Source organism: Sus scrofa, chromosome 16 (assembly GCF_054392235.1).
Source record: "Sus scrofa isolate SSC_HxYL_T2T_F1_AM1 chromosome 16, Sscrofa_HxYL_maternal_Yorkshire_Landrace_v2.0, whole genome shotgun sequence".
NCBI classification, from domain to species: domain Eukaryota; kingdom Metazoa; phylum Chordata; class Mammalia; order Artiodactyla; family Suidae; genus Sus; species Sus scrofa.
The window spans coordinates 78,329,309-78,385,594 of NC_139398.1; the positions used below are offsets into that span (position 1 = coordinate 78,329,309).

The window sequence follows — 56,286 nt, forward strand, 5'->3', positions numbered from 1 at the left end:
GCGTATTTCCTGCCTAAGACGGACTTTCCAGATGATCGTCCCTGTTATGTTACATTACTGTAACATTTAGTTGACTTGTTAAAAGGACACCCTCAGTTTGTTTCTGAAGCTTATCATAGCAGTCTATCTTTGGAGGAAGATCAGATGCCCCATAACCTGTAACCGGGAGATTCTGCATATTGGAAAAAGTATGTGGATGACCACCTCCAACCTAGGTGGAAGGATCCTCATCAGGGGCTCAATTACTCATGCGCAGAAAAACGGAAGGAAATTGACTTTTATTTATTTTCTATGTTTTTGCCTTTTCTAGGGCCACCTCCTGCGGCCTATGGAGGTTCCCAGGCTGGGGGTCGAATCAGAGCTGTAGCTGCCGGCCTGCGCCAGAGCCACAGCAACTCGGGATCCGAGCCGCGTTTGCAACCTACACCACAGCTCACGGCAACGCCTGCTCCTTAACCCACTAAGCAAGGCCAGGGATCGAACCTGAAGCCTCATGGTTCCTAATCGGATTCAGTAGCCGCTGCACCACGACGGGAACTCCAGGAAATTGATTTTAGATTCATATCTTCTACCTAAAAAGGCTCTCTGCACTGGACTGATGTGTAGAGAGAATGGCTCACCTAAACTCACCTTAAAACAACACTCAGAGAGGAGAAGCTACACAATAATTTTGTGGACTTTTGCATAAATCAGGGTTTTTCTATCATGTGCAGAAATCCTATGCAGAGTCTTAAAATTAATTCTGTTGTTGATCTTTTGATCAATTACCTACATCCAGGACTTCTGGGCTACCTTGGTGGATTTTTCCTCTGCAGGGCTCTTTATGGATGGCCCTTAGGAAATTTATTCTAGAAGAAAGAAGTTACAGTTTTGTTCAAGGAACTATTGATATTAGATGGGACCCCCTCACTTGGCCAGTCAGTGGGACTTGCTCTGACCATGGCTATAAATATGAATTTTCTTTTAAAGTTACCCAAGCTCAATCAGAACAACAAGCTAAATTTTAGTCAATGAATATGTCTTCCCAATTATTAGGAAGGACTCTCCTTCAGTTATGGGAGGGGTTTATTTGACTAACCCCAGATTATGGTCATTTATATTTAAAAGCCCCCTTACATTGAGAATAGTTAAATGTACTAAGAATGATCAGCCTAATGACACTAGGAAATGAGTCTGGGTGTCTTACGAATAATACCAATATGTCATTTACTTTTAAGATGGCCATTGGTACAGAACAGACTAGATCAGATGAGCTGGGGATATACTGGGTGGCAACAAATGGAAACTCTTGGCTTAAATATTTGCTTATGACCCTATGAATGTTGGCTTGTCTTTTATTTCTAAAGGTGTAACAGCCTCTGATAAAAATGGTGACTCAGCAATTTGAAACGATTGCCCAGATAAACAGTTCTTTATGAACTAATGAGTGTAATAGTATAACTCTAGATATGGGAAGAAGCAGCAAGGGGGAATTTTACCTGGATCATAACAGACCAGTAAGACAGGTGGCCCAGATACCTTTGGCTGCTATTAGCAGAGCATAGTCCGGGAAAGCATCCTGAGTGGCTACCAATGAAATCCTGGCCTGACCCAGGAAAAAGCCATCTTAGCACCCTGGGATACCATGGTCCAGAATTGCCTCCTAAATCGAGGTTGAATTTATAACCACGAGGGGGCGCTGTAGCTAAAGAATATCCCCGGCCCTCTGGTTCTACAAACAGTCAAGTCACTAGTAGTCACTGATGCGCAACACACCCTGCAGAGAGTTCAGGAAAGCGATGGAGAACGAGACACTCTGGGATCTGGGAAAACTGGTAGAACGGGACTTCAGATAATTAGATATTTTCAGGAGAAAATTTCATGAATCCACATTTCTTTCATCTTTCCATACCTAGCAAAGCACTAAAGTCATTAACTGAGATATCTGCTCCTCCTCGTGACGCGCAGCGACCTTCTCCCGAGATGCGTGCTTGATTGTGCTTCTCCACAATCACATATAGCTGATAAGCCTGCTTCTGACTCTCGGGAGCAGTTCCTGGAGCTATCTGAGAGGCAGTCTCCTGGGCTGTGGACAGTCCTCAGTAAGTCCCCAGACTGTGGATTCTCATCGTAGAGACCAAGAAGAAATGCACCTTTGCTGAGGGGACACCCGTCTTTGCTCTGGTGTCCCCTCCTGAGCCTGCCTCTGGTTTCCTTTCTGTTTGCTCCCTTATCTCCTCCATCAACACCTGGGAGTCACTTGGGACTTGATGTATAGGAAAGTTTTTGGGGAAGAGGGGGTGGTTTCAGAGGAGAGCTTTGTCTGTCAGAAGGTGTAGAGCAGCCTTCAGTCACCTGGAGCTAACGGAGACCTGAAACCTTTGTGTGGTCTGGTTTGTAGCAGGCAGGCTTATGTGACTTGCCTAGTCAGGGTGAAAGGAGAAGTTACAAGTTAAGGGTTAAGGCTTATTTTGGCTGGTGGGTCGGGGGGAGGGTACACCAACCAGTCTGCTTTCTCTTTCCTTCAGGCCAATACCATCATGTACCCTTGGGTAACCGCCCTGGTCCTCATACTCCTTCTGACAGGTAAGGAAATAGGTGGGTTGTGTTTTAGAAGTCCAGGGGATCTGGGAGCGGGGTGGGGGGGGTGAGAGGGTGTGTGGATGTGGTGGAGGAAGATAGATATTCTTGGGCTTTGTTTGTTGCAAGGGAGTGGGGTCAACTAGTGAGCAAAGAACCAGGCTGAAACCTTAAGCCAAAGAAACGGCATAAATGCTAAGAATTTCAAAATCCATGGGTAGGTGAAGAAGGCATGTTGCAGCACCGTATGTTGTGTGTTGCTATTTGTGCTTAAACCAGAAAAGGTATGAGTTGGGAGTTCTCTGATGGTCTAATGGTTAGGACTCATTGCCTTCATCACTGTGGCCCAGGTTCAGCCTCTGGTCTGGAAACTGAGCTGCATCAAGCTGTTGAAAGCCGTGGCCAAAAAACCCCCCAAAGCAAAAAAGGGATGGGTAGATTGTTGTGTATGTATGAGCTACTCAGTGTATGTTGGAAATAACAACAGTTGTTATCATGGTATAGAAGGGAAGAGGGAGAGAAAGTAAGGATAAGGATAAGGTTGGAAGGGGACGAATCTTTTAGTGTACCATTTTGTGCCTTCTGAGTTTTTTTTTTTTAAACCATGTATAATTAAAGGGTAGATTTAAAAATAAAATATTTTAGGAGTTCCCATTGTAGCACATTGGGTTAAGGATCTGTGTTGTCTCTGCGGTGGCATGGGTTTGATCCCTGGCCCGGAGCAGTGAATTAAGGATCCAGTGTTGGGAGTTCCTGTTGTGGCGCAGTGGTTAACGAATCCGACTAAGAACCATGCCGTTGCGGGTTCCATCCCTGGCCTCGCTCAGTGGGTTAAGGATCCGGCGTTGCCATGAGCTGTGGTGAAGGTCATGGAGTTGGCCCAGATTCCAAGTTGCTGTGGCTGTGGTGTGAGCCGTTGGCTACAGCTCCAATTAGACCCCTGGCCTGGGAATCTCCATGTGCTGCAGGTGCGGCCCTGGAAGCAACAAAAAAAAAAAAAAAAAAAAAAAAAAAAAGAATCTGGTGTTGTCTCTGCAGCAGTGTGGGTCTCAGCTTTGGCTGGAATTTGATCACTGGCCTGGGAACTTCTATATGCTGTGAGTGTGGCAAAAAAAAATAGTATTTGATTAAACATCTTCCAATATTTTTGGTTTCACCTGGGTAAAGTGGACCTTGCTTAGTGGCAGGTCTGTTATCAGTTCATGAGAAGTGACACCTACTTGAATTTTTGGGATGGATCTTAAAGTCTATGATAGGCCTCAGTTCCTCCTGACACTGTTACAAATCCATTTGTCTAAGAACTAAAGTGTTTAGGATTCTGTTTTCCAGTGATACTTTAAGCAAACATTTGCTCTGCCTTTTTTTTTTTTTTTAATGATAGAATTGTTGTGAGGTGACTTTTTTTTTGTTGCTTTTCTTTTTTTTAGGGCTGCCCCTGAGACATATGAAAATTCCCAGGCTAGGGGTCGAATTGGAGCTGCAGCTGCTGGCCTACGCCACAGCCACAGCGACACCAGAAATGATCCACACTTGTGACCTATGCTGCAGCTCATGGTAATGCTCAATCCTTCACCCACTGAGTGAGGCCGGGGATTGAACCCACATCCTCATGGATACTAAGTAGGTTCTTAATCTGCTGAACCACAACAGGAACTCCTGTGAGGTGACTTTATTTGCAATAGCTATTTTAAAATTGCAATACAAATTGAAAACTAAAACTTTAAATGCAGTAGAGTTTTTAAACAGATTTCATCTGAGAGAGTGATTGAACCTAGAGGAGGGGAAAAGGCCCATGTATGTGTTATCTATTTAATAAGCAGATACTTGTCAAAACACAGGATGAAATATACACTCATGCATTATTAGAGTGTCATGTTTCAAACCTTTTGAGAAGAAGTTTGGTCACAAGAGAACTTTATCCTGGTAATTTCTCTCTCGGAAGTCTATCTTATTGGGAAATAATCCTGAATACAGAAAAATATTATTATTATTATTATTATTTTTTGGCTGTGCCCATAGCATGCAGAAGTTTCCAGGCCCTTGCCACTTCAGTGCCAATGCTGGGTCTTTAACCCACTGTACCACAAGGGAACTCCCAAGTATTATGTTTTATCTACAAGTATATCTAATAAGTTGTAATGTTGGTAAAAAATATGTTAGCATAGGAAAATGGAGTTCCCACTGTGGCTCACTGATAACCAGTACAACTAGCATCCATGAAGACATGGGTTCAATTCCTGGCTTCACTCAGTGGGTTAAGGATCAGGCGTTGCCGTGACTGTGGTGTAGGTCGCAGATGCAGCTTGGATCTGGTGTTGCTGTGGCTGTTCCTCAGGCTGGAAGCTGCAGCTCCGATTCAACCCCTAGCCTGGGAACTTCCATATGCCATGGTGCGGCCCTCAAAAGCAAAAAAAGAAAGAAAGACGCTTATATTAAATTTTATCAACTCAAGGTAGATGATTACCAACCAGATAAACTATCTAAAGCAAAAGATGAAAATAAAATTAAGGTTGACATATTGAGGCCTCATGCTCTGGTTTCTCTTTACTTGCAGATAGTGTAATGTCTTATACAGAACTGACTGTGGTGGAGGGTCAGTCTGTGACGCTTCAGTGCACCTATAGTGGATCAATTACAACCACATGTTGGGGCCGAGGGGCATGTTCTACGTTCAGCTGCTCAGATTATATCATCAGGACCGATGGATACAACGTCATCTTTCAGAAGGACCCTCGCTATTTGCTCAAAGGAAATATTGGACATGGGGATGTGTCTTTGACCATAGTAAATGTAAAACTCTCCGACAGTGGCGTGTATTGCTGCCGTGTTGAACTGGCAGGGTGGTTCAACGATTTAATAGTCACCTACACCTTGAAGGTCAGGCCAGGTGAGTTCGCCTTCCTTTGATCGCTTCCTGTGGGTTCACGATGATGAGTTTTCTGTTTGATGTTAACTTTCGCTTCCTTTAACAGGGAAAGAGGTGGTTCCTACAATCTTGTTTTCCAAGGTCTTGGAAACTTTTATGTGTGTAGAATGAACTGTTCAAGACCACAGGCAAGAGGATCTTCTCCGTCAGCAAACCCTCTCCTAAAGCAGTGCTTCGGCAGTGCTAGTTGGGGGAGTTCCCGTTGTGGCTCAGCACTAACGAGCCCGACTAGTATCCGTGAAGATGTGGGTTCGACCCCTGGTCTTGCCGTGAGCTCTGGTGTAGGTCGCAGATACAGCTTGGATCTGATGTTGGTGTGGCTGTGGGGTAGGCCTGTAGCTGCAGTTCTGATTCGACCCCTAGCCTGGGAACTTCCAAATGCGGCCGGGAGCAGCCCTAAAAAGCAAAGAAAGAAAAGTAGAAAGAGAGAAAAGAAATGCTAGTTGCTTCATGAAAAACATTCACCCATCCCACAGTGAAATACAGTGAATGTTTTCATCAAGCTAAACTTACTTCACTTGAAGAATTGCCCTTTTCTCTGAGATTATGTCTTAGAAGAATGTTTAAATGTCCTTTCTTAACATTTTAAGAATTTCATACATATAAATAAGTAGTAGAAGGTCCTATCAAGTAGATGTATCATTCAGCTTTTTAACTTTGAACTCAGTCTTGTTGCATATACATTAAGTCTATATACCTCCACCTCCTCCCTCTGCCCTGTCTTGGATTTTTTGAGGCGTATTTCATCCCATATCACTAAATTGTTTGTTTAAAAATTAAAGTGGCCTTATGGAAGTATGAAAACATTTGCCTTTCAATAACTGTTCACCAGTGGCTTTCAAAAATTTGAGGACATGGAGGAGTTCCTGTCGTGGCTCAGTGGTTAACGAACCCAACTAGGATCCATGAGGACTTGGGTTTGATCCCTGACCTCGATCTGTGGGTTAAGGATCCAGCGTTGCCGTGAGCTGTGGTTTAATCTCAGAGGCGGCTCAGATCCCATGTTGCTGTGGCTGTGGCTGTGGCTGGCAGATGTAACTCCGATTCGACCCCTAGCCTGGGAACCTCCATATGCCGAGGGTACAGCCCGACAAAGACAAACAACAAAAAATAAAAATTTCAGGAAATCCAAAAATCTGGGAGGTTTATATTTTTCCTGTCTTGATGTGGACATCCTAATTTTTCTTACCATTTGATGGAAGGAGTAGATCGGGTTTCCTGGTTTCTGGTGCTCTTTGCTGCTGAATCTCCTTCTGCTAAGGTCTTATATTGACAATAGAACTCAATACCTTGGTCTTCATAAGGTATATCTTTTTTTAATTTAAATGAACTTGACATTGCCGTCTCCCAATTTTTGTACTTGGCGTGTACCCTTTATGAAGGCAAGTACAAATAAAGGTTATTTCTGGTGGAGGAGATAGCTGGCTCTGGGAAACTATCTGGGAGGCAATTTAAGGAAGCCAAAAGAGGCTGGTAATAGAGGGTGCTGCAGACAGCTGTGAGGACGCAGCCTGTGCAGAAGAGATTATGATTACAACTTCCTTTGAGTTGTGAAATTATGTTATTGATCTGGCTGAAGAGTTCTTAAAAATGACATAGAAAATGCTATTAGTAGAGGACTTTGATAGCACTTAGAAATTCTTTAGTAGGTGGATATTTACAAAGCCACCGCTTTGGCCTGTGGGCAATGGGTCCATACCTGAGCCAAAGTGAGTCTCTGCCTCCAATCCAATTCTTTGCTTAAGTTTTCTTGCACGTTTTACTGAGTGAGCTTACTTTTCAACCTTCTGTGGAGACTCTCCTTCTTCCCTTAGTCTCCTAATTTCTTCCTCAGGAAATATTTACCACTGGGAAAGACACCTTAGTTAAACAAGTCAGTTAGGTTTCCCCCTCTTTGTTTCCATTATAATCCTTTGATCTGATTTTTTTTTGCATGCTGGCTTTTTCTCTAGAGTCAGTTTCATTTTATTTTTTGTCTTTTTGGGGCTGCACCTGTGGCACATGGAAGTTCCCAGACTAGAGGTCTGATTGGAATTGTAGCCTAAGGCCTATGCCAGAGCCTCAGCAATGCTAGATCTGAGCCTGTGACCTACACCAGAGCTCATGGCAATGCCTGATCTTTAACTCACTGAGTGAGGTCAGGGATCCAATCTTCGTCCTCATGGATACTAGTTGGGTTCGTTACTGCTGAGCCACAAGGGAGCTCATCTAAAGTTGATTTTAATCTGAAGGGAGGGGATTGGTTTGCACTGTACTTAAAAACCTCCGGCTATGCTGTTAGATCAGGGTCAGCAAACTGTAGCCTCAGGGCCAGATGAGGTTCTAAAACAGCCTCACCAACAGTGTTTTAAAGTTTATTTATAAAACAGCTTCCTCATTTATTTATATATTGTCTACAGCTGCATTCATGTTAACAGTGACAGTGCTGAGCAATTACCACTGAGGTCACAGAAGCCCACCCCCCACCCAAGCCTAAAACTTTTACTAATGCCTTGTACGTAATAGGCACTCACAAATATTTGTTGAGAAAAAAAGCTTTTCTTCTTTAAGGTAAACATTAGTTAGTTTCCACATTTCATTGACTTGAACCCCTCAGTAAAGTTTTCAAACCAATTGTCCTCTATTCAGGACACTTGAGGTTCTCATTTATAGTTAGCAGAGCTGAAGTTTAAGGGTACTTACGGGGGAAAAAAGGTGCTTGGAGGGAAAAAAAAGTACACACTCTTGATTCAGTCCTTCAATTTCTGGTTTTGTGCATGGCACTGTATTTGGGCTTAATTCTCATTTCAGTTCTTTCTCTGGGTAGCTCTGAGGACTTCAGTAAGTGGTTTGGAAATCTACACCACTTCTGACTCTGGCAAGAGTCAAAGTTATTACCTGTTGCTATTATCCTTTAGGTAAGAAGGAACCTTAAAAGGTCTAGTCTACCTTCTAACCAAATGCATAAGGCATCTGTGTTATCCAGCATATGTTACTGGTGTGAATTAATCCTCATTTAGGATGCAGGTCTGTTGGGAGGGGAGCCTCAGGACTGATTGAACTGAATACTCGTAAATAGTCTGGTTCTTGGGGACTGCTGTTTAGGTCTTAGTTAAGCACCACTGAGTGGACCAAGACAGCTTTGGGTTCTAGACATTTTTCCCTACTTCACAGATGTTTATGAAGATAGACAAATCCGATATGCATAATTTTCAAAGTTCTTCAATACAAATCCCAGGTATATTTTTTTTTACCTGCAAACCTCCCCCAAATAGAATCCTTTCAGTGCAGCTGTTTTGTGAATGTCTTCGAGCCCTCCTCAGCCACAGATTCTAGGTGCAATGACAAGTGCTCTGCGTTCATGGGAATTAAGTGCCCAGTTCTGCCTGGGGACAGCCTTATTGGCTAAATTGGTGTATGGGCCCAGCACACATCTCTTATTTCCAGGTGCCTGATTTATTTTGCTTTCATGTTGATTTCTAGCTCCACCGACGACAACAGCGGTCATCACTACTCGGAAAACGACGGTCACCACGACTCCAAAAACAACAACTACCACCACTCAGAAAACGACGGTCACCACGACTCCAAAAACAACAACTACCACCACTCCGGAAACGACGGTCACCACGACTCCAAAAACGACGGTCACCATGACTCCAAAAACGACGGTCACCATTGCTCCAACAACTGGTGTCTCTACTTCTGCTCCTCCCATGCCAGCAACCACAGAGACTGTCCATACAGGTAAACAGATCTGCTCCTGAGCCCAGAAGACTTTAAAGCAGAGGGTGTAGACCATCCAGGGCCTTGTGTTAAGGTAGAAGTACATTCTAATCCTGCTGAATAGCATTGAGAACTATGTCTAGATACTCATGTTGCAACAGAAGGAAGAGTGGGGGAAAAACTGTAATTGCAATGTATACATGTAAGGATAACCTGACCCCCTTGCTGTACAGTGGGAAAATAAAAATAAAATAAAATAAAATAAAATTCGTAGAAAAAGAAAAAAAAAAAAAAAAAAGAAGAAGTACATTCTAGGGTAAGGATTCTGACCAGGCTTCCCAATGTGGCGTCACAGAATCCGTGAACCCCCATCCCAGGTTGTAGTCACCTTTTGTATGTATGAGCCTTTTCAGAGTGAGGGGGACCTGACGCTTTTTGTCAGGTTCTTAAAGGACTTTATTCATAACAACAAAAAAAGCCAGACCACTGATCTGGACATCTAAGGAGGCTGGTATGGATGTGGGCCAGTTGAGCACAGACTTATGAAGGAAAAATAGAGAATGCCAGAATATAGGATCAGGTGAATGAGAGTCTGTCCCTAAAAGGACCTCTGACTAGAGATCATTTCACCCATTTTGAAGTCTAACCCAGCACTTGAGGATAAGATTTCATCGAGGTTAATATTTACTTTGTTTCCTGCAGCAGGAGCCATGAAAAGTGCTTTATTCGTATTATGTCACTTGATTCTTATGACACCCCTAGGCACAGTAGATAGGATTGAATCCTACTTTTTATTTGTGGGGACCAGACACAGAGTCTAAGTTCAGTGTTGACAGTCTTACTAATAGAAAGTGGTTGTGTCTGGATTGTTTCCCTCGATTTGAATTGTGGGCCTTTACTGCCTTCTGTTATGAACATAGAGCTCAGGTTTGGATGAATTTGTCCTGATCTGACCTTCTCACTGGAAAAGCCTTCATACAATTACCCTGTTTTCTCAGGGTGTCAGTGACTTACACGGTTTTGCTTCTAGCATGCTTTAACTTATTTATACAGCATAGAAATCCTGTACATGCTAATGAGAAAGTAAACATTGAATTTAAGGATCTATGGGATGCAGAATTCTTTTTTCATTTCAGGCTACCTGGGTCATACTTCGAATGATAAAGGTTTAGGTTTAACAAAAATAGAGAAAAAAATTGACTTACAGGTGGGGAAAATAGCTTGCCATCCCGAGGGCAAGTTTAGGATCAGACCTGTTTTTAGGATTAAAAAGATAACTTTGTAGTGGAGATTTTCAAAGGCTCCACAACCCTTCGGTACTTTGAAGTGGCTCTGGGTCCTGAGGAGTCACAGAGATGTTGCAAGATCTTAGCCAGAGAAATCTGATGGGGAGTTCCTGCTGTGGTGCCATGGGTTAAGAATCCAGCTGTAGGTCAAGAATCCCACTGCAGCCTCTCAGGTCGCTGCAGAGGCACAGGTTCAATCTTCAGCCCAGCACCCGTGAGTTAAAGGTTCTGGTGTTGCCGCAGCTGTGGCATAGATTGCAGCTGTGGCTTAGATTCAATCCCTGGCCCAGGAACTTCCATATGCTGCAGGTGCAGCCATAAAATTGGAAAAAAAAATCTGATGGAACATATTGATTTTCCTTCATTCCCATTGAGCCATGTGTAAATTCCACTCAGAGGGATCTGAAGGGCTTTGAACTGAGTTTGGAAGAGACAGCTTTAGGTAAAAAATGGGATTTTAGAGGCATACAAATTTGTTAAAAAAAAAAAGAGTTCCTGTGGTGGCTCAGTGGTTAATGAACCTGACTAGTATCCATGAGGATGAGTATTTTATCCCTGGCCCCTCATAGTGGGTTAAGGAACCGGCATTGCTGTGAGCTGTGGTGCAGCTCACAGACGAGGCTGGCATCTCAAGTTGCTGTGGCTGCGGCATAGGCCGGCAGTACGCTCTGATTGGACCCCTAGTCTGGGAACCTCCGTATGCCATGGGTGTGGCCCTAGAAACGAACAAACAAAACAGTTTTTTTCCTCCCAGGTAGCAAACACACTAGGAAATCTGTTGACTTCATATTGATTTAGCTTCTTAATAGTTTGTGCGTGCAAAGGTGGATAGATAGGGTACCTGGTTTGGTGAACTTATGTAAGTTATTGACTTTGTTTACAGCAGAGGTTCAGAAGGAAAGTGTTGGTTTATGTGTCCATGTGCCTCCTGAGGGATAGTATTAATTGACTTATATATACTGATAGTATTGTAAAGAATATGAGTTTAAAGTTGAACTTTACAGTATAGGAAAGTGGGGAATATTTGAGCAGATCGAGTACTGGGATGTTGAGCTTTACACCCCACCCTTTCTGAGCTCTGTATATGCTAGGTGCCTAAAATATGCACGCCCTGATTGAGCGTCCAGTTGTAGAAGCAGGGGAGAAAAGACAGTTGCTGTGAAGACCCAAACTGGGGAAAGAAATTAAGCTTAAGCCATCTTTTGCACAGATTCAAGCTGAATGAAGACTTTGATCATCTGACTTTCTTGTATTGCCCTGTCCTTTGTTTCTAAAGAGAAGCATATTCTGTTACAGATTTGAGCAGTAAAAGAAAGCAAACCAAAACGACCCCCCAGGAGTTCCCATCGTGGCTCAGCGGTAATGAACCCAGCTAGTATCCATGAGGATGTGGGTTCGATCCCTGGCCTTGCTTAGTAGGTTAAGGATATGGCATTGACATGAACTGTGGTGTAGGTCTCAGATATGGCTCAGATCCCAAGTTGCTGTGACTGTGGCTGTGGCCAGCAGCTACAGCTCCGATTTGATCGCTAGCCTGGGAACTCCCATGTGCTGCAGCTATGGCCCTAAAAAAGCAAAAACAAAACAAAACAAAACAAAACCCAAAACCTAAAAAAACCCAAAAAACCAAAACCAAAAAAACCACCACTAGCACTACCTATGACAAAAAACAAAACAAAACAAAAAACAGCTCAAAACATGAGAAAAGGTCATGTTGAAATGTGAAGACAGTGGAAGGAAAGGAAAAAGAGAAAGACCTATGCGGGGTGATAAGGGGGTGGATGAAAGCCAGCTCCCAGCCTCTGCTTCACAAAAGTGAAGTGTCCTTTGTGTGAATAAAAGCTTAATTGGCTGCCCTCCATAAGATAGATAGATGCACTGTTGTAGGCTTTACAGGGATCCTAGGATTCGAGGATTATAAAAAGGGAAAGAATTCTTTTTTGGGGGGGGTGCGTGGAGGGGCAGCATATGGAAGTTCCCAGGCCAGGGGTCCAATCAGAGCTACAGCTGCCAGCCTAAGCTGCAACCACAGCAACCCATGATCTGAGCGGCATCTTTGATCTACACCACAGCTCAAGGCAATGCTGGATACTTAACCCACTGGGTGAGGCCAGGGATCAAATCTGAATCTTCATGGTTCCTAGTCCGGTTTGTTACCACTGAGCCACAATGGGAACTCTGAAAGGTAAAGGATTCTATCATTAAGCTCTCCAGATCATTGTCTAGATCCAATTTATATGGTAGTATAATGCCTCAAGGCCATCTCTGATCAGTTCTCTAAGGGAAAGTTGAAAAGTAATTCCAATTTTAGTTTTATTTTTTAATTTTTGTTGGGGATGGAAATTTTCCTCCACATATAGAACACAAGGTCTTCCATTCTTGTCATTCCAGGTGCTGCTTTAACTTCTCCATCACAGCAAGAGGTGACCCTGCCTATCACAACGCAGAACACAATGACTAGCTCACTGGTGCCCTCTTGCTCAACAGGTAACTTCGGTTCCTTTCCTGCGCCCCTGGGAGCAATCATAGTTTGATAATCATTGGCACAATTTGGAAACATCCACATGCATAGCAGTATTTTTCCAAATTAAATGAACCAGGCTTGACTTTAAGGTTATTAGTAGACTTGCTCTCTTGGGCCGGTCTTAAAATTAAATCCAGACTAAGCTGGTCTGGACCAAACTGGTCACCTGTGTTTACGGTTTATTTAAGTCCTGGGGCCTAAATAGATCCAGGAGGCTCCCATGCTGCCTTGTCAAGCTTTATTTCACATGGACACTTAGAGATGGGTTGAGGACACCAATACTGGCACCAGAGAGGCATGCCCCTCTGAGATTCTGCTGTCTTTCCCCCCCCCCCGCCCCCGCCACCAAATATTCCCCACTCCCCCCAGTTTGAACAGGTCCCACATTTTGTTCAAATGTAAGGCTAGCCTGTCTTTCCTATGGTAGAGAAAGGTGATGACTGAACCCTGTTATCTTTCATGGTGGAAGTTTGGGGAGTGCCATGCACTGAACCCCTTTTGTAATGTAGAGCTGGCTTATGTGTCCTTGTTGCCTGTGCTACATCCAAACAAGGTCAAGTTTTGCAGGACTCCTTATGTTTATGACTTACTGTACTCGGGAGCTGTAGGGGACCCCCAATACAGTGTACCTTTTGCCAGTCATTTGTGGAAGCTGATTAATTTAAAAACGGACCTGCTGCAGAGTTCCCATTGTGGCTGAGCAGATTAAGACCCCAACTGGTATCCATGAGGATGCAGGTTTGATCCCTGGTCTCATTCAGTGGGTTAAGGCTCCAGTGTCGCCGTGAGCTGTGGTGTAGGTCACAGATGTGGCTCAGATCTGGTGCTGTTGTGGCTGTGGCCGGCAGCTGCAGCTTTGATTCAACCACTAGCCTGGAAACTTCCAGATGCCACAGGTGTGGCCTTAAAAAGACAAAACCAAAAAGAAACAGAAAAAAAAAAAAAAAAGGAAAAAGAAAAAATGGACCTGCTGCAGTGAGACACAGAGAGGGACCAATTTAATTGGGATTTGTTAATGGTGTCATTTGATTTGGAAAGCAGAATCCTTAGTGTAAACTCTTTCTGGCCACAAAACCACAGTGAACATAGACCAAAATACAAGGTAACAGCAGTAGGAGCAGCTGCACCCCCCACTTTTCAGCTACGAGGAAGAAAGTAGGAGAGCGGGATCATTCTAGGAGAGTGGGATTGTTCTCTAAAATGTGTCACAAAACCCGGTCAAGGTAGAGCTTTCTGGAGGGGAACAGACAGGGGAGTGGCTGTGTCCCCAGGACTTCTGTGACTGCTGCCGTCTCAGCAGTGTCTCTGAGGCTTTCCAGCCAAATCCTCACTGTGCCAGACTTCACCGGGCTAAAGCCTCACAAAGCAAAGAATGCTGGTCTGGAAGGAATTTTGGTTGTCACCTGGCCGGCCACCCACCTTTTGACAGAGGGTTGTGCCAGCAAACTGTCACACATTATCTCATTCAATTATTTCAGGACAGGCCTTATTTACTGCCATTGCCAGACTGGGGAGGCCCAACAGAAACCATAGTTCTGCTCTGAAGACACAGAGTTTCCAATTCAACTACCAGTCACTTGCTGCATGCCCATGGGCAAGTTGTCGCATCCCTCACTGGATGTTTGTGAGGAATGAATGACGTGATGTTTGCAAAGTGCATGGCACGGTGTGCCTCCTCCAACTGCTCCTTTCATTATAGACATAGTAACTCATCATAGCTGATATTTGTCTAACAAGGTTTTAAGCGCTTTACAGGCATCATCTAGTGTGACAGCTTCAGGAGACAGGTGCTAACAACAGCTTCTAGTTCAAGGCTACCCCAGCTAGAAATACAAATACATACATATATATATATGCAAATATATATGCAAAGGACCTTGATCAAGGTCACATTGCTCAGAGATATTGACAATATAGAACTCAAATTTTATCTGACTGAGGTTCGTACAGTTTTTACCATATCATTCCTTCTATTCCTGAAGGACTTAAGGTTATAACACAAATCATAAACAGCCTAGACTGGAGATATTGTCGTTGGCTTTTTAAGAAGTAGTTTTGGAAGAAATAATGTAGATACAGTAATGTCAAATGTAAAAATTTGGGGGGATACAGTTAGTCCATTCAATGACACTGAGAGACTATGGCTTTGTCTTAGTTATGGAATTTCAAAACCCTGTGGTATATTCATTGGGTAGGAATGTAATGTCTGGGTGGTTATGAGCCAAGGCTCTTGTCCTTTACTAGAGGTGGAAACTTGTTTAGCCATTTCAAGTTTGTTTCCTCTCCAAAAAAGGGGGATTAAGGAAATTGCTCTAAGGGTGTAAAGTGCTTAGTATGTGATAGATACCAGTCAGAAGAGAATCCTATATTTGACCTATGGTTGCTTAAGAGATCTTTCAAAACACTATTAAACTTTGACACTCAAAACTTGAGGACATAATAACCTTTTATATTGGAGTTTTAGGTAGTATAGGATTGGTCTTGGGGCTGATGGAACAGAGACTTTGTAAAGCATTTCTGGATCAATGTCTGGGCATGGTGGCATAAAATGTAGGGCTAGATGCCACCTTTTTAGATATCTTAGTCCTTTTCACTCACGTTTTGAATGTAAACCAATGGAATATCCATCTTGAATAGGGTAGTTCTGGTCTTTGGTGTGCATATTGCCTCTGAACACTCATGGCGTTCATTTCTTAGCTGTCATGAAAATACTGATTTTTACCCCTTTCAGGGGTAATTTTTAACCTGGTTCAAGAATGGGCCCCTGTGACTCCTCTAAAACTGTAGGTAAACTTTGTGTGTACACACATTCTTTTTCCATAAAGAAGAAAAAAGGGGTCCATTTTCAAAGGGTTAAGAAGCGCAGCCTTATAGGTTAAATTAATAAATGTTAGTAACTTGGTGTAACTCTTGCAACTCCTACCACATTTGGTCATATTATTATTCAACTTTTCATTCATTACCAGGAGGCAACGTGAATATATTTAGTGTTGGCAGTGAAAATTCAATATTTTTTATAATTCTAATTAATTTTCCTTCTTGTTGAGCAGATGGGAATATCACCACGACACAGTTTTCAGATGGCCTTCAGCAAAACAATCAAACTGTAAGCATATTCATTCCTACTTTATTAGCCGAATTCACTTATATGTCTCCCTCGACACAAGTTACATTTAGAGATTATAAGTGTAAGACTATTTCACAGATTGATTCTTTCTCATTAAGAAAATGAAGGAAGAAAATAATTTGACTCAAATAGAAATGCTTTAATTAATTTTAAAATTTGTATAGAGGCATGAGTTTGTTAGAAATACCTGATAAGTGATATTTTATTATGCCACACACACACACACACCCCAGGCTTCCTCTTGGCCAAAAATTAGAAAAAAAGAATGAATGGATTCAAGAAGCGTGAGTTAACATTATATATGCAGGAAGACTTCATTCATCATTAGGGAAATGACGTGTTTTGAATTGATGTGGTGGAATGGAGGCCATCCCAAATAAAAACATTATGTGAATGAAAGTGTGCTTGTTTAAACATAGGCTCCCTAATATCCTTTTCCAAACCAACTGCCTTCCTATATATACAGAAATTTTGAGGTCACTGCTGAGTCTTTCTATATATGAACCTCTTCATGTAATGATTTATTAAGGCCCTAAGGTCTCAAACAACTTTGTGATTTTATAAGATGTTCTACTTTTTTTTCCACAGTTAGCTTGAGAAAAATCTAAGGGGCTCTGGTCTCATGATGTTCTTCAAAGTCTCATCTTTGAAAATAAGTTAGAAATATTTATCAGTAGGACCTTTTCTTTGGGTTCCCTTGGGAGAAACAATTTTCCTTTTACTATGTGCAGATAATTCTTTGAAGCAAGCAACATAAAGAGCTTAAGGTGTGGAATTCCTGTTGTGGCTCAGTGGGTTAGGAACCCGACTAGACTCCGTGAGGATGCTGATTGGATTCCTGGTCTTGCTTAGTGGGTTAAGGACCTGGCATGGCTGTAAGCTGTAGCATAGGTCACAGCTGCAGCTCCAATTCGACCCTTAGCCCAGGTACTTCCATATACTGCAGGTGTGGCAGAAAGAAAGGAAGGAGGGAAAGAAGGAAGGAAGGAAGAAAGAAAGAAAAAAGTTTAAGGTGTGAGAGCAGTCCTGATTGCAAGTGGTGAGAAACTACAGCATGGCTATTGTAAACAAAATTCAAGCTCAGGCAAAGTGGAGTTCCTTTGTATAAAGTCAAATGGCCTTATGGTGCATACCTTAGTGACAATAAGAACACCACTCCATAGGAATGATATTAAAGATTTTCCCAGCTCTCATGGTATGGGCACTGACCAATCTGATAATATGGCTGAATTTGTATATGCCCATTAAATAGCCACTATGTCAGTAATTATTATAAGTGCTGTACAGTGAGACTTAAGCTGGATTAAAATTTAGAAAACCATTATGAATGGTAAGCTTACTCTTGACCTCGGTTACCTGCAGGCCAGGTGTGTTTAGCAGCAAGTAGAAGAAATTTAGAAGCAAGTCCACAATAGGCAGTAGCAAAATAGTGGGATTTTTGCATCTTGATTTGGACGATGTCAAGATATCTCCAGGGTATCTTGAAATTTCGCAGTATAGAGTCTGATCCAGTAGGTCAGCTTACTGAACTCTATCTTACTGAGAGAATTGAGCAAATACACAAAGATGTGTGAGAAAAGATGTTCATTGATGCTATTTATAATCATGAAAATGTTACAAACATCAATATTCAATAATAAGGAATTAATTATGTAGTCAATTAAGCATGCCCACTCATATTACCATGAAGATGTCATCAATGCAGTCCATTTACTGACATGAGAAGACAGTATGGATTGTTAAGTGAAGAAACTAACCTTTAAAAAGTGCATATACTGCACTATATATTGAATATAGTAATTGTTTCTGTTAAAAACACTATAAGGATACAATTCTATCATAAGAGTGCATTATGAAAAATGGTAACAGTGGCTATTTCTGGATGTTAGGATTATGATTGATTTTTTTTTTTAACACTTAGCTGAACATTCTAAAATGAACCTGTAGTTTTTATGCAGCAATTTAAAAAAAATTTTTTTGTGTGGCTGCACCTGTGGCATGTGAAAATTCCTGGGGTAGGGTTCAAATCAGAGCTGCAGCTGAAGCCTACATCACAGCCATGGTAACACGAGCTCTGAGCTGCATCTGTGACTTGTGCTGTAGCTGGTGGCAATGCTGGATCCTTAATCCACTGAGTGAGGCCAAGGATTGAACCCACATTCTCATAGAGACAACAGCAAGTCCTCAACCCGCAGAGCCACAACAGGAATTCCTGTAACATAATAGCTTTAAAAAAGAAGCAAAACCTGCTTACTATAACCCCATGTTCCATATTTACCCCTCCCCCTGACACACACACACACACACAAGTAAGGTAATAATAGAGTTTTTCCCTCCCAAACACCATCCTTTAAGCAAGGATGACTCAGTCACTAAAGTTATCCTCTGTATGCCTCATAGTGTTTATCAGAAAGTCCATAAAAGTACTTTTCCCAAGAACCCTATTTAATCTGCAGCTGATAGGCACAGAAACAGAGGTTCAGAGAGGTTAAATAACTTGTTTATGGTCACACAGCAACTAAGTAAAAGAGGTAGGATTCTGACTCCAGACATTAAATTCTTACATAGGAAGATACTTGAGACTTGATCTTTTTCTGATTCCATTTCCTTTCTGTTAAAATACCTGCCCTATGGGACCACTTTAGGATTAGAGCTAAGCTATGGAAAGGGGCCAGACATGATGCCTAGTGTATTTTAGGCTTATTCCAGGTAGTGATGATCCCGTATAAACTGTACTAGGAGATTTAAACAAATTCTGTATTTTTGTCCAATTGCACAGCGTTTTAATTGTTAATCAGAGCCATGTCTGTGAACAGCCACTTTCAAGTCCATTTATAAAGACCTAGATAGAGTCTTGAATTTTAGTTAGAAAGAGTAAATTTTGTAATTAAGGGCCAAATTCAATAATTGAGCACATTCAGATAACATCAGGTAACACTACCTCATTAACTTATATATGAACGAAAATTGTTTTCTTCTTTACTGTTATAAGAGGATTGTTTATGGCAGTAACTTACTCCTTTTAAAAAAGTGTATAATTTGCATACAATAAAGCACACTCATTTGGAGCATACAGTTAGAGTTTTGACAAATGTAATATATACACCTCTGTATACACCACCCCAAGCAAGATCTAAAACATTGCCACTATCCCTAAACTGATTTTGCATTTTAAATTGTCTTTGAATTTCATCACATGGTTGTAACCTCAGATCATTTGGTCTCACCCCTCATGATCCAGCACTAGGCAAGGGTCAAAAAAGAAAAATGTGTCTCGGTATATTATTTTAGGGAATGTTTTCTTCCCATAATTCTAACAAAGTTTTTATTTTTATTTTTTATCTCTTGATGTTTCCTTAGTCTGTGGTGCTGGAACAAAGTCACTGGCTGAGCAAAAATCAGGGAGTTTACATTGGAATCGGTGTTACTGCCATAGTGTTATTGCTCATATGTTTGACTGTCATTATTGCCAAAAGTAAGTCACTTCGGAATTGTGCCTACAGATGTATTCTTGAGACAAAATGCTTGTTGCCCTACATACCTTGTGTTTTCTTTTTTTTGGTTTTTTTTTGTGTCTTTTTTTTTGCTTTTTAGGGCTACGCCCGCAGCATACGGAAGTTCCCAGGCTAGGGGTCAAATCAGAGCTATAGCTACTGGCCTACACCACAGCCACAGCAATGCAGGATTGGAGCCGCATCTGCAACCTACACCACAGCTCACAGCAGCACCGGATCGCTGACCCACTGATGGAGACCAGGGATCAAACCTGCGTCCTCGTGGATACTAGTCAGATTCATTTCTGCTGTGCCACAACGGGAACTCCCCCTTGTGATTTTAATTTCACCTTACTTCCTTGGTTCTTAACATTGTTCTTTTTGATTTTTTTTTTTCTTTCTAAAAAATTTTTGTTAGCGTTTACAATGTTTTGTCAATTTCTGCTGTATAGCAAAGTGATCCAGCCATACAAAGATATACGTTTGATTTTTTTAATTTGTCTTAAAATTATTGTCTCATAAAGAGAATTGCGATATTTAAATTCTTCATAGTAGAAATTAAATACAGAGAAATAAGAGTCGGTGGGGTAAAGTTGGGGTTTGGAAGACAGCAAAGCTTTGCAGTAAATAAGATTTGTTCCCTTCTCCTCCCCTTCCCTGAAGAACCAAGGTGTATATCTCTGGGGGGTGAAATTGTTGAGGGTTTTACAACACCCATGCAATGGAAGAAACAAATGAGACTTGGGAAGGATAAGGGATTTTAGGGCTGGAAGTAGAACAAAGTAGTTCACAAAACAACCATCCAGGGTCTCCTGCTCTCCTTCCATCAGTTGTGCGCATCTATAAAACCTGCCACCTATGAAAGAAACACAGTCACTCTTTTTTTTTTTTTTTTTACAGTGAAATGTAATAATTGCATTAAAGTAAGCTAGGGCTTGTGGGTGAATTCACTAAACTATTAATAAATATGAGATACTTTAAAGTGCCTTATTTGGGCCCTGTGGATTCAAAAGAAGATACCCAAGTTATTAATGAAGGGTCCAGATTGGGTTTTTTTGTTTTGCTTTTTTGCTTTTTGGGGCCACACTGGAAGCATATGGAAGTTCCCAGGCTAGGGGTCAAATTGGAGCTATAGCTACTGGCCTACACCACAGCCACAACAACACAGGATCCCAGCCGAGTCTCCGACCTACACCACAGCTCACGGCAATGCCAGATCCTTAACCCACTGAGAGAGACCAGGGATCAAACCCTCGACCTTGTGGTTCCCAGTTGTATTTGTTTCCGCTGTGCCACAACAGGAACTTCCCAGATAGTCTCCTTTCCCCCCTTCTTTTGAAGAATATTCTTTCTGGGAGTCCCTGTCGTGGCTCATAGGAAATGAATCTGACTAGCATCCATGAGGATTTGGTTTCAATTCCTGGCCTTGCTCAGTGAATTGGGGATCTGGCATTTCCATTAGCTATGGTATAGGTCATAGGCACAGCGCAGATCCCCAGTTGCTGTGACTGTGGTGTAGGCTCACACCTGTAGCTCTAGTTCGACCCCTAGCCTGGGAACTTCCACATGCCCCAGGTGTGGCCCTAAAAAGGAAAGAAAAAAAAAGAAAAAGAACATTCTTTTTTCTAAATTAAGTTTTTTCAGGTTCTGAGCTCTGTACAGATTTTGTTCATGTTAAAGCATTAACAGAAATAATATACTGGTTGGGAAAAAAAATCTCATGAACTCTTTGGCTTACATGTGCAATTTTCTCTTTAATTCTTCCTCCATTTAGGGTATATATGCCTGGGTAGCAAAGTGGAGCTACTACGGTAAGTTTGAAAGTCTCTCTGTCAACACCCTCTGATGTTCTGACTCTAGTAAAAATGACACTTTCCTCTGTTCCTCTCCTCTTTTCCTTCTCAACTCTCCAGTTTACACTCTGGATCCTAAAAAATCTAAAGAGCATCTCCATTGCTGTCCAACCTTCCACTGATTTTTTTTTTTTAAAGGTGCCCCCGTGGCATATGGAAGTTCCCAGTCGGAGCTGTAGCTGCCAGCCTACACCACAGCTCACAGCAACGCCAGATATTTTAACCCGCTGAACAAGGCCAGGGGTCAAACCCAAGTCCTCATGGATACTAGTCAGGTTCCTTACCACTGAGCCACGACAGGAACTCCCCACTGATATTTTTAGCATCTCTGTATGTCCCTGCAATTGTACCAGAACTGCTATACAAAGAGCCCCTCAAACCTAACCTCTTAGAGCAAGTGAACTGAATCGCAGATTCTGTTTGATGGAATCTTTAAATGGGTTGTTTGGTTTGCTTTGTTTATTGAATGACTACTGTATGAACAAAACTGAGAGAAGATACATAAATGAATAAATGGCGTATTTTGGAACTTCCAGTGGAACACCCTGGGACATATAGAACAGGGCAATAGGCCTTCTGAGTGAGGCCCAAAGGAGGAGAAGGCAGGTCTGCAGAGATGCCGAGGAACAACTCCTGGCTGAAGGGCAAAGGCCCCGGGGTAAGGCACATGCCTCCAGCTCTCTCCAGTCCTTCTCATCCCCTTTTGTTCCACACTCAGCCTGCTCTCTTCATTTACATTAGTTACCTGGCCTCATAGGTGTTTGAACTTAAAATTTTGGTAAATCTACCTCACTGCCCAATGAAAAGTTAAATCCTTTCTGTATGCATCCCTGTACCCAGTCCTTTGCCCAAATGCCTGTCATGGGAGGAAACTACAACTTACTTCCAAATCCAAGGAGCCTACTTCATCTGGCTTCATCTGGCTTCACCCTAACCCTAACCCTACCCCTAACCCTTAAAGCTCAGCTTGGGCTTTAAGCAAGGTCTTTGATTCAAAAATCCATCCCTCCTGGAGTTTCCTTCGTGGCTCAGGGTTAATGAACCCAACTAGAATCCATGAGGATGCAGGTTTGATCCCTGGCTTTGCTCAGTGGGTTGAGGATCTGGTATTGCCATGAGCTGTGGTATAGGTCTCAGACTCGGCTCAGATCCGGCGTTGCTGTGGCTGTGGTGTGGGCTGGCAGGTGCAGCTCCGATTTGACCCCTAGCCACGGCGGTGGCCCTAAAAATAAAAAAAAATCAGAAAACAAAAAAAACCCCAAATCCATCCCTCTTAAGCTGCTGTCCATTATTCCTAGTTCTCTTTCACTCGATGTTTGTATACACGCTGTCCTAGGTCTGAGTTAAGCACAGGATCCAGTCTGTAGAGGGTACCTTGAATAATACCCAACAGATGGCAAGTCTTCCATAAATGTTGGCTTTTATTACTGCAGTCATGACTGTCACAGCAGCCATAAACCTGTGAGCTACGCACTATTATTATTCTCAGTTTACAGATTAGAAAACAGGTTTAGAGATGTTTAAGTGACATCCAAGGTCGCACCACACAGCAGGACAAAGACTCAATCTCAGGTCTTTTAGAGTCCAAACCCCATACTTACAGACGTTTTGACCATCTGGTCTGAAGAGTGGAAGGAAAAAAAAAAAAACTCCCTGGAGACAAAGGAGCATGGAAGGTAACATCCTAGTAGTTGATTTCTGCCCTTTCATTGTTAACTTTTTTAAAGGTTCACTTTTTATCACATAATTATAAAAGAAAATCTTTGTTGCAGAAACTGGTGTATAAAATAGAAATGCAAAACAAAACAAAAACAAGCATTTCCTTATGAATAACACAGACATGTATAACTAATCTATTTAAAAATCAGAGCTGAGTGAAGATTCAGTACGTTTTAGGTCATTTCTGAGCAGGCTTAGGTAATAAAAATAGTCACTATACACAAATGTATACAATCAACAACTGTATCAAAACTCCACAAATGACCTTTTTGTACACCTGATATGTGAGTGTCTGTTATAAAAGTTATCTAACCCATGGCTTTCTAATTTTGGACATTAAAACACGGTAAGATTTTTGATTCCATGATCCAGAACACACACAGATGAAGCAATACGATTATACCGTGTCCAATACGTTCTGGTAATTTGTATACTTATGTTTATTTATCTTTTTTTTTGTCTTTTTGCTATTTTTGTCTTTTTGTCCTTTTGCTATTTCTTGGGCCGCTCCCACGGCATATGGAGGTTCCCAGGCTAGGGGTTGAATCGGAGCTGTAGCCACCGGCCTACGCCAGGGCCACAGCAATGCGTGATCCGAGCCGCGTCTGTGACCTACACCACAGCTCACGGCAATGCCGGATCGTTAACCCACTGAGCAAGGGCAGGGACCGAACCTGCAACCTCATGGTTCCTAGTCGGATTCGTTAACCACTGCGCCACGACGGGAACTTCCTACTTATGTTTATTTATCTTAAGTACAGGATATAGACCACTAAATAGATTTAATAACCCTTGCTAAAGGGTCACAATCCACAGTTGGAAAAATACCATCAAACCATTTCTTAGCCATCTTTGAGAATAAGCATCCTAAAAAAGAAAGAAAAAAAGAAAAGAAAATGATAAGAGTTTCCTTCTTGGCTCAGTGGAGATGAATCTGACTAGTATCCATGAGGATGCAGGTTCGATCCTTGGCCTCGCTCAGTGGATCCAGCATTGATCCTTAACCCACTGAGCGAGGCCAAGGATGGAACCTGCATCCTCATGGATACTAGTGAGCTGTGGTATAGGAGGCAAACATGGCTCAGATCTGGTGTGGGTGTGGCTGTGGTGTAGGCCAGTGGCTACAGCTCCTGTTGATTCCACCCCTGGCCTTGGAACCTCCATATGCCATGGATGTGGCCTTAAAAAACACACACACCAAAAAAGAGAATATGCTTCCTGATTTAGTAATTCAATTTGATGTCTGATATTTGTCTTCTTAGATTTTCAATTTTTGTATTCCATGACATGAGTCTCTTGAAGGAGACCAGGGTGAGTGTTTTTGAACTGCTGCTGAAGTTTTCTACCTGCTTATTAAACAGCTGCATTTCCTGCAACTGCTTATTTACAGCTCTGGAAGCTTCTATTCATTTCATGTGCTATGTGAGTGGGGGTCTGGGAATTGCAGATACCCAGTGTTGCCTGAACCTAAGCAAAGGTGCTGCTCATACTTGACAAGTGGTCCTCTTTTCTCTTACTCTTGTTCTTCTCGTAGGATAATTTCATTTAAGGACATTCATTTCGGAGCTTTGAAAAACATGTCGGTGAAGCATGTCCGAGCAGAAGACAACATCTACATTATTGAGGATAGTCATTAAGTCATGGATTAAGATCCCGTGGCCTCCGAAGGTGTTATACCCTTGACCTCAGGAGACTGACCAGATACCACCGAGTCAGAGTCCCATCAGCAGCAGGACAATTGTGCGGTCAGTTTCACGTGGCATTCTAACAAGTCAGTGACACTAGGTAGAGTGAATCTAGCTCATCTGTACACCGGCAACCTCTGTAATATAGTCCTAATTTTTTATATTGACACTGGTTCAGTCTTTCTGGTCATTGCAGAGCTCTCTCCAAAACATGAAATGTACTCCTTAGAAGTGTACGTTCTCTCTATTTGTTTGTTTTTGCTTGTTTTTTGTTTTGTTTTGGCCATGCTCACATGCTCATGACAAGCACAAGTTCCCAGGTCAGGGACTGAACCTGAGCCACAGCAGTGACAATGCCAAATCCTTAATCACTAGGCCACCAGACAACTCCTGTACATTCTCTTTAGACCCTATGTATCCTGTATCCATCATGAATCCTCATTGGAGAGACCAAAAGAGCACATCAACCTTGCTTACCAATGCTGTCAAGAGGAACTGATTATAACTTAAAATCAGCAAATCCAATTTGGGAGTGAAAGGACTTGGAAGCATTTCATGATTATCTTCCCCCCCTTTTTTTTTTAATCTAGTAGCTCCAACTCATATTCCTTAAGGCCCCCCAAAGTTTCACATCATGGGAGTACACAGGGTTTTATTTACCTCCTGGGAAAACAGAAGTGAGTGTGATTTTGCTGTTGGTAGATCTGGTTTCTCATGCCTCTGGAAACATGAGGCATTGAGTGCTTTACCTGGGACTAGGATGGGTATTTTAGCAGTTGGAAGAAGCTAGGGGTCATGAGTGGACCATCTAGACACGAGGGCGAGAAAATCAGTTGCCATGTAATTTATGCTGTTTCTGCTACATCTGTGCCATAGTTCAGGGCACTTAGGTAAGCAACTGTCAGGCTCTCTCAAGTAATGTTTAGAATGAGGTAGGACAGAAATAAATAAAAAAGTAAAACAAGAGAGGAAAGGAGTAGGGAAAGAGAGCTTCTGCCTTAGAAAAATTAGTTTGCAAATATCATAGTGTCATTAGAGAGTGTTACCAGCATCACCAGCATTCTAAATTGTCCTCAGGCCACTTTGATTTTTAAAATTTTGGGGGAAGAGAAAGGGTTTTATTCATATTGAATCAATTCCTTTGTTATTTCTTTTTGACAACTCAATTAAATTTGGGGTTTTTTCCTAGAGAGTTAGACAAACGCTAGAGGTAAGGATATATTTAGTCTCCAGAACCATTTCTACATGAACAGTTAACAAGACTGGATATTAATTTCACTTTGAGTAAACCCAGAGATAAGTCAGGCTTGGAGTTCAGAGCTGCTCGCAGCAAAGTGGTCTGTGAGGGCTGGATGCTGGTTTTTGAAAGCAACATTTTTGTTACTTCAGCTGAGTTCTAGGAAATGAAAAGGGCCTCTGAGTAATTCTAAGGTGATGCAGGCAAAGAAGTTCGCTAAGCCTCGTACACTAGTTTTCACAAATGGGACCAGACTGATCTGGTTTAAAAAATTATGTTCCAACTACAGTGCTTTTCTTTTAAATTCAAGACAATGTGCATGGACATAGAGATGTCAAATTAAAGCCCAGATTTGTAGCATCTCTGGACTGCATGCCCGTGCAGTCAGAGCCCCATTACATGGCGTCACATCCACCTGCCCCCGGCCCTTGCCTTAGCGTCAGGCTCATGTTGGTTACCCGCTTTGTGACTTGCGGAGCTTTGAATTTATGATACGTGCTCTGTTCTCCACACCCTTCCTGGAGTTTTATGATAGCACATCACAGGTTCCGGAAGTCTGGTTAACTCTGTTTACTTTGGCATTTCCCAAATTTGCCTGAAACCCATAAGCCCAGTGACTACTGGCATCCCCAGCAGCATTCTACGAAACTATACATGGAGGTTTGGGGTAAAGCAGATGGTAGAAAGAAATAGGACCTGAGTTCTAACCCTAACTCTTACTAGTTACATTGGATGGCATTAGCGTAAATCGTTCCTTATGCCTAAATATTTACACCTATTAGATTCATTTCTGCATGTGTATCTGTGTCTAGTGGGAATTCCAATGGTGTTGAATTCATAAACCTCTTACCATGTGGCACCTCTTGTTATTATTATTATTTAAGTAATGTCTGCTTTTGCAAAGTTGATATTGGCTAATTTGGCTATTATTTTATATTGTAGAAAAAGCTGTCCATAACTGAGAGGGAGAATGGGCTAGAGGGCAGGAAGGGGAGGCATTTGGTTAATATTAAATTCTTTTCTGCTGATGCAGCGGAATGTATTGACTTTTGCTTTTGATCTTTTGAGATAATTGAGATCACACTTTCTACGATCTAGCTTGGGACATTAGGGCACTGGTGTCATCAAAACCATCTATTTGAACTTAGGAAATTGTGTACATCTTTAAGAATCAGTCTTTCACCAATGGCTACGAAGATAATTTTGTGAGTGTGTGAAAGTGTGAGGGATACCTCATCACGCATTTCATTTGTACGTACACTCTTTAATAAAACACATTTTGGTTTTCATTTTGGAAATGGACTTGTTTTCTTACTCTCATTGTGTAATTAAGGCTGGGCATCTTCATCTTGGCTGTGGACTCTCAGGACAAGGGCAACGGGGGCAAGATTTGAGAGTCAATTATGCCTGGCACTCCTGGTGTTGAGGGTGGAGCAGAGAGCAACCCTGTGGATTCCAGCTCCTGAGGTGCTCCAATTCAGCAGAAAGAACTCCCCACAGCGTCAATTCTGGTACTGCTAATGCTAAGGGAGAAAGATGCACAGTGATTGAACTGGGCTTCTCTATCATGGCATTTGGAGCCAGATAACGCTTTGAGGTTGGGGGGTGTGCTGTGCATTGTGAGATTGTTTAATAGCACACCTGGTCTCTACCCACTCAAGGACATTTATGCACCTTCCCCCAACAGGTTGTGACAACTGCAAGTGTCTATAGACCTTACCAAATGTCTCCTGAGAGGCAACATTTGGTTGAAAACTGCTGTGATAGAGGATGCCTGGAGGGTGTGGGGGGTGAGGGTGTAGCTCTAGCTGGATTGATCAGGAGCTGCCTCTGGGGAATTGGTGACATTTGAGTTGAAATCCAAGGAATGTGCAGGTGATAGCCCTGTGAAGAAATCCAGCAAATGCAAATGCCCTGAGGTAGGAAGAATCTTGGGTACTAAGAGGGAGAAAGTAAGGTGTGTTCCAAGGGCTAAAAGAGCCAGTGTGGCTAAGGCAGAGTGATTAAGAAAAATAGAAAAGAAATGAAGCTGGAGAAATGGGCATCACATCTCACCAGGCGCTGATGCAAAGGGCAGTATGAACATACCTGTTGGAGAAGAATCCCATTCTTGGAAAACAGAGCACGTTTGCTCTTAAGGGTTAAACCAACAGATGACATTTTGACACTTTATTTATTGGTCTTTTGTCCTTTTGTAGGGCTGCACCTATGGCATATGGAGGTTTCCAGCCTCGGGGTATAATCTGAGCTGTAGCCACCCGTCCTACAGCAGAGCCACAGCAATGCCAGATCCGAGCCCTGACTCTGACCTACACCACAGCTCATGGCAACGCCAAATCCTCAACCCACTGAACAAGGCTAGGGATGGAACCAGCAACCTCATGGTTCCTAGTCAGGTTCGTTTCTCTTGTGCCACAATGGGAACTCCTTAACACTTATTAGTATGCTTTAGTGACACTGCCCTCAGTTTTGTTTAGTTGAGGTGACAGGAGAGGATACATAGGGAAGAAGAGGGGTGCATCCTGACGGTGAGCGCTCTCCATAGGGCTCCGTGAAGTCAGGAAGGCAAGGAGATTAATTGGGAGCTTATTAGAATATAGACTCGAGCTCTGCTCTAGAGATTTTGATTCAGTAAGACAGGTGGGACCTAAGAGTTTATTTTCTGTTTATTTAAATTACAGAAGATAGGAATTCCCTTGTGGTAGAGTGGGTTAAGCATCTGGCATCACTGTAGCGACTCAGGTTGCTGCTGTAACACAGATTCGATCCCTGGCCTAGAAATGTCCACATGCTGCAGATGTGGCCAAAAAAATTATAGAAGATAAGCAACTACAAGTTATTTTAAAGTTCAACAAAAATATTGACTTCATGAAAGAATGTAGAAATAAGAGCATGCAGCAATCTTTCATTTCTACTTATTTGAGGAGTCAATCTCTGGAGAAGGAACAGGAAAACATTTATTTTTCGTTTTATTTATTTAAATTTATTATAGTTGATTTACAATGTTCTGTCAATTTCTGCTGTACAACAAAGTAACCTGGTTATATATATATATATATATACATATATATACATTCTTTTTCTCACATTATCCTCCATCATGTTTCATCATAAGTGACTCAAGATAGTTCCCTGCACTACACAGCAGGATCTCTGCTTATCCACTCCAAATGCAATAGTTTGCATCTATTAATCCCAGACTCCCAGACCCTCCCACTCCCTCCCCCTCCCCCTTGGCAACCACAGTTCTGTTCTCTAAGTCCATGAATTTCTTTTCTGTGGAAAGGTTCATTTTGTGCCATATATTAGATTCCAGATGTCAGTGATGGTATTTGTCTTTCTCTTTCTGACTTACTTCACTTAGTATGAGAGTCTCTAGTTCCATCCATGTTGCTGTAAATGGCATTGTTTTGTCCTTTTTTATGGCTGAGTAGTATTCCATTGTGTATATGTACCACATTTTATTAATCCATTCATCTGCCGTTGAACATTTAGGTTGTTCAGTCTAATCTTGTCCCTCTCCCCGGTAAATACAAATCTGTTCTCCATGTCTGTGATCTGTTTCTATTTTGTAGATAGGATCATTTGTGCCATATTTTAAATTTCTATTATTCTTATAGTTGGTATCAAGCAAGCTATAGTCCTCCTGAACCAGTGACGGAGGTCAGGGTCTTTGGGGGCCTCATGTCCTGTGCCTAAGGGTCCTGGCTACAGACACTCCTGGATTCTTAATCCGCATTCATGAAATAGGAACAAAGTGTGAGAGGGATACCCTATAAATATTTTAGCCATTTCACATGTTTCGAATACAACATCACAGTGAAAGTCCATTAAACATAGTAACAAAACAAAAGCAAAAAATTAAGCAACTAATTGAATCAGCAACAACCTATTTTTGACATTCACATTAGGTCAGTTAACATCACCTAAAGTGTTGGTTGGCATATGGATAGTTTTCTACACATATTAGCCATTTATAGGAAGATGTGTAGAAATATAGGGCATAGCCATTAATGGAATATGGCTTGTCTGATAAAATGTTAGCCTACCATCTTTGGAGAATGGATTCTTGGTTAAAACAACTAACTGTTCATAAAATTAAACACTAAACCTGTTGGTCCATACATCCCACTCTTTCTTTCTTTCTTTCTTTCTTTTTTTTTTTATCACTTCTGTAGTTGTATGATAAAGGAAAACTTATTTAGACTGTATAAGTAGGAGTTCCTGCTGTGGCACAATGGGACCAGCAGCATCTCTGTAGTGCCGCAACACAGGGTTGATTCCCCACCAAAGCACCCTGAGTTAAAGGATCTGGCATTGCAGAGACATTGCAGTTAAGGTTAAGAAGCAATTGTGGCTTGGATCTGATATCCGGCCCTGGAAACTCCGTATGCCACGGGGTGGCCAAAAAGGAAAAAGAAAAACACTGTGGGTATTGTGATGGACTTCTGAGGGTAAAATAAGTTCCTAAAATATAAGAATACCTTAGAAGTGTGGGGTAAGCCTATCTCCACTCTGGTTTTCATAGCCTAGTTTGTGCTAAAATGTTTCTTCTAGGTTCATAGTGCTCTCTGGAAAGAATGGAATAACAATTTATCATTTGTTCTTCCTCCGATCAAGGTCTTTTGTGAGTTGGTTGTGGACAGCTTTGAAGGGGTCGTAGGGGGGCTAGGTGTCCCCAGGATAAAAATCTTAAGATGTTGTTTCTTGGACCCAGTCACATCAGACTATCTGAAGATGTATAAAATCATTGCTGCACCCACTGCAAATGTAGTGATAACCTACAGAAACCAGGAGAGTGTCTTCAGTGCAGCATGTGAGCAAGGCGTATGTGGGGCTGGGGAGGAGGGCTCTAATACTTAGAATTCCTGGGGAGCCAATTGTACATTTCCCTTGGGAATTTGCAAGGACCCTAAGGGCCTTTCCAATCCTGAGATGGACCCTTTGGTGGCCTCAGGGACCCCTGAGTCCTTCTCCACGTGGCCACCAGTGTAGTCTAAGGAACCAAGATCTGATTGTGCTAGACGTTAGCTGAAAATCCTCCTACTGGTCCCCAGTGTGTAAAAGTCCCTACTCTGTCATAACCCCTCACAGCTTCTCCCCTGTCTGCTTCCGGCAGCTGCTCCCTGCTGTGCTTCAGCAGATGTAAATGGCTCAGACACCCCCTCTCCACTCCATAGGTCAACCCATTTGGGGAGATACTTGTCTCCTGTCTCTCCACCAGGCATGCCACTGCTCAAGGTTCAGCTCAAATGTTATCTCTTCTTACTTTCTCCACCTCATCCCCTAGACAGAATTAATCCCCTCTATGAACACTTTTATGCAGCTGGTTGTAGTCCTTTGACAAATATTACGGAGTACCTCCAGTGTGCCAGGCATGGTGCTAATGCCCAGCTCAGGTCCCTCTGCGTGAGGCCAGTACCCCACCTACCATGCATGACACCTCTGAGTGAATTACAAAGAGACTGCCTACTCCTTCTGGCCGACACAGTCCTGAGCCAGGCAGAGACTTGTCAAATAGAGGCTCTGCCAATGGTGACCGTAGTGACCCTATAACTTAGTCCTTTGTATGAAAGAGGAAGGTCAATGATGCTTTTTATGCTGAGCTCTTTGAGGCAAGTGTATGTAGTTTCTTATACACACTAGGTTCTCAATATATATCCATGAAAATTAGTGAATTAATTGACTAAAGAATGTTTCCCAGAGCCTTCTTGTGTGTACTGGGAATGGGATGGGGTATGGAAGAGTTTCTCAAGAACTAGAAATAGCCCTCTTTATGTAGCTGGCTGGAGTGTAGGAGTCTGTGTGAACCCCAAGGACTCTGAGACCAGTCATGTACAACCTTGGCTGTACCTTGGAATCACCCGGGAAGCTTGGCCAACTCCGGATGCCCAGATCAATTGAATTAGGATCTGAGCAGGTGGGGCTCTGGTATGTTTTTTTCAATCTCCCCTGTTGATTTCCATGTGTGGCTGAGGTTGAAAACCACTGACTTAGAGAGATTTGGAGAGGGATGATGACAGCGTGTTTTCTTGTTCCATGTGACAAATGTTCTGGAAAAGCATAAGAGATATAAACTAAAGCATGAAAATACCAACAATGGGCTGGGCAGGTGAACAATCACGGGAGGAAAGAGCATGATGCTGGGTGACAGCAGATGTGCCCTGCCTATGCCTGGCTTCCTTGGCAGTGGTGCCATATTGGTGGCAGCCAGGGAAACAAGACATCTGGCTGCTGCCATACTTTTGTAAAGCAACTCAGGAAGCCAGCCCGCAGCTGTCTAGTTTGACTGTCCCTGGGCTTCCTAAGAACTACATGTTTTCTTCTACCAGTTATAAAAATCCCCTTGGGCCTGTGAGGAAATGCTCGAAGGTAACCTTCTCCGTTTTGTGCTGTGGACTGCTGAGATGTGGTATGCTGTCTGGCAGTTTCTGCACCTGCTTGAGCCTAAACTATGTGTGGATGAAGAATGATTCACATGTTTCTCAATAGATTATTTTTTTAGAGCAATTTTAGAGTCACAGCAAAATTGAGCGGAAAGTACACAGAATTCCAATATGACTACCTTCCTCTCCTCAAAATACACAGCTTCCCCCACCACCCACACCTCTCTCTCAAGTGGGGTACGTTTGGTACAATGGATGAACCAACACTGGCCCATCATTATCAGCTGAAGTCCCTGGTTCACACTTTGTGTGGTGCATTCTATAGGTTTTGACAAATATATAATAACACATATATACCATGACAGCAACATGCAGAATAGTTCGACTGCCCCCCAAAAAAATCCTCTATGCTCCACCTACTCATTCTTTCCTCCCCTCAAACCTCTGAGAACCACTAACCTTTCAATTGTCTCCATAGTTTTACCTTTTCCAGGATTTCATATAATTGGAACTATACGGTACATAGCCTTTTCAGATTGACTTCTTTCACTTAACAATATGCACTGAAGTTTCTCTTGTTTCTTCTTGTGGTTTTGGAGCTCATTTCTTTTTTATCGAGGAGTAATTTTTATAAATACATCACTGTATGTTTATTCATTAACCTGTGGAAGGATATCTTGGTGGCTTCCCTAGATAGAACACTCCCTAACACCATAGGCAAAAATAAACTCCAAATGGATTAAAGACCTAGATATAAGACCAGACACTATCAAACTCCTAGAGGAAAACAGGCCAAACACTCTCTGACATAAACGACAGCAACATCTTCTCAGATCCACCTATCAGAGTATTGACAATAAAAAGAAAAATAAATAAATGGGACTTAATCAAATTTCAAAGTTTCTGCACAGCAAAGGAAACCCTAAACAACACAAAAAGACAACCCACAGCATGGGAGAAAATCTTTGCAAATGAATAGACTGACAAGGGATTAATCTCCAAAATTTATAAACAACTTCTCCAGCTCCATACCAAAAAAACAAACAACCCCATCAAAAAATGGGCGGAAGATCTAAACAGACAGTTCTCCAAAAATGACATACAGATGACCGAGAAACACATGAAAAGATGTTCAGCATCACTCATTATTAGAGAAATGCAAATCAAAACCACAATGAGGTACCACCTTACATCAGCCAGAACAGCCATCATCCAAAAGTCTACAAACAATAAGTGCCGGAGAGGGTGTGGAGAAAAAGGAACCCTAGTACACTGCTGGTGGGATTGTAAAGTGGTGCAACCACTGTGGAAAGCAGTATGGAGATTCCTCAGAAAACTAAACATAGAACTATCATTTGATCCAGCAATCCCACTCCTGGGCATCTATCCAGAGAAAACCACGACTCGCAAAGACACATGTACTCCAATGTTCACTGCAGCACTATTTACAATAGCTGAGACATGGAAACAACCTAAATGTCCATTGACAGAGGAGTGGATCAAGAAGAGGTGGTACATATACACAATGGAATATTACTCAGCCATCAAAAAAATGAAATACCAGCATTTTTAGCAACATGGATGGACCTAGAAACTATCATGCTAAGTGAAGTCAGCCATACAATGAGACACCAACATCAAATGCTTTCACTGACATGTGGAATCTGAAAAAAGGAGAGACGGAACTTCTTTGCAGAACAGATGCTGACTCACAGACATTGAAAAACTTACGGTCTCCGGAGGAGACAGTTTGGGGGGTTGGGGGATGTGCTTGGGCTGTGGGATGGAAATCCTGTGAAATCAGATTGTTATGATCATTATACAACTACAGATGTGATAAATTCACTTGAGTAATAAAAAAAATAAATAGAAAAATAAATAAAGAAAATATTAAAAATCAGTGGTCTCAAAAAAAAAAAAAAAAACTCTGTTGAGCATATTTGTGTGGGTGTACTTCCTGGTGCTCAATTTTTTAAATTGAGGTACAGTTGACATATAACATGATATTAATTTCAGGTATACAACCTATGACTCGATATTTTTACATATCTCAAAACGGTCTGTTCAGATCCTCTGCCCATTTAAAGATTTGTTTTTTGCTATTGAGTTGTATGAGTTCTTTATATATTTTGGATATTGAGACCTTTTCAGCTCTCTGGATTCGCTATTCCATCCCAGCGGTGTCGGTGTCTATCCCTCTGTCCACACTGAACAATCTTGATTACTATAGCTATGCAATAAATCTTTTTTTTTTTTTTGGCTTTTTAGAGCTGCACCTGCAGCATATAGAAGTTTCCAGGCTAGAGGTTGAATTGGAGATACAGCAACCTAGGATCTGAGCCATGTCTGTGACCTACACCATAGCTCATGGCAACACCAGATCCCTGACACACTGAACAAGGCCAAGGATCAAACCTGCATCCTCACAGATACTAGTCAGATTTGTTTCCACTGCGCCATAACAGGAACTCCATAAATCTTTTTTTTTTAATGATTTTTTTTTTCCTTTTTATGGCCTCACCTATAGCATATGGAAAGTCCTGGGCCAGGTGTCATATCTGAGCTGCAGCTGCAGGCCTACACCATAGCCATGGCAACACTGGATCCAAGCCACATCTGTGACCTACACCACAGCTTGTGGCAACACTGATCTTTAACTCAATGAGTGAGGCCACAGATTGAACTCACATCCTTAAGAACACTATGCCAAATTCTTAACTTGCTGAGTCACATGGGAACGCCATACATAAATCTTGGGATTGAGTAGACTGATTGCTCCCGCTTTATTCTACTTTTCCAGAATTGTTTCCACTTTTCTAGTTCCTTTGCCTTCACATGTACATTTAAGAGTAATCTTTATTTTTATAAAAATCTCTTGAGATTTTTATAGGTATTGCATTAAACCTGTGTATCAGTTTGAGGAAGAACTGACGTCCTTACTGTGTTGTCCAACCCGTTAACACAGTGTATCCCTCTGTTTATTTATCTTCTTTGATTGCTTTCATCAGCATTTTATAATTTTCAGCATACACCATTATATGTATCTGTATAAAGTTTTGTATACGTAAATACATATAATTGTTTAGATTTGTACCACCTGTTTCTCTTTTTTGAGCAATTTAAATGGTATACTTTAAATTTTGGTGTTTGTGTGTTCCTTTTTAGTATACAGAAATAAAACTAATTTTTGTGTGTTTATCTTGCAGTTTGCATCTCTGGTGAACTCATGAGTTCTAGGAGGTTTTTTTTTTTTTTTTTTTTTTTTTTTTTTGGCAGGGGGGTTGTTTTTGTCTCTTAAGATGCCTTGGGATTTTCTACATTAACAATCAGTCATGTTATCTAAAAATAGGAGCAGTTTTAATTCTTCCTTTCTGATCTGTGTGTCTTTTATTTCCTTGCCTTGCCTTATTTCCTTGGATACAACTTTACCTCTATGTTGCGAAAGTGTGGGGAGAGCAGACATCCTTCACTCCCTTCTCAATCTTAAGAGGGAACATCCAGTCTTTCCCCTTTAGTATGAAGCTATTTGTAGAGAATTTTTTTCCTTTTGTGCATGCTTTTTATTATGTTGAGAAAGTTATTCTCTATTCCTATATATATGAGAGCTTTATTCACAATTAGGTGTTGAATTTTATAAAAACGCTTTTTTTTTGGGATGAACTTATGTGAGCCTATTAATACGGCAGATTAGACTGACTGATTTTTTTAATGTCGACTCAGTCTGTGACCTTGAAACAAACCCCATTTGCTGAATTCTATTTTCTAATATGTTATTAAGAATTTGTGTATCTAGGAGTTCCCATTGTGGCTCATTGGTAACGAACCCGACTAGTATCCATGAGGAAGTGGGTTCAATCTCTGATGTGGCTCAGTGGGTTAAGGATCCAGCATTGCTGTGAGCTGTGGTATAGATTGCAGACTTGGATCCTGTGTTGCTGTGGCTGTGGCATAGGATGGTGGCTACAGCTCTGATTTGACCCCTAGCCTGGGAACTTCCACGGGCTACAGGTGTGGCCCTAAAAAGATACACACACACACACACACACACAAATTTTTATATCTATATTCTTTAGTGTAGTTTTCTTTTTGTACTTTTTAAAAAAATCTGTTTTTAGTGTCTCAATAATACTAACTTCATAAAATGAATTGGGAATATTCCCTTCTCTTCCATTTTTTTTCGAAAAGAATGTGTAGAACTGGTGTTAATTTTTTTCTGAATGTTTGTAGAATTCTCCAATGAAATGGTCTGGGCCTGGAGAGCTTTTGGAGGTATTTTTCAATTATAAATTTAATTTCCATGATAGTTGTAGTTATTCAGATCTTCTATTCCATATTGGGTGAGCTGTGATAGTTGGTGTTTTTTGAGGTATTAGTCCATTTCATCTAATGTCAAATTTATCTGTGTAGAGTTATTCTTAGCATTTTCTTATTATTTTGATGGCTGCAGAGCCTGTAATGATATCCCTGGTTTTATTTATGTTATGGTTATTGGTAATTTGTGTCTTTTCTCTCTCTTTTTTTTTTTTTTTGTCTTTTCTAGGGCTGCTCCCGCGGCACATGGAGGTTCCCAGGCTAGGGGTTGAATCGGAGCTCTAGCCACCGGCCTACGCCAGAGCCACAGCAGCATGGGATCCGAGCTGCACCTGCAACCTACACCACAGCTCACGGCAACACCGGATCCTTAACCCACTGAGTAAGTCCAGGGATTGAACCCGCAACCTCATGGTTCCTAGTCGGATTGGTTAACCACTGAGCCACGATGGGAACTCCTTCTCTTTCTTTTGTTAGTTTTGTTAAAGGTTTGTCAATATAATTGACCTTTCAAAAAGTCAGATCTTTGTTTCCTTGATTTCCTATTTTATTTTTCTATTTTAAATTTTATTGATTTCAGCTCCTATCTTTATTATTTGCTTCCTTCTTTTTGCTTCAGTTTCTTTGCCTTCCTTTGCATTTTTTTTTCTCATCTTTTTCTACGTTCTTGAAGAAGCTTAGATTACTAATTTGAGTGTTTTCCCTCTTTTTTTTTTTCGGCCATGCCCATCATATGCAGAAGTTCCCAGGTCAGGGATCATACTCATGCAGCAGTCACAACCCAAGCTGCTGCAAAGGCAATGCTGGATCCTTAACCCACTGTGCCTCTGTTTTTCCCTTTTTTTTTTTTTTAAAACCAACTTTAATTTACTCATTACAATGATTTAAATCCTTGAGCTTCATTCCAGAGTTCAATTATGCACTTGAAGGTCATGTCATTCCTTCCTCTGTGATGTTGTTTGTATGTTGTCTTTCATGTGACCAAAGACACTGTCGGTACCAGCTGCAGCTAACAATGCTGTCAGTTACCTCATCAGCTCTGCCAACTATCCCTGTCAATTTAGCATTCCTGTAACATGGTAACAATTTTTTCTTTTCAATCTTTTTATCTCTTTTCTGTTCTGCATCAGTGATTTCCACTAGTCTGTCCTCCATCTCACTGATTCATTCTTCTGCCTCCTGTATTCTGCTGTTAGGTGCTTCTAGTGAATTTTTTATTTCAGTTATTGTATTTTGCATCTCTTCCTGCTTAAGTTTTATATCTCTTTGCTCAGTGTTTCCTGTAAATTATCCATCTTTGCCTTCAGTTCATTTCCAATGTCTTGCATCATCTTCAGCATCAACAATCTAAAGTCTTTTTCCTGGAGGCTGAGAATCTCCTGTTCACTTAGCTATTTTGGGGGGGTTTTTTCTTTCTCCTTTATCTGAGTTACAGTTCTCTGTCTTTTAATTTTTATAACTTTTTGGTGTAGTGAACTTTTTGCAGACAATAGAATTGTAGCCTCTCTTACTTCTGGTGTCTGCCCCCCTTGTAGCTGAAGTTGGGGGGTTGCTGTAGGCTTCCTGGTGGGAGGGACTGATGCCTACCCACTGGCAGGTGGGGCTGATTCCTATCCCTCTGGTGGGTGGTGCTTTGTCTCTGGGTGAGATTAGAGGCGGCTGTGGGCCTGGGGGGTGTTTAGGCAGCCTGTTTACTGATGGGTGGGGCTGTGATCCCACCTGGATTGTTGTTTGGCCTGGGGCTTCTCAATGCTGATGGGTGGGGCCAGATTTTCCCAAAATGGCCACTCCAGAGAAAGGCACACAGATGAATATTCCCAAGAGCTTTGCCTCCAATGACCTTCCCCCACAACAAGCCACATTCACCCCCTGTTTTCCCAGGAGGTCTCCATGAACTGCAGTCGGTCTGACCCAGATTCTTATGGAGACTTTGCTTTGCCCTGGGACCCAGGGCACGTGAAAATCTGTGTGTGGCTTTTAAGAAATGGGTCTCCATTTCTCCCAGTCCTGTGGAGCTCCTGTGCACAAGCCCCACTGGCCTTCAGTGCCAGATACCCCGGGTGTGGAGATTTGAGGTGGGGCTCAGAACTCTCACTCCTGTAGGTGAGTCTCTTTGATACAGTTACTTTCCAGTCTGTGGGGCTTCCCACCCAGGAGGTATGGGTTTGTTTATATTGTATAATCACCCCTCCTACCTCTTGATGTGGTCTCCTCTTTGTCTTCTGGAGTAGGATATCTTTTTGAAAGTTTCCAGTCCATTTGGTTGAAAATTGCTCAGCATTTGGTTGTAATTTCGTTGTTTTTATGAGAGAAGTTGAGCTCCAGTCCTCTTAATCCTGGAGCTGGAGGAATCAGGCTCCCTGACTTCAGACTGTGACACTGTGCCTCTTTTTTAACGCATGCATAAAATTGCTACAAATTTCCCTTTCCACGTTGCCTTAGCTGTGTCCCACAAATTCTGCCATAATTTTTATTCAGCTCAGTGTATTTTTTTTTTATTTGTTTGAGATGTCTTCTTTGATCCACGGATTATTTACTAGTGGGTTGTTTACTTTCTAAGTGTTGGAAGATTTTCCTTTTATCTTTTTATTATTGATTTCTCGTTTGTCCATTATGAACAAAGAACATACTCTCTATGATTTGATTCTTCTAAATGTGTTGAAAGCTTGTTTTACGGCTTAGTATATTGTCTATCTTGATATGTGCTTTGTGGTAACTTGATGAGAATGTGTTTTATAAATGTTGACTATATGCTGTTGGCTGGTAGTTATAACCACTCATGCTGTCTTTGATTAATGGTTTGATTAGTGTTTCCTTGGTGTCTACATTAGTTTTCTTTTTTTTTTTGTAATTTCTTTTTCATTAAAGCTGGTTTACAGTGTTCTGTGAATTTTCTACTATACAGCATAGTGACCCAGTTACATTAGTTTTTTAGGGGTGCTGTAACAAAAAAGAATAAAGTGGGTGCCTTAAAAAAGTAGAAGTTTATTTTCTCACAATTTTGGAGGCTAGAATCTGGGATCAGGTACTAGTAGGTCTGTTTTTTTCTGAGGCCTCTTTCTTTGGCTTAGCTGCCAGGTCTCACTCGGTCATCCCTCTGCAAATTTTTGTGTCCTAATTGCCTTTACTTTTGGGATATCAGCCGTATTGGATTAGGGTCAAGCCTAATGATTCTCTTAATTTAATTATGCCCGATCTCCAAATACTGCTAAATTCTGAGACACAGGGATTAGAGCGGCAACATCAACTTGGGATGGCAAGACAATTCAGCCCACAACAGTGTATTTTTGTATTCTTTTACTTTCAACCTGCTTATGTTTGATTATTTGAAGTGCAGACAGCATATAAATTAGTCATAAATTTTAATCTCCTCTTCCCATTTCTATTTTTAAAAATATGTATTTAAACCATTTTAACTTAATGTAATTATTGATTTATTAAAGCCTAAGTCTCCCATTTTATGTTTTCCGTTTCTTCTCTGTTTTTTTCTTTCTGTTTTCTTTTTCTTGCCTTCTTGAGGGTTAATTGAACATTTTTTTTGAATTACACTTTGATTTATCTATAGTGTTTTAAGTGTGTCTCTTTATAAATGTTTCAGTGGTTTATATATTGCATTATGCATGCATAACATATCACAGTCTACTCGTGTCATTATTTTACCAGTTTAGTGAAGTAGAGAAACCTAAACTTCCTTAACCTTCTTCTCTTTCTAATATGAATATCTGAAATATTTCCTATATGTTAATTAAGAACCTCAGCAGATAGTGTTATAAATTTGGTTCAACCATAAAACATAATTGGTAAAACTCAAGGGAAGAAGATAAGTCTATTGTATTCACCAGTGTTTTTGCTTAACATCTTTCTTCTTTCTGAAATTCTAGGATTCCTTTATTGTTTCCTTTTTGTTTAAATAACTTCTCAAGTCATCCTATTATGGTAGATCTTCTAGCAACAGATTCTCTTTTATTTGAGAGTGTCTCTATATTCCCCTTTGTTCCTGGAAGTATTTTTGCCAGATACCGAATTCATGTTTGATTTTTGTTTTCTTCTATCACTTCAAAATATTTTGCCACTTTTTTTTTTTTTTTTTTTTTTTTTGCCTCTGTGATGTCAGGTGAGAAATCCATTGTCACTAACACTGGCGTTTCCTTGTAAATGAGCATCATATCTCTCTTCCCACTTTCAAGATTTTTTTCTCTGTAGTTTAAGAAATTTGACTGTTTTTTCTTTTTTTTTTTTTTTTTTTTTGGTCTTTTTGCTATTTCTTGGTCTTGGGCCGCTCCCGCGGCATATGGAGGTTCCCAGGCTAGGGGTCCAATTGGAGCTGTAGCCACCGGCCTACACCAGAGCCACAGCAATGAAGGATCCGAGCCGCATCTGCAACCTACACCACAGCTCACGGCAACGCCGGATCGTTAACCCACTGAGCAAGGCAGGGATCGAACCCGCAACCTCATGGTTCCTAGTCGGATTCGTTAACCACTGCGCCACGACGGGAACTCCGGACTGTTTTTTCTTGATGTGGAATTTTTTTTCCCTTGTTTGAGGCCTTTTTAGACTTTTGAATCTATAAGTTTATATTTTTGCCCAATTGGATCATTTTTGTTTCCCATGATTTCAGTTCCACACTTTCTGTCTCTCCTGTTAGAACTCCAATGGTATGAATGTCAATCAGGGAGTTTCTGCATGGTTCATCAGAAACAAATCTGACTAGTAACCATGAGAATGCAGGTTCAATCCCTGGCCTGGCTCAGTGGGTTAGGGATCCAGCTTTGTAGTGAGCTCCGGTGTAAGTCACAGACATGGCTCAGATCCTGTGTTGCTTGTGGCTGTGGTGTAGGCCAGCAGCTAAAGCTCTGATTTGACCCCTAGCCTGGGAACTTCCATATGCTGGGTGCAGCCCTAAAGACAAAAAAAAAAAAAAAAAAAAAGAGAGAGAAATCAGGTCACTGAGACTCTCTTCATTATATTTCAATCTGTTTTTCCTCTGTTACTCAGATTGGGTAAATTCTATTATTCTGTCCTCACGTCCTCTACTTTTCTCCTCTATCATCTCCACTCTAATACTGGACCTATTCCTTCAGCTTTTATTTATTTATTCACTTTTTGCTTTTTAGGGCTGCACCCATGGCATATGGATGTTCCCAGGCTAGGGGGTCGAATCAGAGCTGCAGCTGACAGCCTGCATCAAAACCACAGCAACGTGGGATCTGAGCCGTGTCTGTGACCTGCACCACAGCTCATGGCAATGCCGGATCCTTAACCCACTGAGCAAGGCCAGGGATCAAACCGGCTTCCTGATGGATGCTAGTCAGATTTGTTAATTGCTGAGCCACTATAGGAACTCCCATTCCTCCAGCGTTTATTTCAGTTATTTGTCATATTTTTCAATCCCATGATTGCCATTGGTTCATTTTTATAATTTCCATTTCTTTGCTTGTAGTTCTAGAACAAAGGGAAAAGGATACTTTTTTTTTTTTTTTTTTTTTTTTTTTGTCTTTTTGCTATTTCTTGGGCCGCTCCTGCGGCATATGGAGGTTCCCAGGCTAGGGGTCTAATCGGAGCTGTGGCCACCAGCCTACACCAGAGCCACAGCAACGCAGGATCTGAGCCGCGTCTGTGACCTACACCACAGCTCACGGCAATGCCGGATCGTTAACCCACTGAGCAAGGGCAGGGACCGAACCCACAATCTCATGGTTCCTAGTCGGATTCGTTAACCACTGCGCCACGACGGGAACTCCGGAAAAGGATACTTCTTCTTTTTTTTTGTTTGTCCTTTTAGGGCTGCACCTGCAGCATATGGAGGTTCCTAGGCTAGGGTCTGATCAGAGCCACAGCCGCTGGCCTACACCACAGCTCAGGGCAACTCTGGATCCTTAACCCACTGAGCGAGGCCAGGGATCAAACCTGCAACCTCATAGTTCCTAGTCAGATTTGTTTCTGCTGCGCCACGATGGGAACTCCTGGATACTTCTTAAATAATGTCCATTTGCTTGTTATTTCAGTATTTCTAAAATATAAAATAAACTTTGTCCGTAATCACCATTATTGTACCTAAAATACTTGAGGTAACTCTTTAATATGAGTCTATATATTTCTTTAATTATTTCTCCCAAGTATGTATTTATAATTGAGTGATTCAAATCAATATCCAAATAAGACATATAGGTTGCATTTTGTTGTTATGTTTTCTAAGTTTCTTGTCCTATCAGCTGGCAGGTAGAGTTAAATTCTTGATTCAACCTAATTTCAATAGTTTTGTAAAAACAAACAAAACCTTCATAAGTGGTGTTATTACAGTACTATTTCTAATAGTTAAAACTTGGAGGGGGGAGTTAATCTAACTATCCAGTAAAGGAGATATTTAAATAAATTATGACATATCCTTATAGTGTGCAAACAATCCTGAAGACATTAAAAATGTGCATTGAAAGGGGTTTGAAATTAAATTTTAAGACCGTGAAACATGCTCATGACGTAGTAAATGAAAAACCTGGTCACTGAAGTAGAGCTGTGCCCTGAGTGATTATGAATGGCTGGATCTACATCACAGTACGATGGTGCTGGGATCATAAACTATTTGTCCTGTTTTTCCTTTATAGGAAATAAAGAAAAGAGATACATAATGATCATGCCTTACTCTGGAATAATCCTACTAGAAAGCAAATGGAAATTATCTCTAAAGCATCCCCAGAAATAAAATGGTGTAAATCATGGCCACTTTGTGGCTTCCTGCAGTTCCCTTCGCTCCTCTGGACCAACTTCTGCCAAGGTTGCCTGGTGAAGCATAGCACCATGTGGCTGGCTTCAGGGTCCTCTTACATTAGGACCCTAGAAACCCAGGAAAGGAGGCGAAAGACAAATTACAAACAGCATGTAAATGTTGTAGTTAATGTTTTTTTCAACCCAGGGACTCAAGGATCCCTCAGCACAAGCATGCCCACCCCATGACTGAGACTGGGCAGTTGCCCTAGGCACAGTCCTGACCATGTCACATGGGCCCCCCTCCCCCGTGCCCATGGTCAGGGGCACCAGAGGCCAGCCAGTCCACAGCTGTGGAAGGAGAACCTGACTTCTGGCACCTCGCCATTTCCCCTTTGGTCTCCTTTACCTTGTGGAGCCACCCCACCTTTCCTCCTTATTTCCAAAGGACTTCCTCCTCCCAGACACCTCACCGTCCCCTTATGGGTTCCTACTGTATATTTACCCCACAGGGAACTTCTGTTTGAGGTAGGGTGGGGTGGTGACCAAGTGTCCAGGCTCTGATCAGACAGAAGATTCAGGCTCTCTCCCTTTTTAGCATATGTCCTCAAGCAAGTACTTAACAGCTCGCAGCCTCATTTCTCCAAAGTGTCATTAGAAAAAAAAATTGTGGGTCTGAAATTTTTTCCTATATTTACTATCTATTTTGCTAGGTTTCTGACAGCAAGATTAGGGGTTGAAGCTGAGAAAATTTTTTCTCCTCTCTACTTTCCAACCAAGTATTTAGCAGAGAATAGTATTAAAGTAATTCACGGGATACATGTTTTCCTTTGAGCGGTTAGGTGAAGTATAACACAGCTAAAAGAAATCAGAGGAACAGACAGCAGCTTCGTTTTCTCTTTGCTTATACCCACGCCCCCATTTATCAAAGGGAAATTGTCATTAGTTGAATACATTCCAAGGTTGTTTCTTTGCATTGTGTTTAGTTTTAAAAGAAATGGCCTTAAGAAACATTCCTGACATTTTTGTGGAGCTTTACATTTTATCGTGTATTTTCCCATACTTTATTGGATGGTATTGGATTTTTTAGGTTCTGCTGTGAGCTTTACTGAGGTGTAATTTACATACAATAAGATTCACCCATTTTAAGCATATATCATATTGGCAAACACAGACAATTATGTAAACACTACCGCATTCAGGATGCAGACATATCCATTGGTACAGCTATTTCCCGAGTACTTTGCAGGCAGTGCCCCCCGCCTCCCCTCAATCCCAGCTTAAACTGATTAACTGCTCATCTGCTATCTGCTTTCTGCCACATGGTTTTGGGGGCTTTTTTGGTTGCGGTTGTTTTATTTTTGCTTTTTTTTTTAGAATTTTATATAAATGGATAGCATAATATGTGGTCATTTTAAAATTTTTTTACTATAGTTGATTTACAATGTTGTCAATTGCTACTATATAGCAAAGTGTATGTAGTCTTGATGTCTGGATTTTTCACTTGGCATAATGTTTTTGAGATTCATATTGCACAGATTGGTAGCTTGTTATTTGTGATTAGCATTTTAGAATGTATGAACATTCCAGGTTTTGGCTACTGAGAATAAGGCTATGGGGGTTTATGTATAAGTCTTTGTGGTCATGTTTTTGTTTTTCTTGGAAAATGCCTAAGAGAGTAATTGCTGGGCTTCACAAAAAGCATAGACTTAATTAATTAGTTAATTTGCCTTTTGTCCTTTTAGGGCTGCACCTGTGGCATATGGAGGTTTCCAGGCTAGGAGTTGAATCGGAGCTGTTGCTGCTGGCTTACACCAGAGCCACAGCAACGCCAGATCCGAGCTGCGTCTGGGACCTACACCATAGCTCACAGCAATGCTGGATCCTTAACCCACTGAGCGAGGCCAAGGATTGAACCCGCAACCTCATGGTTCCTAGTCAGATTCATTTCTGCTGCACAATGATGGGAACTCCCAGCTTAATTTATTACTAATGTTTTGTGGGAGGATGTTTTGACTTATCACAAAAACTTTGCACCAGAGTAAGGCATCCTCACATAGTGTGAATGCAGCCAGAAAAAAACAACAACAACCAAAAAACCAGAAAACAAACCAAAGACAAGTGAACACTCTAAATATATGTCCCAGTCTTAGCATGCTAAAAGTCTAATAGTAGCAAAGTCTGAGTAAATCACCTAACTTTCTGATGCCTCAGTTTTATTTTTTATTTTAAGGGATAATTGCAATGATTTTTAATATTTATTTATTTTGCTTTTTTAGGGCCACACCTGCGGCATACTGCGGTTCCCAGGCTAGGGGTCAAATCGGAGCTACAGCTGCTGGCCTACACCACAGCCACAGCAACGCAGAATCCAAGCCGCCTCTGAGACCTACACCAACCTACACCACAGCTCATGGCAACGCCAGATTCTTATCCCACTGAGTGAGGCCAGCGATCGAACCCAAAACCTCATGGTTCCTAGTTGGATTCATTTCCACTGCACCACGACAGGAACTCCTGTTTTTCTTTCTTTCTTTATTTTTTTTTTTAATTTTTTTTTTTGTCTTTTTGCTATTTTTGGGGGCCACTCCCATGGCATATGGAGGTTCCCAGGCTAGGGGTCTAATCGGAGCTGTAGCCACTGGCCTACGCCAGAGCCACAGCAACGCGGGATCCGAGCCGCGTCTGCAACCTACACCACAGCTCACGGCAACGCCGGATCGTTAACCCACTGAGCAGGGGCAGGGATCGAACCCTCAATCTCATGGTTCCTAGTCGGATTCGTTAACCACTGCGCCACGACGGGAACTCCCTGTTTTTCTTTATTTTTAAATCATTTGCTTTAATACAAGAATTTAAGCTAATTGTTACACAAAATTTAAAAATACAAATTTATGGAGGCTAGAGGAACCAAAAATTGCATTTCTTCTACTCAAAGGAGGCCATTGTTAACATCTTTTATATCATTTCATCTGTGTATGGGTTTGTTTCCTCCTACAAAATGGGTTAACATTGTTCATAGTCATTTTTATTTTTTTAGTAGACACTTTATTCTGAGACTATAGATGATAAATAGTTATTGAAACTGAATATTTTAAAGAACTCTGGCCATGCCCACAGTATGTGGAAGTTCCCAGGCCAGGGATCAAACTCAAGCCATAGCAGTGACAACCCCTGCTATGGATACTTAAGTGCAAGGCCATCACAGAACGCCTTTTTTTGGAAAGCTCCCAGTCCAGGTATTGAATTTGAGTTGCAGCTGTAACCCATGCCACAACTGTGGCAAGGCCAGACCCCTTAACACACTGCATTGGGCCAGAGATCAAAACTTCGCCCCGAGAGACACCACCAGATCCATTAACCTACTGTACCACAACAGGAACTCCTCTTTTTTTTTTTTTTTTTTTGTCTTTTTGCTATTTCTTGGGCTGCTCCCGCGGCATATGGAGGTTCCCAGGCTAGGGGTGAATCGGAGCTGTAGCCACCGGCCTATGCCAGAGCCACAGCAACACGGGATCCGAGCCGCGTCTGTGACCTACACCACAGCTCATGGCAATGCCGGATCGTTAACCCACTGAGCAAGGGCAGGGACCGAACCCGCAACCTCGTGGTTCCTAGTTGGATTCGTTAACCACTGCGCCACGACGGAAACTCCAGGAACTCCTCTTTTTACATCACTAAGTATACACTGAAACACTTTTAAATGGTTGTTGAATCTTTATATAGATAACTCAGTATGACTCTTCATATTGACAGCCCATGCCACTCAGGTTATTTTCAGTTTTGTGCTATTCTTAGCAATAGTCTTGCATGTGTTTTAAATAATTTATTTGTATGTCCACCTATTTCTAAACCATATTTTTGCATTTTGAGATAGTCATTTGATTTGAGACTTACTGTTCCTCAAAAGCATAGCTTTGGTTCCTTTCCAAATTACCCCTGAGAAGTTGGTAAAGGGATTGGATCTGCTGTATGGATGGAGGGAAGGAGACATGGAGCTTATGAAGATGAAAAAAAATGTATCTATTATTCAAGGCACTCCAGTGATGGCTTTTGTACTTTGTATCACATATTTTTTTTAATTATGGAAAAAAAGTCTTACCTCACAAAAGAGGAACTTTGAATAAAAATTTGGCAGTAAAGGGTCTGAAAGAACAAGCTTTCTTTAGCAATGCAACTCCAGAAGTTTCACTTCTCCCTCTTCCTCTTCTCTTCCTAAACTAGCAAATTCTTACAATACATGGACCCTGTTGAGAAGAGCTTCAGTATTAGAGTGGGGGTAGATCTGATGACAGGGAAGAAGCCAGTTCAGTAACCAGCCAAAATGACAGTGATAAAAATAATCCAGTTCCTCTCCCAAAATGTCCATTCCCAAATTGTCTCTGTGTAGTCATATGGACTAAACTTACTGCTCTTGAGTTCCCCTAAAGAAAAACTCTTCTCTGAGTTGCCTCATGGCTCAGAGAATTAAGGATCCATTGTTGTCACTGCTGTTACTCTCGTTACAGCTGTGGCTTGAGTTCCATCCCTGGCTGGGAACTGCTGCATGCCATGGACATAGTAAAAAACAAAACAAAACAAAACAACAAAAAAAAACACCTCTTCTCAAAGCCTCCTTGTTGGGAAAAGAAAAAGAAAAATCATAGGAAAGTCAACAGAGGTGATCAATTTACACTTATAATTATTTTTTCACTCCCACTTCTTCATTTTTTAATGCAATATTTTCAGACTTGCAGCAGAAGGAAGCTTAGATATCATTTTGTATAGTCTCATCATTTTATAGAAGAGGAAGTAGGTGGAGAATATACTGTTTAGATTTCATCCTGATCTTTGTTTTCTTTTTGCTCTAAAGGTTTAGTTGTTCAGTCCTTATATTACGTAACCCTTTTTGGAAAGGATTGTTTCCCTAGTAACTCCTTGATTCATAATTGGCCTGGGTTTTCTAAAAAAAGTATTTTCTTTCTTCATGGGATGAGGTTCTAAGCCATCAGAACAATTTCTATTTGAGGAATGAACTGTTTAACTTCTCTCACTTAATCTGCTACATTTTTCTATATCTTTGACTTTTCTTGTATCACTCTTCCTGTTTTAGAGAAAGAAATAGCCTTATTCCTCTTCAGTGTAGTCAGACTTTCCATGTGTGTTCCTTTATCCTCCCTTTTGGTTCATAAATATTTTTTGGAAAAGTAATCCAAAGTTAACTGAATGCAAAATACAAAGTATCTAAAGGTCAGCAGCAATTGCTATTTAAGCAATAATTGTCTAGAAAATATAGAAGTAAGGTATAAATCACATTAGCTTTAAAACGTATGAAGTATATAGTAATAAACCTAATCAAGGGTGCAAAAAAACATTTATGAAGAAAAATTTTAAACTGTCATAGAACACAAGCAAACCTGATGTTCTTAGGTTCATAGACTAAGTCCATAGACTGACTTAACACTTGTAAAGATATCACTTCTTCCTTAACCAATTAGGTTATTCAAGCTAATTCAATAAAAATCTAAAAAAGAAAAAAATCTAAAAGGATCTTTTCTTCCTCCAGTTTTCTTGAGATGCAATTAACACAAACTATTACATTGCTTTTAAATGGACAACGTGATGGTCAGATGTTTATATATATTGTGAAATGATTGCCACAATGAGTTTAGGTAACATTTATCACCTTAGTTTATTAAGGTGATTATTAGTTAGTTTATTTTATGTGATGAGAACTGTTAAGACTTACTCTCTCAGAAACTTTCAAATAACACAATTCAATATTGTTATCTTTTGTCGCTGTGTTGTACATTACATCCTTAGAACTGATTTATAAGGGGGAGTTTGGACCTTTTGACCACCTTCACTCATTCCACCCACTTTGAATCCTCACAGGATCTTTCAAAGCACTCAGCAGTGGAATCTAGAATTTTCATGGAAGTATAGAGTATAAAATAGCTTTACATTTTTAAAATAAGACTAAAAGAAGTGGGAGAGTTTAGAGTTACCCTTCTTAATACTAAAGCCTGATGGAAAGCCGTTATAATAAAGAAATACAGGAACGACAAGAAAAAAACCCAGTGCATTAGAGTAAACAGCATAGAATGCACACATTCACACCCATGTATCTGCTTGTCTCATATTCTACATGGCATATGATAGAGCATCAGCAATCAATGAAGAAAGAATGGACTTCTAGCAGAACACAGAAAACTAGCTTATTACATAGAAAAAATAAAGTTGGATTGCTACCTCATGCCATACACATGGTGAACTCTAGAAGGATTAAAAACCAATTGCAAAAGTAAAACTATAAAACTAATAGAAAAAATATAGGTAACTATTATAGTAATTTTGGAGAGGAAAAAAACTCTTATATAAGACCTTCAAGGCAAAAGCCATGAGGATAAACCATGATGAATTGTAATATATTATTATGAAGGCTATCAGTTCAATGAAGTATGCAATAGACAAAGTTAGCAGAGGGGTAATGGAACAGAAGAAATGGCTTATAATTTTCAGAGATGATATCATGCAAACATACACACAAACACAGACTGAGACAAAAGAAACAATTAGAAAAATGGGCAAAGATAAGAGAAATCAATTCACTGAAGAGGAAACATAAACAGTAAGTGAAGAGATGAGTAAACTCACTAGTAAACAAAGAAATCCAAAGAGAACAAAGAGGCGCATTACATCGACCGACATGGCAAAAATCATAAGGGAGAATATTTTTAACAAGGTGTGGGGAACAGACTCCACAGCTGGTAAGAGTCAAACCATGTGGTTGTTCTGGAGAGAGATTTGGTATTGCTTGTTGAAATTAAATGTGTGACTAGCCTATAATTTAACAATCTCTTGCCTGGATATCTAAATCCTAAGAAATACTTTCTCAGGTCTGTGTTGGGACATATACGATGTTGCTCCCTGAAAAGTTTTTTTATGTTAGTGAGAAGGTGGAGGTAATCTAGGAGTTCATCATTAAGAGATGAGTGCAAGAGGGGATATGCTTACAATGATATAGTATGCAGCCATTAGAAATAAGATAAATATACATACAGCAGTACAGTTAGAACACAGGGTTGAGCAAACAAGGAAGCAGAATGAGATCTGTACCAAACTATTTTGTTAGTTTAAAACATAATATACAGGGAGTTCCCATTGTAGCTCAGTGGGTTATGAACCCCGCTAGTATTCATGAGATGTGGGTTCCATCCCTGGCCTTTCTCAGTGGGTTAAGGATCTGGCATTGCCTTGAGCTGTGGTGTAGGTTGCAGATACGGTTCAGATCCCACGTTGCTGTGGCTGTGGTATAGGCGGAAAGCTGCAGCTTCTATTTAACCCCTAGCCTAAGAACTTCCATATGTAGCAGGTGTGGCCCTAGAAAGAAAAACAAAAGAGGCAGTTCCTACCATGGCTCAGTGGAAATGAATCTGACTAGCATCCATGAGGATGCAGGTTCGATCCCTGGCCTCACTCAGTGGGTTAAGGATCCGGAGTTGCCATGAACTGTGGTGTAGGTCGCAGATGTGGCTCGGATCCCATGTTGCTGTGGCCATGGTGTAGGCCAGCAGCTACAGCTCCAATTCGACCCCTGGCCTGGGAACTTCCATATGCCACTGGTGCGGTCCTAAAGACAAACAAAACAAAACAAAGCCAAAACTCAAAACAACAAAAATATAATATGAAAAGCAAATCTTTCAAGGACACTTACAAATCCAATGGCATTTACTTAATATATTAGAGAAAATGTAGGGCAGGTGCGGAAATATGAAATGGCTTAGCAGACCTGTAATGATATTGTATTTTAAACTGTATGATGAACTCAACTCTGCATCTGTGAAAAAATATATACATTTACTCACACAGAGAAAATTTATTCATTCAACAAATACTTATTGAGCACTTGCTGGAAGAGAAGAAAACATCACTCAGATCTCGCCACATAAAAATAACCATTTTTAACATTTAGTTCACCTGGGCTCTTTTCTCTATCTCCTTCTCCTATTTCTGAACCCCTAACAAAAAATATACTTTTCTCCCCAAAGACATTTTTCCTTTTGAGTATCTTTCTCAATGCTATAGAATGTGGTTTTTTCCCATCCCCAAAATGATCCATTCTCTTGCCCATCATCATCTCTGTGCTTATTTCTCAAGTCAACATCTTCAAATAACTTACTTTCATACTCACTTGTCTCTTTGTTAATTAAAGTTTAGTTGATTTACCATGCTGTGCCAATTTCTGCTGTTCAGCAGAGTGACTCACTTATATACACACACACACACAAGGTTTTTTTTGTTTTTTTTGTTTTTCGTTTTTTTTTTTTTTTTTTTTGCTATCTTCCGTCATGGTCTATCTCAGGAGATTGTATATAGTTGCCTGTGCTATAGAGTAGGACCTCATTGCTTATCTATTCTAATTGTCAGAGATTGCTTCTACTACCCCCGAACTCCCAGTCTATCCCACTCTCTCCCCACCCCTTGGCAACCACAAATCTGTTCTCTATGTCTGCAAGTCTGTTGCTTTTCTGTAGATAGGTTCATTTGTGCCATATTTTAGATTGCACATATAAGTGATATCATATAGTGTTTATTGTTCCCTTTCTGACTTACTTCATGTAGTATGAGCATCTCCAGTTGCATCCATTTTGCTGCGAATGGCAACATTTCATTCTTTTTATGGCTGAGTAGTATTCCATTGTGTATATGTAGTACATTTCTTAATGTATTCATCTGTTGACGGACATTTAGATTTTTTCCATGTCTTGGCTATTGTGAATAGTGCCGCAATGAATATAGGGGTACATGTATCTTTTCGAATAATACTTTTGTCTGGATATATATCCAGGAGTGGGATTGCTAGATCATGTGGTATTTCTAATTTTAGTTTTCTGCAGAAAATCCATACTGTTCTCCATAGTGGTTGCACCAGCTTACAATCCCACCAACAGTGTATGAGTGTTCCCTTTTCTCCATACCCTCACCAGCATTTGTTATTTGTAGACTCGTTATTTGCTACTTATAGATGGCCATTCTGATGGTGTCAGGTTGCACTTCATTGCAAGTTTTTGGTTTCTTTTTTTTTTTTAGGGCTGCACCCATGGCATATGGAAGTTCCCAGGCTAGGGGTCGAATTGGAACTGCAGCCTACACCACAGCCACAGCAATGTGGGATCTGAGCCGCAGCTCATGGCAATGCTGGATCCTTAACCCAGTGAGTGGGGCCAGCGATCAAACCTACATCCTTATGGATACTAGCCAGATTAGTTTCTGCTGTGCCACACTGGGAACTCCACTTCGTTGTAGTTTTGACTTGAATTTCCCTAATAATTAGTGATGTTAAGCATCTCTTCTTGTGCCTGCTAGCTATTCATATGTCTTCTTTGGAGAAATGTCTATTTAAGTCTTCTGCCAATTTTTCTATTGGGTTATTTTGTTGTTGTGGAGGTATATGTGTTGTTTGCATATTTTGGTGATTAAGCCCTTGTTGGTTGCATCATTTGCAAATATTTTATCCTGTTCTGTAGGTTGTCTTTTTTTTTTTTATGGTTTCCTTTGAGGCACAAAAACTTTTAAGTTTTGTTAAGTCTCATTTGTTTATTTTTTCCAATTTTAATATATATTTTTTTCTTTTTATGGCCACACCTGCAGCATATGAAGTTTCTGTGCTAGGGGTTGAATCAGAGCTGAAGTTGCCAGCCTATACCATAGTCACAGCCATACCAGCACTGAGCTAAATCTGTGACCTACAGTGCAGCTTGCAGTAACACTGGATCTATAACCCACTGAGCTAGGCCAGGGTTCAAACCTGCATCCTCATGGATAATAGTTGGGTTCTTAACCCACTGAGCCACAGCAGGAACTCCAATACCACAGTTCTGATTAATGTAACTTTGTAGTATTGTCTGATGTCTGAAAGAGTTATGTCTCCTGCTTTCTTTTATTTTCCCCCCAGGATTGCTTTGGCAATTCTGGATCTTTTATGGTTCCATATATATTTTTGGATTATATGTTCTACTTCTGTGAAAGATGTCATGAGTAATTTTATAGGGGGTCACATTACATCTATAGACTGCTTTGGGTAGTATGGCCTTTTTTTTTCTTTTTCATTTTTGGCCACCCTATGACATATGGAATTCCCAGGCCAGGGATCAGATCTGAGCCACAGTTGTGACCTATGCTGCATCTGCAGCAACAAAGGATCCTTTTAACCCACTGTGCCAGGCCAGGGATCATCCTGGCACTGCAGAGACACTACTGGTTACCTTACACCACAGAAAGAATTTCTGGTAAGCCCATTGAACAATGTTAATGTTTCCAATATCTAAGCATGGGATAGTTTAGCTTTTTTATGTGATTTTAAAAGGCACTATTTTTTTTTTTTTACTTTTCCTTTCTGATATTTCAATATCGATACATAGAAATGCAACCGTTTCTGAATATTAATCTTATGTCCTGATACTTTACTGAATTTATTTATCAGATTGAGTAGTTTTTGTGTGGAGTTCTTAGAGTTTTCTGTATATAGTATCATGTCATCTGTTTATAGTAACAGTTTTACCTCTTTCCTTCTGATATGGATACTTTTTTTCTTTTTCTTGTCTGATTGCTGTGGCTAGGACTTCCAGTATCATGTTGAATAAAAGTGGTGAAAGTGGGAATCCCTGTCTTGTCCTAGATTTTAGTGGGAAGGCTTTTAGCTTTTCTTTGTTGAGTATTATATTGACAATGGGTTTGTCATAAATGGCTTTTATTATGTTGAGATTTGTTCCCTCTATATCCACTTTGGTAAGAGTTGCTATTGTGAATAGATGTTGAATTTTATGAAATGCTTTTTCTGCATCTATTGTGATGATCATGTGGTTTTTGGTTTTTTGTTAATATGGTATATTACATTGTTGGATTCACATATGTTGAACAATCCTTGTGAACTTGGGATGAATCCCGCTTGGTTGTGGTGTATCATATTTTTTATGTATTGTTGGATTAGGTTTGCTAAAATTTTGAGAATTTTTACATCTATATTCATCAAAGATGTTGGAGTATAATTTCTTTTTTGATGGGATATTTGTCTGATTTTGGCATTAGGGTGATAGTGGCTTCATAAAATGTCTTTGGAAGTGTTTTCTTCAATATTTTGGAAGAGTTTGAGAAGTATAGGTATGAGTTCTTCCTCTTTATATGTTTGGTAGAATTCACCTCTGAAGCCGTCTGGTCCTGGACTTTTGTTTGTAGAGAGTTTTTTAAATTATTGTTATTACATATAGTATTTCATTTCTAGTGACCAGTCTGTTCAAATTATCTATTTGTTCTTGATTCATTTTTGGTGAACTGTATGTTTCTAGAAAGTTGTCTATTTTTACTAGGTTGTCAAATTTGTTGGCATGTAATTGTTCATAGTATTCTCTTATGGTTTTTTGTATTTCTGCATTATCAGTTGAGATTTCTCCTTTTCATTTCTTATTTCGTTTATTTGTGTTCCTTCCCTTCTTGGTAATTCTGGCCTTTCAAAGGCCCAGCTCTTGGTCATATTGATTTCTTCCAATTTTTATTTTTTTTAATTACTCAATGAAATGTATTACATTTATAGTTGTACAATCCAATTTTTATTAAAAAATTTTCTGCTAGGAGTTCCCATTTTGGATCAGGATAACAAGCATGACTAGTATCCATGAGGATACAGGTTTGGTCCCCTGGCCTCACTCAATGGGTTAAGTGTCTGGCATTGCTATTAGCTGCAGTGCAGGTCAAAGACACAGCTTGGATCTTGCATTTCTGTGGCTAAGGCAAAGGCTGGCAGATGCAGCTCCAATTTGACCCTTAGCCTTCAAACTTCCATATGCCAAAGTTGGGGCCCTAAAAAGCAAAAACTAAAACTAAAACTAAATATAAATTTATTGTTAAAATACAGTTGATTGATAATGGTGTGCCAATTTCTGCTATTACTATTATTTCAAATCTTTTATTTATTTCCTCTCTGATTTTTATTACTCCTTTCTTCTGCTGACTTTAGGTGTTGCTTGTTCTAGTTTTTCTAATTTTTTAGTTGATAAGTTAGGTTGTTTATTTGAGATTTTTCTTGTGTGTTTTTTTTTTTTTTTTGAGGAAGACATATCACTAGGAACTTCCCTCTAAGAACTGCTTTTGTGACATCCCATAGATTTTGTATGGTTGTGTTTTCATTGTCATTTGTCTCAAGGTATTTTTAAAATTTCCTTTTTGATTTCCTTGATGACCCATTGGTTTTTTAGTAACATGTTGTTTAGTATCCATGTGGTCGTTTTTCCCCTGTAGTTTATTTCTAATTTCATGCCATTTTGGACAGAGAAGATGCTTGAAGTAATTTCTATACTCTTAAATTTGCTGAGGTTAGCTTTGTGCTCCAGGATGTTGTTAGTCCTAGAGAATGTTTCATGTGCATTTGAAAATAATGTATATTCTGATTTTTTTGATTTAATGTCCTGAAAATACCAATTAATCTGACTGTTCTATTGTGTCATTTAGGATCTCTATTGCCATTTTGATTTTCTGTCTAAAAGATCTGTCCATTGATATGAGTGGGGTGTTGAAGTCTTCTACTATTATTGTATTCCTATCAATTTCTCTCTTTGTTTGCTAGTATTTATTTTATGTTTTCAGGTGCTACTATATTAGGTACATATACATTGATAAATGTAATATTCTCTTCCTGAGTTAATCCTTTTATTATTAGTTAGTATCCTTCTTTATCTTTCCTTATGGCCTTTATTTTAAATTCTATTTTGTTTGATATGAGTATTGTGACTCC

General features: G+C 40.7%; 1 protein-coding gene across 2 annotated transcripts; it reads left to right on the top strand.

Annotated features, from left to right (window-relative positions):
• The first annotated feature begins 2,024 nt into the window (after nucleotides 1–2,024).
• Nucleotides 2,025–27,413, top strand: HAVCR1 (hepatitis A virus cellular receptor 1). Of its 2 annotated transcripts, XM_085001540.1 has the most exons (9): nucleotides 2,025–2,081; nucleotides 2,508–2,565; nucleotides 5,114–5,446; nucleotides 8,948–9,211; nucleotides 12,868–12,963; nucleotides 16,051–16,106; nucleotides 19,488–19,602; nucleotides 21,396–21,432; nucleotides 24,728–27,413. In XM_085001540.1, exons 2-9 carry the CDS (start codon nucleotides 2,520–2,522, stop codon nucleotides 24,828–24,830), a joined length of 1,050 nt encoding a protein of 349 aa, XP_084857666.1. In that variant the 5' UTR covers nucleotides 2,025–2,081; nucleotides 2,508–2,519; the 3' UTR covers nucleotides 24,831–27,413.
• Nucleotides 27,414–56,286: the final 28,873 nt, after the last annotated feature.

Bases quoted from the DNA above. Each gene is read 5' to 3' on its own strand.
- HAVCR1 (XM_085001540.1), top strand. From the start codon at position 2,520: ATGTACCCTTGGGTAACCGCCCTGGTCCTCATACTCCTTCTGACAG. The intron at 9,212-12,867 runs GTAAACAGATCT...TTGTCATTCCAG, and splicing joins CACAGAGACTGTCCATACAG to GTGCTGCTTTAACTTCTCCA. The intron at 19,603-21,395 runs GTAAGTCACTTC...TCCTCCATTTAG, and splicing joins GACTGTCATTATTGCCAAAA to GGTATATATGCCTGGGTAGC.